Source organism: Zea mays, chromosome 3 (assembly GCF_902167145.1).
Source record: "Zea mays cultivar B73 chromosome 3, Zm-B73-REFERENCE-NAM-5.0, whole genome shotgun sequence".
NCBI classification, from domain to species: Eukaryota; Viridiplantae; Streptophyta; class Magnoliopsida; order Poales; family Poaceae; genus Zea; species Zea mays.
In genome coordinates this window covers 232,009,430-232,081,518 of record NC_050098.1, presented here as the reverse complement: position 1 = coordinate 232,081,518, position 72,089 = coordinate 232,009,430, and the positions used below count along the sequence as shown (strand labels likewise).

At 47.3% G+C, this 72,089-nt stretch overlaps 1 protein-coding gene, 1 long non-coding RNA gene and 1 pseudogene across 7 annotated transcripts; 1 reads left to right on the top strand and 2 right to left on the bottom strand.

Annotated features, from left to right (window-relative positions):
• Window positions 1–36,086: 36,086 nt before the first annotated feature.
• On the bottom strand, window positions 36,087–57,335 carry LOC103651618 (protein MICRORCHIDIA 6). 6 transcript variants are annotated; one of them, XM_008677288.4, is made up of 19 exons: window positions 56,689–57,335; window positions 56,493–56,567; window positions 55,823–55,857; window positions 55,650–55,728; window positions 55,466–55,555; window positions 55,300–55,375; window positions 54,690–54,768; window positions 54,444–54,578; window positions 53,829–53,927; window positions 47,477–47,578; window positions 47,243–47,389; window positions 46,424–46,516; window positions 45,901–45,952; window positions 45,705–45,816; window positions 40,052–40,272; window positions 39,895–39,983; window positions 38,108–38,178; window positions 37,474–37,516; window positions 36,087–36,769 (listed from the first exon to the last, which is right to left on the bottom strand). In XM_008677288.4, the coding sequence occupies exons 1-19, from the start codon at window positions 57,023–57,025 to the stop codon at window positions 36,671–36,673; spliced, it is 2,034 nt and encodes a 677-aa protein (XP_008675510.1). In that variant the 5' UTR covers window positions 57,026–57,335; the 3' UTR covers window positions 36,087–36,670. The 6 variants fall into 6 exon arrangements, 2 of the variants coding, with proteins under 2 accessions (XP_008675510.1, XP_008675511.1); XM_008677289.3 differs by having other exon boundaries at window positions 39,895–39,980; XR_004857425.1 differs by having other exon boundaries at window positions 36,107–36,769; window positions 36,859–37,516; window positions 39,895–39,980.
• On the bottom strand, window positions 49,188–50,380 carry LOC109944896 (uncharacterized; annotated as a pseudogene).
• On the top strand, window positions 50,934–53,371 carry LOC111591148 (uncharacterized). The gene is made up of 2 exons (XR_002750336.2): window positions 50,934–51,162; window positions 52,995–53,371. It is a non-coding gene; the product is annotated as an uncharacterized lncRNA (long non-coding RNA).
• Window positions 57,336–72,089: the final 14,754 nt, after the last annotated feature.

Genomic DNA, 72,089 nt, shown 5'->3' with positions numbered 1-72,089 from the left:
GGCACAGACACGAAACTAGGCTTTGGTCAACGAGTGAACGGAGCAGGAGAAGACAACAGGAAGCCATCTTTCTTCAAATCACCTGCAAGCTGGACCTGGGATCTTCGGGTTGATTACCTCTAAATTAACCCAAAGATCGGGGGCTTGTGGGGGATAGATATCCCCCGGGTCCACTAAAAGAGTAAAGGACCTCACGAAAGGCCCAAGGGCCCAATAAATCGTAAGGTCATTCTTTCGTGGGCCTGGGGAGAAACAACCAGCGAAGCAGAACGACATAACGGCCGGATGGGTACAAGCCCGGACGGCCCACAGCATCGAGCGAATGACCGCAACAGAGATCCGACTTTCCCGCGCAGAAGCCTCCATGCAACGAAGCCACGCGAGGATAAGTCAGCGAGGGTTACGTAGGGATAATCTCAAGAGGTTCACTATCTTTTAGCTACTTGTTGCTATCTTATCCACGTGTACTGCCCCACGGTCGAGTATATAAGGCCTAGGGGGCACCCCTTCAGAACGATCGACCCATTACTTAGCCACCCACATCAACTCTCTGTATTCTCGATCCAGAGAGCTCTCTTGTAATCACATCCACCAAGCATACTCATCAGGACGTAGGGTGTTACGCATCACTAAGCGGCCCGAACCTGTAAACCTTGTCCACCGTCCCTCGTGCGATCGGCACGAACCATTTTGCTACAGTTGTCAACACCGTCCTACTCCTAAAACACCTTGAGGGGCAACGCCGGGTGTGCGGTCGGACCCAAAACACCGACAATACCCGACCCGTTTCCACCCCTAGTCCTCATCCACGGAAAGATGGACACGAATTACAAGGAAAAAAAGAAGCAAACGAGATAAAGGCCCGTCAAACTGCTCTTCCGGCACCTCCACCCTCAAAGGAGAACAGAGAGAAGCTTGTCGTCATGGCAACTCCATTCTACCCCGATGTCCTCTTCATCGGGGTAAGAGCGGAATCGTCCCCCATCTCCGACGACGAGCCAACCATGCCTGTGGAAGAACCTCCTCAGCGAGAAGCTCGCCGACGGAGAAATCGACACCGGAATGTTCGGCGGCATCATGAAGCCGGAGAACGAGACCCGGTGTAGCCTGTATCACGAGATGAGATCTCGGAGGTGGGAGAAACTCCTGATGAACGAGTCTTCAAGGAAAGGAGGAACTCCCACCGACGTGATCGTCGGCAAGCTCAAGAGCAAGCTGAACAGGATGCAAGGATATGCCGAGAGAACCCTCTCTTCGCGCGAAACCTGAACCCTTAATTCACCCGCGCCATGAACACACCGAGTGAGGTCGGGGGAGTATTGGCTCGGATAGCTGATGGCCTCCCCGGACTCTAGACGCTGAAGGGTATAGGCGGCTGCTCACTCGAGCGGCTAATCATCTTCTGCCTCTCGCTCATCCTCTGGGCGATCTACGACACGCCATCAACAGTCGGCAAGATGCGCGGAGCTCCATCAACGCTTCACGCGAGCGGCGACATGAGAACGAAATACGGCACCGAGAAGAGTACGACTGGGATCATGGCGTTCCTGCACGAAGTCAGGCCGCTAGAGCTGAGTCGGCAACGGCTTCAACTGGCGGCACAACCCGGGATGGTCGAGGCAGCACATCGGCAACTCCCCTCCCCGGGACCAACACCACAATTGTCGATAGGAGGACACGTGTGGAGTATCTGCGCTCACTCCGCGTCTCAGGGCTATTCAATGGCTCCCAAACTTCAAGGTCTCCAACGTTGACAAATACGAGCTCAAGCAGGACCCGGGAGGCTGGTTGGCCGTCTATACCCCCGTCGCCCGGGCCGCTGGGGCAACTAAAGATGTGATGACTGCGTACTTACCCATCGTCCTTGGGCAAGATGCACTACAATGGCTACGACACCTACCCCAACACTGCATCAACGATTGGAGCGACTTCAATCGATGTTTTATCGCCAACTTCCAATCCCTCTCCGACAAGCCGGCGCAGCCATGGGACCTCAAATCCATCAGGCGCCGTGGGGATGAGAATCTTCGGTCATACCTCAAAAGGTTTCAGACCATGAGAAATCGCATTCCTGAGGTTGCTGAAGCAGCAGTGATCGAGGACTTCTACCGGGGATCTAATGACTCAGCTTTCGTCCGAGCCATACTACAAAAGGCGCCAACCACTTCCGAGCAGTTGTTCAGGGAGGAAGACCTCTACATCACCGCTGGTGAGCGTGCCCAGGACCTCATCGGGGGAACGAAGCCTGCTCCATCTGCACCACGGCGTGACGCAAACCAGCTGACCGACAAACGCTGGGAGAAGAGGCCTCGTGAAGAAGTCCATGCCGCTGGACCACCCATCTCTCATGCCCGAGGCGCACCCCACGGAGGCGAACGAACATTGGACGACATCCTTGACGCACAGTGCCCATACCACAAAGATATGCACCACACCCTTCGAAACTGCAGAGACTTCAAGCACTCCGTCGGGAATGGCCGACCCTTCCAACCTCTACCACCTCCCCCACCACGAGGACCTGGAGAACCTCAACAACCTCAGCAGTAGGAAGGGGGAGGAGGCGAAGCGTTCCTGCGCGTCGATGGAGAAGTCAATGTTATCTTCAGCGGACACGGGTCACAAGAGAACAAAAGGCAACAGAAGCTCAACGATCGACAGATACTGGTGGCGACCACCAGTACTCCCGCCCCCTATCGGTGGTCAGAACACTCGATCACCTTTACTCTGGCGGATCAATGGCTCAACTTCGATCATCCGGGCAAGTACCCGCTCCTCGTCCATCGGGTGATCCGAGAGTGCAGGGTAAAGAAGGTGTTGGTGGATGGAGGAAGCAGCATCAACGTCACCTTCGCCCGGACGCTCCTAGGCTTGGGAGTCGCACTCAAAGAGCTCCACGAGTCAGACACTCCTTTTTTTAGCGTTGTGCCGACCGAAGGAGAATACCCGCTTGGATACATCTACATGCCTGTCACCTTTGGAACTCCAGAAAATTACAGAACCGAGTTCCTGAGGTTCAAGGTGGCAAGTTTCGACTACGGATACAACGCCATCATCGGTAGGCCAGGGTTAGCAAAATTCATAGCCATTCCACACTATTCGTACATGATATTGAAGATGCCGGGAACACAAGGAATCATCACCGTGCGCGCTGACATCCAAGGCGCCACGGAATGTTTCTGAGTGGCCATTTGGGCGGCCCTCACCACCAAACCGCCGACGACTTCCTCCGCTCAGGCGAACTCAAAGCCTGAGGAAGACCTCACGATACCTGCGAATGAAGCTCAAGCCATGACCTCTATGTGGCCAACTGAGGAGACAAAGAGAATCAACCTCGGGTTCGCTGATGAACGCAAGACTGCCATCATCAGCTCCAACCTGGATGACAAATAGGAAGGCGCGCTCGTCCAGTTTCTACAAGATAACCGAGACGTATTTGCATGGCAGCCTGCGGATATGCTGGGAGTCCCGAGAGAGCTGGCCAAGCACAAACTAGAAGTCTATCCCCAGGCAAGGCCGATCAGACAAAAATTATGTTGTTTCATGCCTGACAAGAGAGAGGCTATTCACGCCGAGCTAGCTCGCTTAGTCACAGCAGGGTTCATTAGAGAAGTACTGCATCCTGAGTGGCTAGCATATCCTGTTCTTGTACTCAAAAAGAATAAAGTGGATTGGCGCATGTGCATCGACTATACAGATCTCAACAAACATTGTCCGAAGGATCCCTTCGGACTCCCCAGAATAGATCAGGTGGTAGATTCGACCGTCGGATGTTCTAAGTTGTCCTTCCTGGACTGCTACTTTGGATACCATCAGATCAGCCTGGCAAAAGAAGATGAAGAAAAGACAACATTCATTACCCCGTTTGGAGCTTTCTACTATACCTCCATGTCATTCGGCCTCAAGAACGCTAGAGCGACTTACCAGAGATCTATTCAAACATGCTTGGCCGATCACTAGGGCAAGTGGGTAGAAGCTTATGTCGATGATGTGGTGATCAAAATAGAAAATTTAGAAAACTTCATCGAAGATTTGTAGCTGGTTTTCAACAGCCTAAGACGATACCGGTGGAAACTCAATCCGGAAAAATGCGTCTTTGGAGTACCAGCAGGGAAGTTGCTCGGATTCATTGTCAGCCACCGAGGAATTGAAGCTAACCTAGAAAAAATCGAGGCTATCATGAGAATGGAAGCACCACGATCACAGAAGAAAGTGCAAAGGCTTACTGGATGCATGGCGGCCTTGAGCAGGTTCATATCAAGGCTATGAGAAAAAGGCTTACCATTCTACAAGTTGCTCAAGAAGGTAGACAAGTTCCAGTGGACCACAGAAGCACATGAAGCTCTCGATGCACTAAAGAAGTTCTTGACCACGCCACCAGTACTAAAGCCGCCACGCCGAGCCATGCCAGAACAACCGGTAGAAGATCTGTTGTTATACATCTCCTGCACGACTCACGTGGTAAGCACCGCATTAGTAGTCGAGCGGGTAGAGGAAGGACACACATATCCAGTACAGCATCCAGTCTATTTCATCAGTGAAGTTATGTGATCCTCTAAAAAGAAATATCCTCAAGTTCAAAAGCTCCTATATGCAGTACTTCTAACTGCTCGTAAGCTCCGTCACTACTTTGACGACCATAAAGTCATAGTAGTCACTGGGTTTCCAATAGGAGATATACTTCACAACAAAGAAGCCATTGGAAGAATAGCCAAGTGGGCTTGCGAGCTGGGAGCTCACGACATTGAGTTTCGGCCTCGCACGGCAATAAAGACTCAAGCACTAGTTGACTTCATATCAGAATGGACCGAGCAACAAGTACTAGACAACCCGGAAGCTACAAAAGTATGGCGAATGTATTTTGATGGCTCGCTGAAGCTACAGGGAGCAGGCGCAGGAATCCTTTTCATTGCCCCTAGAGGTGAACAACTCAAATATGCTCTTCAGTTATCATTCCCAGCATCAAATAATGCAACAGAATATGAGGCTCTGATCCATGGATTGAACATTGTCATATCACTGGGCATTAAGAGGTTAATGGTATACGGAGATTCACTCGTGGTCATAAGTCAGATAAATAAAGACTGGGATTGCTCGACTGATTCTATGGGTAAGTACTGTATAGCCGTCCGAAAATTAGAAGACAAATTTGAAGGACTAGAATTTCATCACGTGGAAAGAGATTGCAACGCAGCAGCAGACGCGTTGTCAAAACTAGGATCCAGTCGAGCTCAGGTCCCACCTGGAGTTTTTGTCCAGGAAGTGTCACGCCCAAGCATTCCCTTAGATCAGGCAGAAGAGTGCAATGCTTTGAGCCAGCCAGAGTCAGACTCTAATGACTGGAGAGAGCCTATCATCAGGTATATAAAGAATGAAGAGAACTGGATGATAAAGCAGCAGCAGAATGCATCGCAAGACAGTCGGTCCACTACACCCTCATAGGGGACGCACTGTACAGAAGGGGTGCAATAGGAGTCCTCATGAAGTGCATTTCCTCGGTTACTGGGAGACAACTACTAGATGAGATTCATGCCGGACAATGTGGAATACACGCAGCATCCAGAACTCTGGTTGGGAAAGTCTTCAGGTCTGATTTCTATTGGCCAACAGCAAAGAGTGATGCAGCCGAGTTAGTCGAGAGTTGTGAAGCTTGCCAATTCTTGTCAAAGCAACAACATTTACCAGCACAGTAGCTGCAGGCCATACCCATAACATGGCCATTCGCGTGCTAGGGATTAGACATGATTGGACTCTTCAAGAAAGCTTAGGGAGGTTATACTCACGTGCTGGTCGCCATCGATAAATTCACTAAATGGATAGAGTACAAACCTATTGCTTCTCTAACTTCAGCCAAGGCAGTGGAATTCATACAAGATATAATATTCAGGTTTGGGATACCAAATAGCATTATAACCGACCTGAGATCTAACTTCACCAGCTCTGAATTCTTTGATTTCGGTGAGCAATGGAGCATCTAGATCAAATATGCATCAGTAGCACACCCAAGAGCTAATGGTCAGGTGGAAAGGGCTAATGGAATGATATTGGAAGCACTCAGGAAGAAAATCTTCGACAAGAATGAAAAGTTCATAGGAAAGTGGATCGGAGAGTTGCCATATGTGGTTTAGAGCCTAAGAACTCAACCCAGTCGAGCTCTGCATGGAAACACCCCCTTCTTCATGGTCTATGGTTCGGAGGCAGCGCTACCTGCCGACCTCAGGTTTGGAGCACCAAGGCTGGTCTTCGAAAGCATAGCTGAAGCAGAAGCCACCAGGCTAGAAGATATTGATGTGCTAGAGGAAGAGTGAGTGAACACGATAATTCAGTCAGCTAGATACCAGCAGACCTTGAGGTGCTATCATGATAAGACTATACGACATCGCTCCTTTGAAGTGGGAGACTTGGTCCTTCACCGAATTCTAACGGGGGAGGGACGGCACAAGTTGTCACCACTATGGGAAGGACCACTCATTGTGTCAGAAGTCACTCGGCCAGGATCATATCGACTTACTCAAATGGATGGTACGGAAGTGGAGAATTCATGGAATATAGAGCATCTTAGAAAATTTTACCGTTAGCAAGACCTCAAAAGCTATCGAATCAATGTTGTACTCTGTAACTGGAGAATACATCATCAATAAAAGATTTCGTTCTCAAAGGCATTCAAACTGACGATTATCAATTGACTTCAATTCAATTAGACTGGGAATCAACGCACTCACTCGACTTAGGGTGACCACTATACTCTACTAACGGAGCAATCGGCTTAAGTCAGCGATGACCTAAGACGGTGCGACATGCTCACACTTACTCGACTTAGGGTGACCACTATACCCTACTAACGGAACAATTGGCTTAAGTCGGCGTTGACTTAAGACGATGCGACATGCTCACGCTTAATCGACTTAGGGTGACCACTATACCCTACTAATAGAGCAATCGGCTTAAGTTGGCGATGACTTAAGATGGTGCGACATGCTCACGCTTACTCGACTTAGGGTGACCACTATACCCTACTAATGGAGCAATCGGCTTAAGTCGGTGATGACTTAAGACAGTGCGACATGCTCACGCTTACTCGACTTAGGGTGACCACTATACCCTACTAACGGAACAATCGGCTTAAGTCGGCAATGACTTAAGACGGTGCAACATGCTCATGCTTACTCGACTTAGGGTGACCAATATACCCTACTAACGAAGCAAATCGACTTAAGTTGGCAACGACCTAAGACAATGCGAAATGCTCACATCTACTCATCCTAGGGCGACCACTATGCCTTACTAGCCAAGCGATTGACATAAGTCAGGAAAAAGCTTCAAAACCAGCACGCCACATTTACTTCAACAATCATGCTGGACGACCGTTACGTCCTGACAACAAAAACAAAATGTTGAAATCATCAGCACCAAGGACACATTCTAGTGCCCTATCCATCGAGTATCCGGACACAATGATCACACACACATAGAATTCACAAATACATTTAGTATTTCCTAAAAACATCACTACGGTGAAACGTCTCTATTTGGCAATGTCTTTCACAGGGGCAATTGAAGAAGAAGGGTGACTCGAGGCATCAGGCGCAACCTTGACGTCGGCAACAATGTCATCAGGAACAACTACATCGAGCCTTCTCATCAAGATCCGCCCCGCGTGAATGGCTTTGTCCATAGCCTTGTCACGCTGAGCCTTCAGAATGGCGCAATTGTCCTCCGAAACTTTGGTAGCCAGTCGAGCGGCCTCTAGCTCCTGGGCGACTGACCTCTTGGAGGCACGCAGATCCTTAACGATGGAAACCTTGCTTGACACCAACTGTCTAAGCCGTAGGACCTCATCCTGAGACACTTGCAGCTCGTGACGATGATGATCCAGATCCGACATAGTAAAGCGATGGCTCCTCTCCAAGATGGTTAGAGAATTGCTGGCATCGCGATACAACCTATCCAGATTATCGCGAGAAGCTGCAAGCATTTGTTTCTCCTCCTACAGACAAAGAACAAGTTTCAGCATCCAGTAAATAGTAAGCACAACAGAGCCAATTAAGGAAGTTTACCTCGTGTACTGTCCTCTCGGAATTAAGCTGAGCCTTGAGAGAAAAATTCAAAGAATGTGCATCATCCAAAGAAGTAGAAACCCGAGCCAGGTTGGCCTGACCTTGAGAATACTTCTCTTCAAGATCAGAGTACCGTCGGGTCGAGTCGGTTTGATATTGAAGATGTTTTTCCTCAAGCTCAGAACATCGCCGAGCCATATCTGATAAGACAGTCAAAGAAGGATACACGGTTAAAAACGAGTGAATCAATCAGCAAAATAGGAAATGAAGTTACTAACCAACGTTTGATGCCTTCAAGTCAGCTATCTGTCTCTGAAGCAGCAATGGGTTCCACCGCACCAAGGACAGAGCTCCTTCTAGGACAGAAGCACCATATGATCTCAGCTGGGCGGACATTACATCCACTAGAGCTTGTGATTGAAGATAGATAAGTATGAGAGATATAGCTGACAATGAAGAACAATACAGGGCAGACAGTTGACTCACCTGAAGGTTAGAGAAGAACAATGGCAAACCCAAGTCAGAAGGAGCAGTATCATGGCCCAGCGAAGGAATATCAACAGGAACCATCTGAAGAACGTTGTCAGGGGTGAGCTTAGCCCCACTAGCAGATACTAAACCCCTTGCATCCAGTTCGCCGGCCTCCAAGGCGATTGGTTGATTCAAAGCCACAAAAGCATGCATCACTGTCGCCCCATCGGATCGTGGTGGAGACAACCCAACATGGACGTCCATGGAGGTGTGGGAAGAAGAATTCACTCGAACACCCTCGGGGGCTGGGTTGCAGCTCGTGTCACCCACCTGAGCCGGATCATTACCAGCAACACTCTCGGGGGCTGGGTTGCAGCTTGCGTCACCCACCTGAGCCAGGTCACTACCGGAAACGCCCTTAGAGGCTAGGTTCTCGGCAGCAGCCACCTCTAAGGCTGAAGGATCTTCTGTCACCTCCATGTGAGTCGGACAATCCTGACCAACGTCTTGACATCGAAGACTACCTTCTAAAGTCGACGATGCACGAGACATTGCTCAGGATACCTCTAATCCCACGTCGGGAATTTCCGAACGGACAGTCATCATGTCATCAGTAGTTGGCTCCGATAGCAAATCTTAAGGGACGACCTCTTCAAGAGCTTGGTCAAAATCCGATATTAATAGTTCTTGAAGGCCAACAAGAGCGGACAAAGCCGGAGAAGGAATATCACTATCCCCTCTACTACCCCTGTAACGTCGTCTGTTCTTACGAATCAGTGGGATTTCTTCTTCTTATTCGTCCTCATCAACTATACGATCAACAACCGGCGCACGATCACACCCATTGGGTTCAGCTTCAGCGGGGTTGCACCCATTGGGATCAGCTTCAGCAGGGTTACACCTAGTAAAATTAGCTTCAACACGGTCACACCCCTTGGGATCAGTTTCAGTATGAATGCCACCATTAGGACCAACCTCAGGAAGGATTTCCGCGGGTACTTCATCACAAACTAGAGCAGAGGGGCCTACATCCTGGTCCAAGCATGACAATCACCGAAGCCGTCTCTTTTTATTTTTCTTCTCCTCAACAAGAGTAGTCGGCCGTTTAACTAGGCAAGCATGCTTCGGGCGAGTACCCTCAGGTTGCTGAGTCTCCACTATTTTGTCAAGCCCCTATCCAACCGTGATAGCCATCATTTTAGCATGGGTCGAGTCAGAAGATTCCCCAGCTAGCATATCAAGCATAGATTTTATCTCTACATCATCTAGACTGGTCAGCATCTCAAAGTGAAATTGCCTCTCATTATCGGGAAGATCTCAAAAGAAAGCAATCAGAGCTTCAACATCCTCGAGAGAGGGTCACACTCTAAGACCCAGACCACTATCACTATTAGGAGGATTGGACACAAAATCAGAAAACGGCCTGTGAGATGGCAAATTCCAAGCAAAATAAGCAACAGGAGCACCAACATTCGACACTCTGCTCCTCAGAATCATGTCTAGTCGGCTTACCAGATCCTTAGCAGGAATTCTCTTGTTGATAACCCGGGTAGAGTCATTTATGCCACTAAACAAATAAGCTGGATACGCCCTGTCTTTCAAAGGTTGTATATTCTTGAAGACGAAGTTAGTAACAACCGCTTCAGAAGTCAAACCTCTCTCCTTCAATAGGCAGATCTCAGCAAGCAGAACTCTAGCCTCTGTCACCTCTAAGGGAGTTGGAGATTCAACCCAGCTCGGAGTGCGCACATCTGGTTGTCTACCCGACCGAGAGGGGAGGGACTTGCAGTGGTTTTTCATAATAAACCATTCGAGACGCCAACCTTTAATGCTGTCCTTGAGAGGAATATCGAGGTATTCTGTTTTCCTCCCTCGGTGCATCTCCAAACTCGCGCCACCTACAAGTTGATTCTGCCCTCCAGCCATCCTGGGCCGACTGTGATACAAGTACTTCCACAATGCAAAATGGGGCAGAATTCCGAGGTAGGCCTCACACAGATGTACAAAGATAGAAATTTGCAAGATGGAATTGGGATTTAGATGGGTCAAGATCAGTTTGTAAAAATCAAGGAGACCGCAGAAGAAGGGAGAAATGGGAAGAGCAAGGCCGCGGATGAGAAAAGGGACATAGATAACGGACTCGTGGGTGTCTTCTGTCGGAACAGTAACCCCACGACAAATCCGCCAAGAGCAGAGCTCTTTTGGAGGAAGAACTCCAACATCAACAAGGTGGAGAAGGTCTGATTCCGAAACAACAGACATGTGGTTACCTGCAAATGGTAACTGACTGTTGGGGTCGATGGGAGGAATGATCACCGCAGCAGAACTCTGTCTCTTCCGTTTGGGCGCCATCGCAATTTCACCGGCAGATCAAACAGAGGTGAAATCTTAGAGAAATGGATGAATATTTCGAGGCGGAAATGCGAAGTTAGGGCTCAGAGCTCAAAAGTGCGTGTCGACATGAGTATAAATGGGGTTTTCCTAGGTGGAGCACCATTTCTAAAAATTGCCAAGTCATCACTCGGGAAAGCGAAACTTCCGACATAACTCGGCTGTTACCTCTAAAACACCGACAGTATCAGTCATAACTCGGTCGTTACCTCTAAAACACCGACAGTATCAGTCATAACTCGGATGTTACCTCTAAAACACCGACAGTATCAGTCATAACTCGGTCGTTACCTCTAAAACACCGACAATGTCATTCACAAGTTGGCCATTATCTCTAGAACGCCGACGACATCAGTCATAACTCGGCCGTTATTTCCAAAACGTCGGGAGAACCAAGCATAACTCGGCAATTACCAGTTATCGCTTGGTAATTATTTCTAATAACTTCAGCGGTGTTAGGCACCAGGATGAACTATAAATCTACTATAAAGAAAGAACGATGGAAAAGCAAGAGATCGCTAAGAACCACTGGAATTTCTTCATTATATAGAGGAGGGAAGTTTTACACAAACTCGAAAGCCGACTCATTATGAGTTGACCTTTCTTCCCTTTTTTACTACATTACTTCATCCTACACTACACTACACTACATTACATTACCTTATACTACATTACTACTCTACACTACAATATGCTACTAGCTACTACTATATTATTCTACTACTACTGCTGCTACTACTAACTATCTATACTAATATTTAAACCAGTGGTGTTTTGCCACTGGCCTTGCTGCTACTGCCGCTGCCCCTGCCGTCGCCCTTGCCGTCGTCGCCTCCGTCGCCCTTGTCGCCATCGTTGTCGTCGCCACCGCCGTCGCCACCCCCGTCGCCACTGTCGCCCTCGTCGTTGCCGTCGCCCCTGTCACCCTCCTCGGACGAGTCAGAGGAGTTCTCCTCGTCCGAGGAGACCTCCGACTCATCCGAGCCCTCGAGCCCGGAACGCTCGACAGCCCGAATGTACGTCCACACCTCGGCTGCTATCCCCTGGGAGTCGTCCGAGTCATCAGACAACACCGGAGGGGAAGCATAGACCGGCAACCCCTCAGACTCGGAGAACTCCTCCTCCGAGTACTAGGAGTCACCAAAGTCCTCCGAGGGAAGACTCGGCTCATGCTTGCGCTTGTCGCCGGAGTGGTGCGACGAGCCTCGACCCTTCTTGTTTTTGCCCATGGTCGGTTGGAAGAAGAAGAAGACAATCAGAAAATGTGTGAAGACACCAACGAAGCAAGCAGTCTATTTATAGAGGCCGGAAGCAACTGCTCGTCTCCTACCACGACCATCGAACAGTCGCAAGTATTCAATAAGCAATTCAAATCGTCTGGAAACAAGACAGGCAGCAGACGCCGCTTCGCATAACATGACACCATTTGGACTAAGGTCAACTGCATGGACGATATGATTACACCCCACGGTCACGTCAAGTTATTACTCAAGGATAGTTTGCTAAACGATGAGCGTACCAAGACGTCCCTTGGACACACCCATTTGGGGAGACAGCCAAGAATTTTGAATAGATTTTCCCAAGCAGTCACATCCATGCAGTATATGCAATGAATGTATCAAGACAGAAGAGAGATATCGATGAAGATCGGAAGAAAGCCAAATATAGCCACTGAACTGCAAGTCTAGTCAACAGGAGCATTGAAGCACAAGGCGAAATGAAGGCCAGCCAAGAGCCATCTACCAGATGTCCAATCTTTCACCGATCAAATAAATCCCAAACCTAACAGGACATGGGAAGAACACGATGCTGGTTTCTAAAGCATGAAATGAAGACAGTATGCTGGTCTCTAAAGCATAAGCTGGTGGTATAATGCTGATCTCTAAAGCACGAGACGACGATAAAAATGCTGATTTCTAAAGCATGGGACAAAGAAAAGATGGTGATTTCTAAAAAGCGCGAGATAAGGATCTTTGAGTGGATTGCTTTCATAATCCACTCAAAGCTCGGAGGCTACACCCATTGGGTGCACCTTTGGTGCACCCAATGAATCCTTAACCCCAAAAGGACAAGAATGCTGATCTCTAAAGCATGAGACGACGATAAAAATGTTGATTTCTAAAGCATGGGACAAAGAAAAGATGGTGATTTCTAAGAAGCGCGAGATAAGGATCTTTGAGTAGATTGTTTTCATAATCCACTCAAAGCTCGGGGGCTACACCCATTGGGTGCACCTTCAGTGCACTCAATGAATCCTTAACCCCAAAAGGATAGAATGCTGATCTCCAAAGCATAAGCCAGTGATAGGGCACTGATTTCTGAAGAATAAGACGAAGACCGTTGAATATGCCAAAGGAGGGTAACAGAAGATCGTTTTTACCGAGTTACTCAGAGTTTAGAAGCAACAACTCAACAGGTGTATTTTTAGAGCATTCATTACCAAAAATCAAAACTGCAAGCTAGACCTAGAATCTTTGGGCTGATTATTTCAGAATCAGCTCAAAGAGTGGGGGCTTGTTGGGGACAGATATCCCACGGGTCCACTAGAAGGCAAGAAGGCCTCACGAAAGGCTCTTGGCTCATTATTTCGCAAGGCCATCCCTTCATGGGCCAGGGGAGGAACCACTAGCAAAATGGATCGACACAAGAATGGATAGACTCGGGCCCAGTCGGCTCGTTGGATTTAAACACTATCTACAACGTTGATCCGATTCTCCCGCACGACACCCTCAGGCGTCAAAACTAAATGAGGATAAGTCGGCAGGATTATAGGAAGATAAGCTCAGTCGGTTCACTGTTACTTAGGTGCACGATGTTATCATGCTCACATGTAATGCCCCACGGTCGAGTATATAAGGCCTAGGGGGCACCCCATCAAAAGACAGGTCACTCATGAGCCATCTACCCCATTCTCTAGCATCCATCATACTAGAGAACCCCTCTGTAATCCACCACATCAAGATCTACACCAGGAAGTAGGGTATTATGCCTCTCTAAGCGGCCCAAACCTATATAAAATTGTCTATCGTCTCTCGTGCGTCTAGCACGAACCATCGAGCTACAATCGGTAACACCGTCCTACCCAAAAGCACCTCGAGGGGTAACCCCGGGTGTGCGGTCGGGTCCCAAACGCCGACAGCTGCTTATGATTCACATGCTATGATTGCCTCTAGTTCCACCTTTGTTCATAGTAGAAGTAGGCCTAGGAGAAATCATGTTGTGCCTCATACCCCTAGGAGAATGTGCAATGGACCTTCTATTATTTATCATGCTTGCAATACTTCTTTTGTACTTTCATGTAAGAACACAAAAGTAGTTGCTAGGAAGTTGGGATCCAAATGCAAGGGAGACAAGACTTGTATTTGGGTTCCAAAAGTTATTATGACTAACCTTGTAGGACCCAACAAGAGTTGGGTACCTAAAACCCAAGCTTAAATTGCCTTGCAGGTTTATGCATCCGGGGGCTCAAGCTAGATTATCGACAGTGGATGCACAAACCACATGACGGGGGAGAAGAAGATGTTCACCTCCTACGTCAAGAACAAGGATTCCTAGGATACAATCATATTTGGAGATGGGAATCAAGGCAAGGTCAAAGGTTTGGGAAAGATAGCCATCACAAGATAGCACTCCATATCAAATGTATTTTTAGTAGAGTCGCTCGGATACAACCTTCTGTCTGTAAGTCAATTGTGCCACATGGGTTACAATTGTCTATTTACAAATGTTGATGTATCTATCTTTAGAAGGAGTGATGGTTCATTGGCGTTTAAGGGTGTATTAGACGGCAAGCTCTATTTAGTTAACTTTTAGAAAGAGAATGCTGGTCTAGATGCATGCTTAATCGCTAAGACTAATATGGGCTGGCTGTGGCATCACCGTCTAGCACATGTTGGGATGAAGAACCTTCATAAGCTTCTTAAGGGAGATCATGTGTTAGGACTAACCGATGTCTGTTTTGAGAAAGACAGACCTTGTGCAGCATGTCAGGCAGGGAAACAGGTAAAAAACACTCATCACAGCAAGAATGTGATGACAACATCAAGACCACTAGAGCTTCTTCACATGGACCTCTTCGGACCCGTTGCCTACCTCAGCATCGGGGGAAGTAAGTATGGTCTTGTAATTGTTGATGATTTTTCCCGCTTCACTTGGGTATTCTTCTTGCAGGATAAGTTAGAAACCCAAGGGACCCTAAAGCGCTTCTTAAGGAGAGCGCAAAATGAATTTGAGCTAAAGGTGAAGAAGATAAGAAGCGACAATGGGTTCGAGTTAAAGAATCTGGAAGTTGAGGAGTATCTTGAGGAGGAAGGCATCAAGCACGAGTTCTTCGCTCCCTATACACCACAGCAAAATGGTGTAGTAGAAAGGAAGAACAGGACGTTAATCGACATGGCGAGAATGATGCTTGGAGAGTTCAAGACGCCCGAGCAGTTTTGGTCGGAAGCTATGAACACAGCCTGCCATGCCATAAACCGGCTGTATCTGCATCGTCTCCTCAAGAAGACCTCCTACGAACTCCTTACCGGTAACAAACCCAATGTCTCTTACTTTCGTGTATTTGGGAGCAAATGCTACATTCTGGTGAAGAAAGGTAGACATTCTAAATTTGCTCCCAAGGCAGTAGAAGGGTTTTTACTAGGGTATGACTCAAATACAAAGGCGTATAGAGTCTTCAACAAATCATCGGGATTGGTTGAAGTCTCTAGCGACGTTGTATTTGATGAGACTAATGGCTCTCCAAGAGAGCAAGTTGATCTTGATGATGTAGATGAAGAAGAGGTTTCGATGGCCGCAATGCGCACGATGGCGATAGGTGATGTGCGACCACAGGAACTACAGGAGCAAGATCAACCATCTTCCTCGACAATGGTGCATCCCCCAACTCAAGACGGTGAACATGTACCTCAAGAAGAGGGGCAGGATCAAGGGGGGAGCACAGGAAGAACAAGTACTGGAGAAAGAAGCACCATGGGTCCCTCCAACTCAAGTCCGAGTGACGATCCAAAGACATCACCCCGTCGATCAGATTCTGGGTGACATCAGCAAGGGAGTAACTACTCGCTCACGATTAGCTAACTTTTGTGAGCATTACTCGTTTGTCTCTTCTATTGAGCCTTTCAGGGTAGAAGAGGCCTTGCAGGATCCGGACTGGGTGTTGGCCATGCAGGAAGAGCTCAACAACTTCAAGAGAAATGAAGTCTGGAGCCTGGTGCCACGTCCAAAGCAAAACGTTGTGGGAACCAAGTGGGTGTTCCGCAACAAGCAAGACGAGCACAGAGTGGTGACAAGAAACAAGGCTCGACTTGTGGCAAAAGGTTATGCCCAAGTCGCAGGTTTGGATTTCAAGGAGACTTTTGCTCCTGTGGCTAGGTTAGAGTCTATTCGAATATTATTAGCCTATGTTGCTCACCATTCCTTCAGGCTATTCCAAATGGACGTAAAGAGCGCTTTCCTCAACGGGCCAATCAAGGAGGAGGTATACGTGGAACAATCCCCTGGCTTTGAGGATGACAGGTATCCCAACCATGTGTATAAGCTCTCTAAGGCGCTCTATGGACTTAAGCAAGCCCCAAGAGCATGGTATGAATGCCTTAGAGATTTCCTTATTTCTAATGCTTTCAAGGTTGGGAAAGCTGATCCCACTCTTTTTACAAAGACTTGCAACGGTGATCTTTTTGTTTGCCAAATTTATGTTGATGACATAATATTTGGTTCTACTAACCAAGAGTCTTGTGAGGAGTTTAGCAGGGTGATGATGCAGAAATTCGAGATGTCGATGATGGGCGAGTTGGCCTACTTCCTTGGATTCCAAGTGAAGCAACTCAAGGAAGGTACTTTGAAAGTCGCCTAGAGGGGGGTGAATAGGGCGAAACTGAAATTTACAAAAATAATCACAACTACAAGCCGGGTTAGCGTTAGAAATAATAATGAGTCCGAGAGAGAGGGCGCAAAACAAATCGTAAGCGAATGAAGAGTGTGACACGCGGATTTGTTTTACCGAGGTTCGGTTCTCGCAAACCTACTCCCCGTTGAGGAGGCCACAAAGGCCGGGTCTCTTTCAACCCTTACCCTCTCTCAGACGGTCCCTCGGACCGAGTGAGCTTCTCTTCTCAAATCAACCCGGGAATAAAACTTCCCCGCAAGGGCCACCACACAATTGGTGTCTCTTGCCTTGGTTATAAATGAGTTTTGATCACAACAACAATTGAGAAAGAAAGAAGCAATCCAAGCGCAAGAGCTCAAAAGAACACGGCAAATCTCTCTCGCTAATCATTAAAGCCTTGTGTGGAATTGGAGAGGATTTGATCACTTGAGTGTGTCTAGAATTGAATGCCTAGCTCTTGTAAGTGGTTGAGAAGTGGAAAACTTGGATGACTTGAATGGGGGGAGGTTGGGGGTATTTATAGCCCCAACCACCAAACTAGTCGTTTGGGTGGAGGCTGTCTGTTCGATGGTGCACCGGACAGTCCGGTGCACACCGGACAGTCCGGTGCGCCAGCCACGTCACCCAAACGTTGGGGTTCCGACCGTTGGAGCTCTGACGCTGGGCCCGCCTGGATGACCGGTGGCGCACCGGACATGAACTGTAGGGTGTCCGGTGCGCCAGCATGGGCGTGCCTGCCCTCTGCGCGCGCTGGCGCGCATTAAATGCGCTGCAGGTAGCCGTTGGCGCCAGAAGTAGCCGTTGCTCCGCAGTTACACCGGACATGTCCGGTGAATTATAGCGGAGCAGCCGAAGCGAATTCCCGAGACTGGCGAGTTTGGAGCCGCGTCCTCTTGGAGCACCGGACACTGTCCGGTGTACACCGGACAGTCCGGTGAATTATAGCGCGCCGGCTCCGAGAATTCCCGAAGGTGAAGAGTTTGAAGCCAACCTTCCCTGGTGCACCGGACACTGTCCGGTGCACCAGTCCAGCGTGCCTTCGATTGGCCCTTGCTCCTTTGTTTGAATCCTTTCTCTTGATCTTTTTATTGGCTTATGGTGAACCTTTGGTACCTATAGAACTTATAAACTTGGGCAAACTAGTTAGTCCAATTATTTGTGTTGGGCAATTCAACCACCAAAATTAGTTATAGGAAATAGGTGTAAGCCTAATTCCCTTTCAATCTCCCCCTTTTTGGTGATTGATGCCAACACAAACCAAAGTAAATATAGAAGTGCAGAATTGAACTAGTTTGTAAAATGTAAGTGCAAAGGTTACTTAGAATTGAGCCAATAAATATTACTTACTAGATATGCATGGATTGTTTCTTCATTTTTAACATTTTGGACCACGCTTGCACCACAAGTTTTGTTTTTGCAAATTCTTTTGTAAATTCTTTTCAAAAACCTTTTGCAAGATAGTCAAATGCTTTTCCTTTGACTAAACAAAACTCCCCCTCAAATAAATACTCCTCTTAGTGTTCAAGAGGGTTTTAGGATATCAATTTTGAAAGTACTACTTTCTCCCCCTTTAGAACACAAAGAGATACTAATTTAAATTTACCAATTGAAAATCATTAATTTTAAAATTGGGATTTTAAAATTGGGGTGGTGGTAAGGTCCTTTTGCTTTGGGCTCATACTTTCTCCCCCTTTGGCATGAATCGCCAAAACGGATACTTTGAGTGAGATATAAGCCCTTAATAACTATTTTCTCCCCCTTTGGCAAATAAAATATAGGAGTGAAGATTATACCAAAGACGGAGAGTGATACGGAGCGACGGCGAAGGATGAGTAGTAGAGTGGAGTGGAAGCCTTGTCTTCGCCGAAGACTCCAATTCCCTTTCAATATACCTATGACTTGGTTTGAAATACACTTGAAAACACTTTAGTCATAGCTATATAAAGAGATATGATCAAAGGTATACTTATGAGCTATGTGTGCGAGTTTAGCAAAAGAAATTCCTAGAATCAAGAATATTGAGCTCATGCCTAAGTTTGGTAAAAGATTGTTCATCAAGTGGCTTGGTAAAGATATCGGCTAATTGATCTTTAGTGTTAATGTATGCAATCTCGATATCCCCCTTTTGTTGGTGATCCCTAAGAAAATGATACCGAATGGCTATGTGTTTAGTGCGGCTATGCTCAACGGGATTATCTGCCATGCGGATTGCACTCTCATTATCACATAGAAGAGGAACTTTGGTTAATTTGTAACCATAGTCCCGCAGGGTTTGCCTCATCCAAAGTAATTGCGCGCAACAATGGCCTGCGGCAATGTACTCGGCTTCGGCGGTAGAAAGAGCAACCGAATTTTGCTTCTTTGAAGCCCAAGACACCAAGGATCTTCCCAAGAACTGGCAAGTCCCCGATGTGCTCTTTCTATTAATCTTACACCCCACCCAATCGGCATCCGAATAACCAATCAAATCAAATGTGGATCCCCGAGGGTACCAAAGCCCAAACTTAGGAGTATAAGCCAAATATCTCAAGATTCATTTTACGGCCGTAAGGTGTGATTCCTTAGGGTCGGCTTGGAATCTTGCACACATGCATACGGAAAGAATAATGTCCGGTCGAGATGCACATAAATAAAGCAATGAACCAATCATCGACCGGTATACCTTTTGATCGACGGATTTACCTCCCGTGTCGAGGTCGAGATGCCCATTGGTTCTCATGGGTGTCTTGATGGGCTTGGCATCCTTCATTCCAAACTTGGTTAGAATGCTCACAAAAATGTGCAACACGAGATCGAGTGGTTACCCCCTTATGAATGTCGCCGAGGATGGTGTCGACGGGGTGATCTCGTTGTATTGCTTGGTGGACTCTTGGGTGTGGCGGCCTTGGTTCTTCATCCTCCTTGTCTTGATCATTTGTATCTCCCCCTTGATTATTGTCGTCATCTTGAGGTCGCTCATCTCTTTGATCTTCTTCTTCATCAACTTGAGCCTCGTCCTCATTTTGAGTTGGTGGAGATGCTTGCGTGGAGGAGGATGGTTGATCTTGTGCATTTGGAGGCTCTTCGGATTCCTTAGGGCACACATCCCCAATGGACATGTTCCTTAGCGCGATGCACGGAGCCTGTTCTTCACCTATCTCATCAAGATCAACTTGCTCTACTTGAGAGCCGTTAGTCTCATCAAACACAACGTCACAAGAAACTTCAACTAGTCCTGAGGACTTGTTAAAGACTCTATATGCCCTTGTGTTTGAATCATATCCTAGTAAAAAGCCTTCTACAGTTTTAGGAGCAAATTTAGATTTTCTACCTCTTTTAACAAGAATAAAGCATTTGCTACCAAAAACTCTAAAATATGAAATATTGGGCTTTTTACCGGTTAGGAGTTCATAGGATGTCTTCTTGAGGATTCGGTGTAGATATAACCGGTTGATGGCGTAGCAAGCGGTGTTGACCGCCTCGGCCCAAAACCGATCTGGTGTCTTGTACTCATCAAGCATGGTTCTTGCCATGTCCAATAGAGTTCGATTCTTCCTCTCCACTACACCATTTTGTTGTGGAGTGTAGGGAGAAGAGAACTCATGCTTGATGCCCTCCTCCTCAAGGAAGCCTTCAATTTGAGAGTTCTTGAACTCCATCCCGTTGTCGCTTCTAATTTTCTTGATCCTTAAGCCGAACTCATTTTGGGCCCGTCTCAAGAATCCCTTTAAGGTCTCTTGGGTATGGGATTTTTCCTGCAAAAAGAACACCCAAGTGAAGCAAGAATAATCATCCACAATAACTAGACAGTACTTACTCCCGCCGATGCTTATGTAAGCGATCGGGCCGAATAAATCCATGTGTAGGAGCTCCAGTGGCCTGTCACTTGTCATGATGTTCTTGTGTGGATGATGAGTGCCAACTTGCTTCCCGGCTTGACATGCGCTACAAATCCTGTCTTTCTCAAAATGAACATTTGTTAGTCCTAAAATGTGCTCTCCCTTTAGAAGCTTATGAAGATTCTTCATTCCAACATGGGCTAGTCGGCGGTGCCAGAGCCAACCCATGTTAGTCTTAGCAATTAAGCAAGTGCCGAGTTCAGCTCTATCAAAATCTACCAAGTATAGCTGACCCTCTAACACTCCCTTAAAAGCTATTGAATCATCACTTCTTCTAAAGACAGTGACACCTACATCAGTGAATAGACAGTTGTAGCCCATTTGACATAATTGCGAAACGGAAAGCAAATTGTAATCTAAAGAATCTACAAGAAAAACATTGGAAATGGAATGGTCAAGAGATATAGCTATTTTACCCAAACCTTTGACCAAACCTTGGTTTCCATCCCTGAATGTGATGGCTCGTTGGGGATCTTGGTTTTTCTCGTAAGAGGAGAACATCTTCTTCTCCCCTGTCATGTGGTTTGTGCACCCGCTGTCGATGATCCAACTTGAGCCCCCGGATGCATAAACCTACAAAACAAGTTTAGTTCTTGACTTTAGGTACCCAAACGGTTTTGGGTCCTTTGGCATTAGATACAAGAACTTTGGGTACCCAAACACAAGTCTTAGAGCCCTTGTGTTTGCCCCCAACAAACTTGGCAACTACCTTGCCGGATTTGTTAGTCAAAACATAAGATGCATCAAAAGTCTTAAATGAAATGCCATGATCATTTGATGCACTAGGAGTTTTCTTTCTAGGCAGCTTAGCACGGGTTGGTTGCCTAGAGCTAGATGTCTCACCCTTATACATAAAAGCATGGTTAGGGCCAGAGTGAGACTTCCTAGAATGAATTCTCCTAATTTTGCTCTCGGGAAAACCGGCAGGGTACAAAATGTAACCCTCGTTATCCTGAGGCATGGGAGCCTTGCCCTTAACAAAATTAGACAATCTTTTAGGTGGGGCACTAAGTTTGACATTGTCTCCCCTTTGGTAGCCAATGCCATCCTTGATGCCAGGGCGTCTCCCATTATAGAGCATACTTCTAGCAAATTTAAACTTTTCATTTTCTAAGTTATGCTCGGCAATTTTAGCATCTAATTTTGCTATATGATCATTTTGTTGTTTAATTAAAGCCATGTGATCATGAATAGCATCAATATCAATATCTCTACATCTAGCACAAATAGACACATGCTCAATAGTAGATGTAGAGGGTTTGCAAGAATTAAGTTCAACAATCTTAGCATGCAAAATATCATTGTTATCTCTAAGATTGGAAATTGTAACATTGCAAACATCTAATTCTTTAGCCTTAGCAAATAATTTCTCATTCTCATCTCTAAGGCTAGCAAGAGAAATATTCAATTCATCAATCTTAGCAAGCAAATCATCATTATCATTTCTAAGATTTGGAATTGAAACATTACAAACATTTGAATCAACCTTAGCAATTAATTTAGCATTTTCATTTCTAAGGTTGGCAATAGTGTCATGGCAAGTGCTTAGCTCACTAGATAGTTTTTGACATTTTTCTATTTCTAGAGCATAAGCATTTTTAACCTTAACATGTTTCTTGTTTTCCTTAATTAGGAAGTCCTCTTGGGAATCCAAAAGGTCATCCTTTTCATGTATAGCACTAATTAATTCATTTAATTTTTCCTTTTGTTCCATGTTAAGGTTGGCAAAAAGGGTACGCAAATTATCTTCCTCATCACTAGCATTTTCATCACTAGAAGACTCATATTTAGTGGAGGATTTAGATTTAACCTTCTTCTTTTTGCCGTCCTTTGCCATGAGGCACTTGTGGCCGATGTTGGGGAAGAGGAGTCCTTTGGTGACGGCGATGTTGGCGGCGTCCTCGTCGGAGGAGGAGGAGTCAGTGGAGCTCTCATCGGAGTTCCACTCGCGGCACACGTGGGCATCGCCGCCCTTCTTCTTGTGGTACCTCTTCTTTTCTCTTCTCTTGCCCTTCTTGTCGTTATCCCTGTCACTATCACTTGATAATGGACATTTAGCAATAAAGTGACCGGGCTTACCACACTTGTAGCAAACTTTCTTGGAACGGGATTTGTAATCCTTCCCCTTCCGTTGCTTGAGGATTTGGCGAAAGCTTTTGATAATTAAAGCCATCTCCTCATTGTCGAGCTTGGAGGCGTCAATTGGTTGTCTACTTGGTGTAGACTCCTCCTTCTTCTCCTCCGTCGCCTTAAATGCCACCGGTTGTGCTTCGGACGTGGAGGGTTCATCAAGCTCGTTGATCTTCTTTGAGCCTTTAACCATACATTCAAAGCTCACAAAATTCCCGATTACTTCCTCGGGAGTCATTAGTGTATATCTTGGGTTACCACGAATTAATTGTACTTGAGTAGGGTTAAGGAAAATAAGTGATCTCAAAATAACCTTAACCACCTCGTGGTCATCCCATTTCTTGCTCCCGAGGTTGCGCACTTGGTTCACCAAGGTTTTGAGCCGGTTGTACATATCTTGTGGCTCCTCCCCTTGGCGAAGACGGAAGCGACCGAGCTCCCCCTCGATCGTTTCCCGCTTGGTGATCTTGGTGAGTTCATCACCTTCATGCGCGGTCTTGAGTAAGTCCCAAATCTCCTTCGCATTCTTCAATCCTTGTACCTTGTTATATTCCTCTCTACTTAGAGAGGCGAGGAGAATGGTTGTGGCTTGGGAATTGAAGTGCTCGATTTGGGCCACTTCATCCACATCATAGTCGTCATCCCCTACAGATGGTACCTGTGCACCAAACTCGACAACATCCCATATACTTTTGTGGAGTGAGGTTAGATGAAATCGCATTAAATCACTCCACCTAGCATAGTCTTCACCATCAAACGTTGGTGGTTTGCCTAATGGGACGGAAAGCAAAGGTGCATGTTTAGAAACGCGAGGGTAGCGTAAGGGGATCTTACTATACTTCTTACGCTCTTGGCGCTTAGAAGTGACGGACGCCACGTCGGAGCCGGAGGTGGATGTCGATGAAGAATCGGTCTCGTAGTAGACGACCTTCCTCATCCTCTTTTTCTTGTCCCCACTCCGATGCGGCTTGTGGGAAGAGGATTTTTTCTTCTTCTCTTTGTGGTGTGAAGAAGAAGATCTTTTCTCCTTCCGTTTGGAGGAGTCCTTCTTCTTCTCCTTCCTCTTGGTGCGGGACTCATCCGATGAAGTGCTCCCGTGACTCGTAGTGGGCTTGTCGCCGGTCTCCATCTCCCTCTTGGTGTGATCTCCCGACATCACTTCGAGCGGTTAGGCTCTAATGAAGCACCGGGCTCTGATACCAATTGAAAGTCGCCTAGAGGGGGGGTGAATAGGGCGAAACTGAAATTTACAAAAATAATCACAACTACAAGTCGGGTTAGCGTTAGAAATAATAATGAGTCCGAGAGAGAGGGCGCAAAACAAATCGTAAGCGAATGAAGAGTGTGACACGCGGATTTGTTTTACCGAGGTTCGGTTCTCGCAAACCTACTCCCTGTTGAGGAGGCCACAAAGGCCGGGTCTCTTTCAACCCTTACCCTCTCTCAGACGGTCCCTCGGACCGAGTGAGCTTCTCTTCTCAAATCAACCCGGGAATAAAACTTCCCCGCAAGGACCACCACACAATTGGTGTCTCTTGCCTTGGTTACAAATGAGTTTTGATCACAAGAACAATTGAGAAAGAAAGAAGCAATCCAAGCGCAAGAGCTCAAAAGAACACGGCAAATCTCTCTCGCTAATCACTAAAGCCTTGTGTGGAATTGGAGAGGATTTGATCACTTGAGTGTGTCTAGAATTGAATGCCTAGCTCTTGTAAGTGGTTGAGAAGTGGAAAACTTGGATGACTTGAATGGGGGGAGGTTAGGGTATTTATAGCCCCAACCACCAAACTAGCCGTTTGGGTAGAGGTTGTCTGTTCGATGGTGCACCGGACAGTCCGGTGCACACCGGATAGTCCGGTGCGCCAGCCACGTCACCCGAACGTTGGGGTTCCGACCGTTGGAGCTCTGACGCTGGGCCCGCCTGGATGACCGGTGGCGCACCGGACATGAACTGTAGGGTGTTCGGTGCGCCAGCATGGGCGTGCCTGCCCTCTGCGCGCGCTGGCGCGCATTAAATGCGCTGCAGGTAGCCGTTGGCGCCAGAAGTAGCTGATGCTTCGCAGTTACACCGGACAGTCTGGTGTACACCGGACATGTCCGGTGAATTATAGCGGAGCAGCCGAAGCGAATTCCCGAGACTTGCGAGTTTGGAGCCACGTCCTCTTGGAGCACCGGACACTGTCCGGTGTACACCGGACAGTCCGGTGAATTATAGCGTGCTGGCTCCGAGAATTCCCGAAGGTGAAGAGTTTGAAGCCGACCTTCCCTTGTGCACCGGACACTGTCCGGTGGTGCACCGGACAGTCCGGTGCACCAGTCCAGCGTGCCTTCGGTTGGCCCTTGCTCCTTTGTTTGAATCCTTTCTCTTGATCTTTTTATTGGCTTATGGTGAACCTTTGGTACCTGTAGAACTTATAAACTTGGGCAAACTAGTTAGTCCAATTATTTGTGTTGGGCATTCAACCACCAAAATTAGTTATAGGAAATAGGTGTAAGCCTAATTCCCTTTCATACTTTTATTTCCCAAACGAAGTACACTCAGGATCTTCTCAAGAAGTTTGGGATGAAGGACGCCAAGCCCGCGAAGACACCTATGGGAACTGACGGACACATTGACCTCAACCAAGGAGGTAAGTCCGTTGATCAAAAGGCATACCGATCAATGATAGGTTCACTACTTTACCTTTGTGCTAGTAGACTGGACATTATGCTTAGTGTACGCATGTGTGCAAGATTTCAATCCGACCCCAAGGAATGTCACCTTGTGGCCGTTAAGTGAATTCTTAGGTATTTAATTTCTATGCCTTGCTTCGGGATCTGGTATCCAAAGGGGTCTACCTTTGACTTGATTGGATACTTAGATTCCGACTATGCCGGGTGCAAGGTTGATAGGAAGAGTACATCAAGGACGTGCCAATTTCTAGGAAGGTCCCTGGTGTCCTGGAGTTCGAAGAAACAAACATCCATTGCCCTATCCACCGCTGAGGCTGAGTACGTTGCCACAGGACAGTGTTGCACGCAACTACTTTGGATGAGGCAAACCCTCCGGGACTTTGGCTACAATCTGAGCAAAGTCCCACTCCTATGTGACAATGAGAGTACAATTCGCTTGGCGGATAATCTTGTTGAACACAGCCACACTAAGCACATAGACATCCAGCATCACTTCCTGAGACCACCAGCAAAAGGGAGATATCGATGTGTACCATATTAGCACCGAGAACCAGCTAGCCGATATCTTCACTAAGCCTTTAGATGAGAAAAGGTTTTGCAGGTTGCGTAGTGAGCTAAATGTCTTAGATTTGCGTAACTTGGATTGATCTATAGCATACATGTGTTCTATGCCTTTGATCATGTTACTTTATGCATTTAAATCAGTTATTGTTTATTTATGGTGCTCAAGTTGTACAAGTCATCCCTGGACCTCACAAGTCCGTATGCAGATGTGCACATGTTTAGGGGGAGATGTGCTACAACTTGATTCCTTTGAGACTAATTTGTTTGTTTGAGTATACTCGATGTAGTCTCGAAGGTGCATTGAAAGGGAAAATGAACTTGGACGACGGAAAGACTTCCACTGCACTCCGATATTAGTGTATTTAATTCCAAGTTCATACTTGTGCTCTCATTGCCTTTTGCTCTAAATTTACATTTTTGGTGAGGCAATGGGGTTAAAAAGGGCCAAAAATGATCCTGTGTTGGTGCTTAATGCCAAAGGGGGAGAAATTAAGGCCAAAGCAAATGGATCAGCCAACCACTTGTGAATTTTGAAAAGAGTTAGAATTTTAGAATTTTTGATTTGTCCAAAATACTCTTATTGCAAAATTTGGTCTCTTATGGGGGAGAATTTTGATTATGGGAAAAGGGGGAGTTTTTGGCACTCGATCGATTTTACTCTTGAAATATCTCTCGAATTGTCCAAACAAGTGTGTTTGACTTAGAGATAGGAAAAAGAATTTGATTTGCAAAAAAAAAACCAAGTGGTGGCAAAGAATGATCCAAATATGCCAAATCATAAGCAAAAACAATTTGGTCTTCATTTGCATTGATGTTGCACTTCTCTTTCTTGCTTTTTGATGTGTTGGCATGAATCACCAAAAAGGGGGAAATTGAAAGGGAAATGTGCCCTTGAGCCATTTCTATAATTGTTTTGGTGATTAAATGTCCAACATGAATGTTTTGAACTCTTATGAGCAAGAAGTGCAAATCAAAGACAAGGTATGTTTCTAGACTTAGTGAATTAATTTTGTATACTAATGCGTTTGTCTAAGTGCTAGAAACAGGACCAAGAAAAGAGGAAATGTATTGGAAAAGTCTTGGTTGTGTACAGCCAAATATCAGCTCGGGCCTGGCACACCGGACTGTCCGATGGTGCACCGGACAGTGTTCGGTGCCCCAGGCGAGCCGATGGTGAACCGGCTGTTCTCGGGTGACGCAGCTATAATTCACCAGACTGTCCGGTGGTGCACCGGACTGTCCGGTGAGTCGTCAGCGGTGAACTCGTCGCTCTCGGGAAAAGAAGAAGGCAACGTGGCTAAAATTCACCGGACTGTCCGGTGAGCCAATGGCGCCAGTGGCCAACGGTCGTCCGCGCGATCAGCGCGCGACACGTGGCTCGCTCCAACGGTCGGCTGGGTGCACCAGACAGTGTCCGGTGCGCCAACCAGCCTCGAGGAGCAACGGTCAGATGCGCCCGATTTGGAAGGAGATCGCGCACCGGACATGAACAATGGCTGTCTGGTGGCGCACCGGACTGTCCGGTGCACCACTCGACAGAAGGCAAGGATGGCCTTCCAAATTGGTCTCCAACGGCTCCTAACTACCTTGGGGCTATAAAAGGGATCCCTAGGCGCATGGAGCAGAATACCAAGCTTATAAGAAACATCCTAAGGCACCTAGACTCTGCATTCACGCAATCGGATCATAGTTCTTGAGATTTGAGCACTTTCGAGTTGTAAACTCCTCGCATTGTGTTTGTGTGCTCACTTCTTCACTTGTGTGCGTGGTGTTGCTGTGGATTTGAGTCTTGTGTGTGTTGCTTTCCCTCCCTTACTCTTGTGCTTCTTTGTGATCTCTATTGTAAGGGCGAGAGACTCCAAATTGTGGAGATTCCTCGCAACCGGGAAACATAATCTAAAGGAAAAGACCATGGTATTCAAGTTGATCATTAGATCACTTGAAAGGGGTTGAGTCCAACCCTCGTCCATTGGGACGCCACAATGTGGAAGTAGGCAAGTGTTACTTGGCCGAACCACGGGATAAAAATTGTGTGTCTCGTGTGTTACTTCTTGTGATTGCTTTGTTCGCACGAGCGTGTTCCATAGCCACTTGATTTCACTAACACCTTAACAATCAAGTTTGTGGGTATTTAGTGTTTGATTTTACAGGATCACCTATTCACCCCCCCTCCCTCTAGGTGCTCTCAATAGTAACAACATTGGACCAATGTGGATGGGTTTGACGGCCTCTGTTCAAGACAAGAGAGGTTCTGGTGACGTCAGACTGGTGATAAGAAAATGTGCCCTTGGGCCATTTCTAGTTGTTTTGGTGATTAAATGTCGAACACACCACCTTGAACTAACTCTCTTAATATGAGCATGAGCATAGGTGTAGCAAAGGCAAATTGAAGGTATTAAGTCCATATGAGCTAAATTGGAGGGCTAAAAGTGCAACTTGAGCAAACCATAAAAACACAAGGTTTAAGTATTTGGATAAGTTGCATACACTCTACTCTATGTTTCTAGCACTTTGTTTTGGCTATTAACTCAATTTTGCAAAGAAAGTGCTTTTTGGGCTTAGTTTCAGGCATACTGCAAATCCTTGTGGAAAGAAGTGAAAAAGGTATGGTTCTACCACTTAGCCAATGGTTTTAGTTGCTAATTATGTTTGTCTAAGTGTAAGTGCAATCAACCCCAATTGAGGGTTTTGGTGATTAAATGACAAAACAAATAAGGTTACTAACAAGTTTGCTCCTAGTGTATATTTAGGTTCAGTAAAGATAAAAGGAGTAACAACTTTAATTGAGAAAGGAAATATGAAGTATCAAGGACAAAGGAAATACATCAAGTGGTGCCTTGAAATATTCCATGTGACGATCATGTAAAATTTTCTATATTTCTTGAGTCGCAGGATTTATTTCTTCCTTGGTAGTTTTAGCATAGGTAATGGTATTTGTTATTTCTCAAGCCTCTAAATTCAAAAGCTATTTTGAAAACCAAATTCTTTGGACACACTGTGAGTTTGACTGATGTTAGGTTTGAGAGACAACGAGTCTTCCGTTCAAAAGCAACTGAACTTTCTTTCAGAAAAGTTCAACTTGACTTTAGCTAAGTTGAACTTGTCTTCAAGATAGTTGAACTTAACTTCAGCTGAGTTGAGCTTTTCTCCAGAACAGTTGAACTTGACTTTAGCTGAGTTGAGCTTTTCTACAAAACAACTCAACTTGACTTCAACTGAGAAATTCTCTGGTCAAAACCAGTTGAACATGCCTTAGGGACAGTTCAACTTGGGTTTTCTCTCCAAACCTATCTAGTCAATACCAGTTAAACTGGCTCTAGGGGTGGTTCAACCGGTGTCAGGGTCAGCTGACCAGTCTGACTTTCTGTCTGCTAGTCTGACTGGCAGATTGAATGTCAGTCTGACCACCAGGCGGTTGAATCGACCCTAGGGGCGTTCAACCAGTACTAAACCATTTGACCACAGTCAAACTACTTGTTTTGAACTAGCTCAAAACCAGTTCAACTAGGGGTTGGGGCGGTTCAACTGGTCCTGCGTAGAAAAGTTCAGCCCAACAGCTCTTTTTGAGGAGACTTTATAAATACCCCCACATACCTCTTCCCTCATTTACACTGGCCACTTCTCACACTTATCGCTCACCTAACTTGAGACAAAGCACTCTCCCTCTCTCTCACACACTCGATCTAGCTCTTAAATCGATTGATTGAAGGAACCCCTTTGGTGTGAGGTTTGTGCTTATGACCGTCAGATTTGGTTTTCCTCTCCCCTCTCTTTCTCATCTCTTGAGCTTCTTGCAATCACCTCTTGTGCGAACTTGTTGTTCTTGGAATCTTCGAGTTCCTTGATAGATTGAGGTTGCTTGGGAGTCTCCAAAGTTGTGGACGATCCCAAGAAGTTTGTATCACCCGCTCTCGTGAGTGGATTTGAGAAAGGTTTTCCCTTGACCTTCGTGGTCAGTTATGGAGGATTAGGGTTGGAAAAGACCCCGCCCTTTGTGGGCTCCTCAACGAGGAGTAGGACACCTTTATGGTGTGGCCAAACCTCAGGATAAATATTGTGTCTTGTGCTCTTGCTTGGATCTGTGGTTGTGTTTTATAGTTGGCAAGATAGGCATATAGAGTTGTTGTTCATGTGGATCTCGTGGTGGACTCACTCTTGTATTTCTCACCATCCCTTGGGTTCCCTGTTTATAGGAATCTCTCATTGTATTTCTGTGTAGTTTGAAGCCTAGATTTACTGTAGCGGTTGGACTGGTTCAGAGTGGTTCAACTTGCCGCTATAGCAGTTGAACCAACCTACACTAGTTGAACTGTTGATTTGACATTATCTCGAAGTTTGTGGTGATAATTTTTAGGTTTAGCCTATTCACCCCTCTCTAGGCTACTTTCACTAAGTGCTAGGGAACTTCTCAAGTGGAGCAAAAACAAATCGGAAGAATTTGGCTCAAAAGAGCCAAGATAGGCTCTAGTATAGGCACACCGGACCATTCGGTGCCACCCACCGAACAATCCAGTGCACACCAGACAGCCTAGGGAGCGTAAGACCAACTGCTCGATCTCGGCCTCCTCGGCTAAAAATCACTAGACCGTCCGGGCTTGATCACCGGACAGTTTGGTGCCACCTGTCCAATGGCTAATTGGGCCATGTTAGTCGGCGCCCACGGTCATATGGGTCACCGGACAGTCTGGTTCCCCCTAGAACAAAAAACCAATCAATCAGATGATTCGGTGACCGTTGCACTATACGCAGTTCGGTGCACACATAGACAGGGAAGGTGTGGAGCTTCCAAATGAAGGTCCAACAGCTCCTAGGTCCCTTGGGGCAATAAAAGGGACCCTATGCGCTTTCTACCAGCACCCAAGCATCTCAAGAGCACACCAACACTCTGACACGCTGCGAGCACACCCTCTAGTGGTTTGAGAGAGATTCGAGCGATAATTTTGAGTTGTTCTTATGTGATATTGTACACACGCTCTTGTCTTTGCTTCTTGTGCGTGTGTTGCTACGTTGTGCTTTTGTGTGTGTGTTCTTTCTCCTGCCTTACTCTAAGTATTGATTGAGATCATTGTGTAAGGATGTGAGAGACTCCAAATTTATGGAGATTCCTCACAGACGGGATTGTGATATAAGGAAGAACTGTGGTACTCAAGTTTGATCTTTGGATCACTTGAGAGGGGTTGAGTGTAACCCTCATCCATTGGGATGCCATAATGTGGAGTAGGCAAGCATATTACGCTTGACTGAACCACAGGATAAAAATCACTATGTCACTTGTGCCATTTACTTTATTTCAATTTTTCTATCTTCCTAAGTTCTCCATTCACACTTGTGATAATGCTCTATGTATAATTCATACCTTGATAGAGCAATCAAATGAAAGGAACCTCTCTCTCTTTCTCTCCTTTCAAACTTGGTTTAATTTACACTAACTCTAACTTTTAGACCAAGTTTGCATGTTTTAAATCATATTTTTCAGGATCACCTATTCACCCCCTCCTCTAGGTGCTCTCAACTGGTCTGATAGTAGGCATCAGGCCATACACTCACTGCAATGATTCAAATGGCTAGTTATGACATAATAGTATAGTAGTTACAATTGTGTCTCGTCAAACAATGTGATATGGTCCAACGGGTGAGCGTTAGATGGTTCAATGGTCATAATTTATTATAACCACTAGTTGGTCGGTTGGGGTCTATAAATACCCAACCACACAGCCAATACATGAGATCTTATCCCATTTAATAGTTGAAGCAACCCACATAGAGTGTGATAAGGAGTCATTTCCTAATGAGGGACTTAAGTGTTGGATTTCATGTGATTAACAGTTTCATTAGTGCAAACAAGAGTGATTAGAGTGCACCCATTGATCTCATTGAGTTTATTAGTGAGAGTTTGTGCTTATTACTTTTAGTGATCGATATCACCTAGATCGTTCAATGGCTATCGGAGTGTGGTGATCATCTAAAGTGTTTATAGGTGACCCAGATGTGGACTTATATATGGTCTTGAGCGGTTTACCATATCAGAACGGTGAAAAACCAACTTATATAGAGCACTTGGTCCTTGTTGTACCAAGAGAGAGCAACACCCTTACGTGGGGGTTTCAAGAAGTATTAGTGGGGAGTGTTGACTCTCTGAGGTCTTTAAAAATTGAGGAGTTTTCTAACCCTTGCATTGCTTTATGTATTTACTTTTGAGCAATTAACTTCAAAAAATTATATTTTTAGAATTATGATCATAGTATATGGTTGAAAATTAGGGTGCAAAACATTTGCTTACACATTAAACACTCGGGTGAAGTTGAACGTACAATTAAAATTTAATCATCGCAAGAAATTCTAGAAAAACACAATTTATCTCTCCTCTTAGACATCATGATCCTTTAATTATACACTGTATGAAAGGAGACCGCAACCAACAAGTTGTTGTGTCCATGGTTAGAACATAAGTGTGGTGTCCGACTCAATCCCTTGACTAAGTGGGGGTGAGATCAGCCTAACAGTTACAACAGTATGCATTAGTTGTTTTGAACTCAAGTGTGCATGCCCTTATGTAGGGGTGTAATCAGATCGGATACAGACAAATATTACTCATTTCATATTTATTTTATATTTTCTCTTCGAATTCGGATCAGATACAGATATTATCAAGTTGTGTTGAATAAGATTTGAATAGATCTTGATATCTTAAATATCCAACTTTGAGATACAGATATGGATAAAAATGAATGTAGATCAAATACTGAGTACTCGGACTTGGATACAGACCGGATCTTAGCCCTATTAGCTGGATCGAATTCAAATACGAACAGATAATATTTGTGCCATGTACACCCCTACCCTTAAGTGGAGGCCAGTGAAGGAGAGAGTCATGATCATTGCCTCCTTACCTCTGGTTCAAGGAGCATAGATATACATGTACAAATGGGCCGCCCGGCCCGGGCCGGCCCGACACAGGCACGATGAAGCTCGACCCGGCTCGACCCACCAGGCACGGTTAGAAAACCGGCCCGGGCCTACCAAGCCCGCTGGCTCATTTCGCTGCATAGGCCCAAACGGACCGGGACAGCCTGGTAAGTATAGAAAAAGCGAGCCAAAAAGCGAGCAAAGCAGGCCGGTGAGCACGGTTAAGTACAAAAAAGCGGGCCTAGCGGTTTAAGCGCTAAATGGGCCTAACCGAGCCCCCTCCTGTGGGGCTCAGTTTCCTGTTTGGGCCTGGTCCGCTTATTCATGCTAGGCCCGTATAAAGCGGGTCGGGCTAGGCTCAAACCGAACCACAAAACCGGGCTTTAGGCTGGGCTTCATGCTTCCTGTACATCTATAATTGTAGATGATGATTAAGGAAAGGTGCCACCAATGAAGGGGCAAGGATGAGAGAGAGAGTGCTTGCAGGAGTGACCTATTGGGAATTATTGAGCATCGTCGACGAGCACGATCGACCTGACCTCAATAATTACCATCTTCGGACATCCAACCTTCTTCCAAAGCGGTCGTCGCCACTCCCTAAGACCATGCTAGGAGTTCACTGTCATCAACCTGGACAACACCATTGTATTCCACACCCTGAGTAGCAACACCTGCACCAACAATGGTTTCATCGTGGACAGAGGCGGTGTTTTCCCTCACTTGGGCATAGACCTGTTCAAACATCGGGTCGGATCAGGTTTGGGTCGGCTCAAGGTTGGGTTGTGGGCAATTTAGCACGGCCCGAACCCGACTCGTGCCTAGTGTCAGGTCGGCCTGTGCCTCCCTGTTTGACATGTGGGGTCGGGTTTTTTCGGGCTGGATTGGATTTTTTGGCTTTGGGTCGGGCTTTTTTAGGTTGGATCGGGTTTTGGGTCAAAATCATGGCCCATACCTGGCCTGTGAATTATTGCGGGTCAAAAATTATGGCTCATGTCCTCCTGTTGCATTGGTCGAGTCGGGCCGGGCCGAGTTTTTTCGGGTGGGTCGGGTCGGGTGGCCCATGATTAGGTCTACTTGGGTTGTTGCCCACGTAGCTTGGCATGGCTGACTGCCCTAGGCGTGACACTTTGCGACCATAGTGGTTAGTGGGTGTCGTCGCGGTGGCATGGACAGCCCTAGTCGCGGCGCGATGCCCCACAGCCTCGACGTTGTGGCGCAATGGCCCTCGCAATCAGCAGTTACCGCCGCGGTGACGTGGCCCGCCCCCAAGTGTGACACGGTGGCCCTAGGACTTGGCAATAGCGTCACAGAGGCGTGGCGCTAGCACACATCGGTGGTGGCAGTGGGCATCACGGTAGAGTAGAAGGCAGCTAGGTCGACGAGGATCCCCTCGACATCGGCACTAGGAACTTCGGACAGAGCTGCTACGAGTGCCGCTGTGTGGCCGCCGCCGTCGTGGAAGTTCATCGAAAACATCGTTTCGTCGCTTGCTACTGGCGCGCGTAGACCAGTCTGCAAGGCATGCCCACCATCGATCTGTGGTCAGCTGGAGTAGGGGCAGGCCTAAGTTAAAGCAAGGGTATTCAATTGAATACCCATTATTTTTTGCAAAGAAAAATTATGTACATATATACTGTGTATATACATAGTTGTAAAAGACATAAATATCATCGTTTTACAGTATTTGCTCCAAACTTTGCTTTTCATCTGTCTTTTTCATTTTTCTACCGCACGACCCGTCAAGCATCACAATAGGTCATTAGCCTTTACCCGTTAGCATTGTGGAGCTTTGCTCAAACGCCCCAGAGTAGGGGCGCTGCAGTGTGGCTGCCCATACTCGCAACGACAAATCGGCTATATATTTTTATATGTAATGAAACTACTTCTATGTGACACTGTAATTAATTATATATTCCTTCCAATTCCAAATTACAAGTCGTTTAGAATAGTGACAAGGTCTCTAAAATATAGCTTTGACAAATATTTTTTATAGCTCTCGACGAGTACTTTTTATGTTTGGCACGGCGTCCCAAAAGCCATGCCAAAGGAGGAAAATATGTACATACCGAATGTAAACACCCTCTTTTACAGTCCCTCACATTCACCACTTTGAGACCCACAAAAACATATCAAAACTTGCAACTTAACCCTTTAGTAATTTGTTTTTCTCCTATTTATATGTATAGGTGGTAAATGTGAGGTAATTACAAACTCTACAGTCACGTAATTGATATACCAACTTTATATCCCACAATCTACAAACAAGAATACGTTGATGCGCTTATACTAACTTTGTATCTCAGTCTACATAATACTCTTAGGGTGTGTATATACTGTAGTGCTAGATTGTACTGTTTACACAGTGGATTTATAAAAGTGGAGTTTAAAATAAGTGTGATATAGTAGATGGGATACAAAGTCTGTTGAAGACGGCCTTTTAAACCTTGTTTGGATATATACTAATCTAAAGCTTAGTTCATGTTTTGGATGCCAAATAGAAATAGAAGGCCTAGACACAAACTAATCATTGTCTAACAAAATCTAATACAGGCTTATTGATGGGTAGAACTTATTACAAAAAGGAAATTTTAATTAGTCAAGTTTAACCTACTATCCGATGACGGGCTAAATTATTATCCAATGGCGAGGTACATTTTAGCCCCGTGATCCAAACAGTCTTTTAAGTCATCGTTAAACTTCTATGGTTTTGATCATTTTCCTTTAAAAAGGGAGAGTTTCTCTGAAGTAATAGTTGACAAAAGACCGGGGGGGGGGGGGGGGGGGGGGGGGTGTTCCAGCTACAAGACGCACAGAACAGCAAAATGAGATTAAGCTAACCTTCCCTATTGCACAGTTCCAAAACCTCCAACTCACAGTCCTTATGCTTCAAAGTCGATGAACATGCTTTGATTTTCGTTTCCGTCAATTTTATAAACAGGATATATTAACATCTACGCTATTAAATAAATGCATCATCCAAATATATTTTATGATGTATCTCACAAATCAGGTTCGATGTTATAGATGTTCACATATCTCTATGAACTTCATCAAAACTAGACAAGATTGAGTTATGACAAAACTAAAACGACTTAGAAATCAGAACTGATGAACGGAGTACGCGTCAAAGAATAAGAGGTTTGGAAAATAAATTAATGCAGCAACCAAACAGCTGATACCCACCATCACTCATGTACAGTTACAATGTACTGTTGGAGTGAACAAAGGCTTGACTAACCCCCCTCGTCTCAAATACAACACAACCACCAGTTTAAGACTGTCACGAGTACGAAAAGTAATTTTACATACTGCACAACATATGAAGTCTAATTCTAAGTATCCACTCCAGAGTCCAGACTCCAGAGTGCCGGATCAAAATCCACCTCTTTTGACACGGGACCGAGATGTGCTGCTGGAAACAGAGGGCCATTAACATTGAAACCGCTGCTGTACATTCAGATACAAGTTGCATAATTTTACAACAGACTACATGCTCACTTTCTTCCACCATCACAGGACCCTAGGAAGATTAGTGAAACGAAATTACACCTCTACAGCTATCCAACGAAACTACCAAGCGAATGGTAATCGGTAGATAACATTTGTCCAAGGGACCAGTTCCCTGCACGTCTCGGGAAGTAATCCAGTCATCATCTTCACAGGTCAGGAAAGAAAAAAGAGCAATTAATTGTACAACAGGCGCTGAAGTGGAGAGTTCATTGTTTCTCTTTCTTCACATCCAATGATCTGAGCTCTCCCAACAATTCCTGATACTTCTTTTCCACCTCAGCAATTTCAGATCGGAGCTTTTGTTCCTAAAATCATGAGAAAGATATTTTATTCCTCCTATAAATCAGTCCTCTAAAATGCCAAATCTCCAGAGAACATGTAAGGAGAAACGTACGAGTTCAATACATTGTCAAGCTCTAGAGAGAACATTGAGATATGACCAAGGGGCGCCAATCAGGGTCTAAAATCAACCAACAAGATCCAAAACTACAGACTATCTTACAAGCAAGCCATTTCAATCTTTCAACAAGCCACGGCTGTAATGGTGACAAACACATAGCAAGGTATTTCAATCTTTCAACAAGTTGAGGCTGTAATGGTGATAAACACAACAAGCCAGCCAAGTAAGTTGCTAAAAACGGTAAGAAAATGTATTTTAAGAAAATAGTATGGAAAAGTTACATCGATGCTGATACGATGATGTGAAAACAGCACTTCCTCCACAACCCCAATTGCGGGAGAACAACTCCCCACACAAGCAAGCAAGAAAAAAAACTACTAGTGCCACTTCCTTTGTACCACTTCAGCTGCCCAACATTGTGCAAGGCTAAACATCCACTTTCTTAAGGTAGCAAGACATGGAAACAAATCCACATGTTGCTAAATTTCATGTCTGAGTAGGGATGGCCACTACACAACTTCAACTGATCGGGCAATTATGTCTAACATTATGTTTTGCAAATGTGAAACAAAAGTTAAATGCGTTAGTTCACTTTCAGAAGAGGTATACCTTCAGGACAAGTTGTTTCTCTGATCCCTCGTATTGTAAGCATCTGAAAAAGAAATAAAATGATAAATGAAGTTGTAGCACAAAAATTCCATCCAGTATTTGCAATTATACTATTTTATTCACAGTTTTCCTGAAAACCAAGCAATAACATAATAGCAAGTATTTGAAATTCAATCATGCGAACAAAACAAAATTGGACAACTGGACACCACAAGGGCAAAGCTGGCGTGCATGACATGTTACAGTTAATGTGATTAAGTGTTATATTTAGCAGGTAACCAGCTGACTACATTTAAACTCCTAAAGTGAGGCAAGATAAGATGATTATTACTTGAAGAAGCCACATCAGTTCGTTCTTACAAGAGATTTTCATTTGATCACGAATTATGGTGATCTTACTAAGAGAATCCCAGTATGTCAGCACTTAAGACATAAAGAAGAAATTGGTTACCCTCTTGTCAGCAAAAGCATTCATATTCCTCATAAGCTAGATTAGCAGTAAGAGTTAAAATGCATGCAGGGGGGAAAAGTTGCTCTTAATTGTTTGACCTCAATAGTTTGTCCCTCAGAAAACAACTTTACAACCACTAGAATTAAAGTATGTAAGGCAATGCCAAGTTGTGGTAGCACTTACTCATTTCGCAACTTGTCATTCTCCAGGGTCAAAGTTTTGTATTCATTAAACCGTCTTCGTTGAGAAACATCCTGATATTGTCAAACGCGAACAAAAAAACAGTCATAGAAGGAAGCCTTTAAATATTTATATTACATATTGTGATCTATCATCGAAAAAACTTGCTTCTATATTGTATGGAAATGCTGAGATACACATCTATAGCCTGAGTGCACCAGGAAACAAAATGATTTGCCCTCCCCCCCCCCCCCCCCCTCTTTTTATTGTGTTGTTACTTGGTGGTGAACATGGAATTGTATGAAAGCATGAAGGATTTGGTATAAACTGTTGGATGTATTGCATTGAGCCCTCAGGCAATATAAAGAGTAAGGACATCTCCCTGATACACATGCCAATACAGGATTACAATATCCCTAACTAGTAACTACCATATATACTCTGACACTCTCACAGTGGTAGCGGGACCATCACAGGCGGTCAGACTATAAAAGAAGCCAAAGACTAACATTTCCATTTCCCAGTCGTAGTGGCGCCGTGATGCGGATGCTGCGACTGAAGTAGAAACCGACAAGTAGCTCATGCTGATGATACCACTTTTTGTCACCAAAGTAGCCAAAGTTAATTATGGACATGGTCAAAGCCGTGGAGGGAGGCAAGTCTATTCCTGATAGTGGTCAAAGCCATGGTCAAAACCGACAGAATTAGATGCCCAGTTAACTCTTGTTGACAGTGATTAAAACGAATTGGGGCTGCACCACATTCCATATATCAGCTATTCCTTCTGCTTTTTTGGTGACTTGTCCACAGGAATTAAGAGAAGCACACAGTCACTACACTACCACTGTTATCATAAAACTATGTCACCCCACCACCCTTGGTGACCAACAAACAAAAGAAAAGATCTTGGCATGCGTAGTAAACACTAAATATGCTATGGACATGTTGTTATGGCCTAAGGCTTAATAGAATATCCATACCACCAAGGTGTATCTTCTTTTTCGGAAACCTATCTCGAAAAAACCTTCAAGTTAAGTGTGCTTGGCTTAGAATAATTTGGGATGGATGATCGACCGGAAAGTTTTCACAGGGGTGCATGAGTGAAGACAAAGTGCGCACAAAAGACTCGTGTTAGTCTGTGGGGACAATATATGATCTTAGAGAATTGCCAGGAGTAAGTACCGCCGGTCCGAGAGTGGACAGGACGTTACAAGTGGTATCAGAGTCGACTCTCGCGGTTTCACGGGTGTGTATGAGTTAGGGGTTCGGATATATGGCGCATGGCGCATGTGGGCCCGGAGTGGTCACATGGCATGGCATATGACGACATTAGACACGCAGACGTGGCTAAGAGGGGAGGTTCCTGGATTAGGATTGACCGACGAAGACATCGGTCTTCTAAGGGGGGTGGATTGTGATATCCTGGCCCCTGGGATGGTGATATCCTGGCCCAAGGCTTAATAGAATTAATAGAGTATCCATACCAACAAGGTGCATCTTCTTTTTCGGAAGCCTATCTCGAAAAAACCTCCAGGTTAGCGTGCTTGGCTTTGAGCAATTTAAGATGGGTGACCGACTAGGAAGTTTTCTCAGGTGCGCGTGAGTGAGGGCAAAATGCGCACAAAAGACTCGTGTTGATCTGTGGGGACAATATATGATCCTAAAGAGCTGCCAGAAGTACCGCCGGTCCGGGAGTGGACGGGGTGCTACACCTGACAAGGTAAAACAACAAACAGAAATGAATGGAGTGAGAATTATTCTTCCCCTGCCAATGTCGTGTAAATACTTACTATTTTATCCATATGATGTAGTCCATCCTGATCAGCACTGGCCGCCACAGCACCGAAAGGATTAAACTTCCTCTTCAATCCAATCACTGCTAAAGGTCAATGCATAAATAAACACAGTGACATTTTATAAAATGAACATAAAGAGTGGATTACTCACTGCTCTTGGGAAGAGAATCGAGACTACTGATCTTTTCTCTTGCTGCAGAGGCTGATAATCTAGGTATACTAGAGCTGCTTGTTGGAATATCAACTGCAAGCAACCGAGGTGGAGCACTTGTTGGGGAACTGCCACCGTTCATATGATTGGCACGATTAATAGCACGGGTTGCTTTAGGTAATTTTTTGTTGTCATATCCAACACGATGGCAATGAAGGTCCCTGCAAAAAGAATTAGTTCAGGAATGAATTCGTTTATGGCATTAATGCATTCCTCATAACAAGAACAATTCAAGATGATGTTAAGCTTTGGAGAATGGCGGGTGCAAAGGATCTTAGGCAGCTGTGGCCTTAATTTGAATGTTGTTGGAACTGGTGCCCCCCGTCTCTCTCTTCTATTTAGTTTTGGTGTTTCCTTGTGTCCCCCCTCTTCCTGCCTTCTAGGGCAGCTTGTACTTTGGTCTACCTTAGACCATTCTTATTCTCCTTAATATAATGATGCACAGTTCTCCTTCGTGTTCGAGGAAAAAAACACAAAAATGTCAAGACAAAAACTTAAGAGATCAATAACTAAGAAGTATCATAGCTTCTATGTTTATAAGGTGATAACAGGTGGTCAGTGTGAAGTACTAGTATCATTCAGCTTTCACAAGTTGCAGAGTCTCCTCAAATTTCAGACTGAAAAAAGTGGTGAAATATAATGTTTAAACAGATACATAGATTTAGACATACAGCACTAAACTCTTAGCATCTTGCCATCTTCTTTAGCAATATCTATATTAATTAACTTTTTAAGACGTGCTCTTTACATTTGAACTGAAAATATGAAATGCCTCACATATGATGTGCCAAAACAAAGGCATAAAAGTGAGACAGTTATCAGGTCAATTCTAATATACCAGAGGAAAAGGTCAGGCCCTTGGTCCTAAGCTTGCTCTTGAAATCTTACAGGCAAACAAATGAAACAATCAAACAACGCTGAAGAGTGAACTCTGCAATTCTCAAGTAACACAACTCTGAAAAGCACTTGGGTCCTGTTTGATTAAGCTGTGGTCTGTCAAAAAGCTGCTGTGATTGTTGTAGCTTTTGAAAAAAAAAAATTTGTTGTGTATTGCGGGCTCGGATGAAGCTAAAAATCATGTGGTTTGATTGCTGTAGCTTTTGAAAAAAAAAATGTGAGCAAACCCCACATGCCATTCTCTTATCTCTCCCTCGTCCTCTCAAGCGTGCTCCCGTTCATCCTGGATGAGGCTGCCGCTGTCATATGGGGCCGCACCTACACGCGGGCCCGCGACGCCAGGAGGGCTAAGCTAGGGCGTTTAAGGAAGGCGCCAGCAGCAGCACTACCAAGGAAGGTCCATCCAAGGAAGGTGGCTAGATTAGTGGCCAAATTGATAGGCCTTAATTAGAGGAGAGTTGGTTTCCAAATAAGTCATTTCCTAAATTAGGGTTTCCAAATAAGTCATTTCCTAAATTAGAAGTTACCTAGTTGGTCGGGCCAGTGGCCTATTTATATGGAACCATGAGGCAGTGAAAGGAATAAGAAATACATCAGCTTTATCTCCCATCTCCCTACACTCCCTCTAAAGCCTACGGCAGAGGATTACCTCGCCGGAGAAGACGGACAGCGGGTACGAGTTACGTAGCCGCGGTCCAGCTGCTCGAGGGGTTAACGCCCTTGACAACCTGGTATCACGATCCCGGCGATCCTCTTCCCAGTCCACCACTACGCCAGCCGCAGCACCAACATCACTGACGTCCTCTGTGGCGTCTTGCGTTCCAGCCATGGGCGATTCCAACGACTTCAAGGCCTTTGCCGAGGCTCTCAAGTCCCTGCAGGCGTCCGTCGCGGCCAACGCCCAAGCCATCGCCAGCCTCACAGCCGACCGCACGTCCGCCTCCGGCCACAAGATCGGCTACGGCGAGCACCATGGGGACCGGCCACCGAGGTTCCAAAAGCTGGACTTTCCCCGGTACGATGGTAAAACCGATCCTCTCATCTTCATCAACCGCTGCGAATCCTACTTCCATCAGCAGCGCATCATGGAGGAGGAGAAGGTCTGGATGGCATCCTACAACTTGGAGCACGGGGCGCAGATGTGGTATATCCAGGTCCAGACGGACGAGGGTACTCCATCGTGGCGCAGGTTCAAGGAGTTGCTCAATCTGCGCTACGGTCCTCCTCTCCGCGCTGCGCCTCTCTTCGAGCTGGCTGATTGCCGCCGCACGGGGTCTGTCGCGGACTATCAGGACCGCTTCCAGGCGCTCCTTCCACGTGCAGGACCCCTCGACGAGGCACAACGGGTCCAACTGTTCACAGGGGGTCTCCGTCCCCCGCTCAGCCTTGACGTCCAGGTACACAACCCGCAGTCCTTGGCGGCTGCCATGAGCCTGGCGCGCCAGCTGGAGCTTCGGGAACACTATACATCGCCGCCTCCCAAGGGCGCCACCCGTGGTCTGCTGCCAACCCCTGCACCGCGCCTAGCTCTGCCTGCCCCGCCGGCTGAGAAGGCAGCCACGCCCGCGGTCATGGCGGATGGGCGCAAACGCCTATCCATGCAGGAGCAAGAGGAGCGCCGTCGGCAAGGCCTCTGCTTCAACTGCAACGAGCGCTACACACGGGGGCACAACCGCGTCTGTACGCGGATCTTCTACATCAACGGCGTCGAGTTGGACACCGCCGACGAGTCCGCCACAGGGGAGGACCCCGACACGGAGACACCGGTGTTCTCCCTTCACGCCGTCGCAGGGGTACTCGTCGGCAATACAGTACAACTGCAGGTGATCGTCGGCGCCGCTACTTTCGTCGCGCTCATCGACACAGACTCCACACACAGCTTCATCGGGGAAGCGGCTGCGCGGCACTCCGGGCTGACCATCGAGCCGCGGCCTCGACTCACGGCAACGGTGGCCAATGGGGAGCGTGTGGCCTGCCCGGGCGTTCTTCGCAACGCTCCGATCGACGTGGGCGGCATGGTATTCGGCGTCGACCTCTTCGTAATGCCCTTAGCGGGATACGACGTCGTCCTCGGCACGCACTGGATGGCCACGCTCGGGCCCATTGTATGGGACTTCACCGCCCGAACCATGGCATTCCAGTGGGAGGGTCGGGACGTCTGCTGGCGCGGTGTAGCACCTCCATCCACGCCGACTCTCCTAGCCGCCACAACCGATGACACCCTCATCGACGGGCTGCTACACGCCTTCGCCGATGTCTTCACCGAGCCGAGCGGACTACCTCCAGCACGCGGCCGCGAGCACCACATCGTCCTCAAGCCAGGCTCCTCCCCGGTGGCGGTGCGACCGTACAGGTACCCGGCGGCGCACAAGGACGAACTTGAGCGGCAGTGCGCCGCCATGATCGACCAGGGCATCGTCCGCCGCAGTGACTCGGCGTTCTCTTCCCCGGTCATCCTTGTCAAGAAGCTAGACGGGTCGTGGCGCTTCTGCGTCGACTACCGCGCGTTGAGGCTCCTCATGCCACTACCGATTCCCACCGTCGTTTGGGCAGACATCGGTCTCGACTTCATTGAAGCACTTCCCCGTGTCAACGGGAAGTCGGTGATCCTCTCCGTCGTCGACCGCTTCAGCAAGTATTGCCACTTCATCGCCCTCGGCCACCCATACACCGCCGAGTCGGTGGCGCAGGCCTTCTTCGCCGACATTGTACGCCTCCATGGTGTGCCGCAATCCATGGTGTCCGACCGCGACCCGGTGTTCACCTCGACGTTCTGGCGTGAGCTCATGCGGCTCATGGGCACTAAGCTGCACATGTCGTCCGCCTTCCACCCACAGTCCGACGGCCAGACGGAGGCGGCCAACCGCGTCATCATTATGTACCTCCGCTGTTTCACAGGCGACCGTCCTCGACAATGGCTTCGCTGGCTGCTGTGGGCCGAATACGTGTACAACACGGCATACCAGTCCTCGCTCCGGGAGACGCCATTCCGGGTGGTGTATGGTCGTGACCCGCCCTCCATCCGCTCTTATGAGCCTGGTGAAACAAGGGTGGATGCGGTCGCACGCAACATGGAGGACCGCGAGGCATTCCTGGCCGATGTGCGCTATCGCCTCGAGCAGGCCCAAGCGGTGCAGAAACGACACTACGACAAGCAACACCGGCCAGTGACATATGCAGTCGGCGACTGGGCACTCCTTCGACTTCGCCAGCGAGCTCCGTCCTCACTGCCACAACAGGCATCGGGCAAACTAAAGCCCCGCTTCCTCGAGCCCTACCGCGTCATCGAGCTCATCAACAATGTCGTCGTTCGCCTGGAGCTACCACCACAGGCCCGCATTCATGACGTCTTCCACGTGGGCACCCTGAAGAAGTTTGTAGGGGCACCTCCATCCGCCCCACCGCCCCTACCCGACATCCATCATGGGGCGATTGTTCCAGAGCCGGCTCGGGTGGAACGCGCTCGCCTGGCACGGGGTGTTCAACAGGTGCTGGTCCAGTGGAGGGGCGAACCAGACACTTCGGCGACCTGGGAGGACCTCGACAAGTTTCGCGCTACATACCCAGATTTTCAGCTCGAGGACGAGCTGGACCTCGAGGGGGGGAGAGATGTCATGTGGGGCCGCACCTACACGCGGGCCCGCGACGCCAGGAGGGCTGAGGCTAGGGCGTTTAAGGAAGGCGCCAGCAGCAGCACTACCAAGGAAGGTCCATCCAAGGAAGGTGGCTAGATTAGTGGCCAAATTGATAGGCCTTAATTAGAGGAGAGTTGGTTTCCAAATAAGTCATTTCCTAAATTAGGGTTTCCAAATAAGTCATTTCCTAAATTAGAAGTTACCTAGTTGGTCGGGCCAGTGGCCTATTTGTATGGAACCATGAGGCAGTGAAAGGAATAAGAAATACATCAGCTTTATCTCCCATCTCCCTACACTCCCTCTAAAGCCTACGGCAGAGGATTACCTCGCCGGAGAAGACGGACAGCGGGTACGAGTTACGTAGCCGCGGTCCAGCTGCTCGAGGGGTTAACGCCCTTGACAGCCGCCGCTGGGAGGTCGCCAAAGAGGGAGGGGCAGCCGGAGAGGGAGGGGCCGCACACTGACAGGCTGCGCCACCAAGGCCGCTGGGAGGTCATCAAAGTGGGAGGGGCAGCCAGAGAGGGAGGGGCCGCACGCTGACAGGCCACGCCACCGAGGCCGTTGGTGTGAGGATGAGCGCCAGCACCGCTCGCGTGGGAACGAAAGTGTTTGGAAAACAGAACAAAATGGTATCCTTCATAACCAGTGATAAGTGGTATTTTTTTTAAGTTGCCCGTCTCCACAACAGGTGAAAGCAGGGGGAGAGGTGTTGTAGGATTTGTACTAGAGTAAAAGCAGCTTTTGGTCCAAAGCAGCTACGAGTTGCCACCTCTTTCATTGGTTTTTCGCTTTCTGACAAGTGCTACTCAGACCACCTAGCCAACTCAGCTAGAGGCCCAAGTGCCCAACCAAATGAATCCTTAAACCTGAGCCATAAATCTGCAGTACAAATTGTGTGTGCTTGCATGTTATTTCAAGTGTACATGGACTTGGCCTTGTGGTATGCATAATGAATGAACATGCATCTGTGTGGGACTGTGGGTTTATAGGAGATTGGGACTACGACAAAGCTGGCATCAAAACTGCAGATGTCTAAAAGAACAATCAACTAAAAGCTTTACCAGTATTCGTAAGTCATTTCTTTCAAGCGGAACTCAAGTCTTTGATAAAGGACTGACTTCTCAAAATCCTGCTTGTCATGGGTAGGTTTGATAAAGTTGGCCTCCAGAATGCCTGAAAAGGGATGATAAAAAAGAAAATATAGATCTTTTTAACCAATATCTTGATTTTTGGATGACTCCTTCAAATATTTCTTACCAACAACTCCTCGTCCTTTCCCGTATGAGTTGTTTGCAACTTTCCAGAAGGGCTGAAAAAAATCAGACATTTGAGATTCTGGAAATATGTCACACATTACCGATATCACTAAGCGAAAGCAATATAAAATTTACCAAGAATGTCATTCTGGAAAACAATATGTTGCACATACCTAAACTAGGTTATCGAGTTAATGGCATCCTAAGGAAAATTTTATTGAAGTTGATAGCTTAGCTAGCCTGATGGGAAACACAAAGTACAAGTGCCTACAATGGAAGAAGAAAATATTTATGTGTGCTACTCTGTTATATGCTATGTTTCGGAAGAACTATATGCTACTCTTCCATTTTAAAAACAACATTTTGTCATAAACACAAAGGCTTCGAAATTAAACAAAGATTTGACAAACACACAAATGTTTCTGCTTCAAACGATTACAGCCCAACTGGCAACAGACAGCAACAGGAAAGAAAAGTGAATTGATACATCATGCACCATGTAGTATACAAAGCAGAGCTCTTACCAATATTAGACGGTTTTTGTGATATACATTAAACCCTTGTACATCTATATCTGGTGCACCTTTAACAAACCCAATGGTTGTGATTACCGATGACTGCAAAACATGAGGCCAATCAGAGAGATTTTCTAAAACAAGAAAATCAAAATTTTGATTTGATAGTATAATAAAAAATAAAACATAGGCTACACCCGCATGCTCAAAGCAATCAGAGAATATTTGTTGGAGTAGAAATCAAAGGCAACGCTCAAGGACTGCCTGATCTATCAGCAAGGACATATCAATTTCCACTTTCAAGGATATAGCCTCACCCAGAGGGTAAGGTGTCAAGTATAAATAGGTTAAAAAATATTAGTATTTGCCTAAAACCAAAAATGGGTTAGGAAAACTAGCATGACACTAGATATTTATGACAGGCATGAACACAAAGGGGACAATTATGAGAGCACTCCCTCAAGATCCATTTGGCAATTCTTGAATACATGAGGTCACCGATGCACAGTACAAAATGCTACAAAACGAATACCAATGCTGCCTGGACTACGTTTCACAGAAAGGTTGGTTGTATGTTGCACTTCATGGGTAAAATTGGGGGCAAAGTACTAAGTAGCCACATTTCACAGATGGAATATTGTTTCATGTAGATTTTTCACATTTCTTTTCCCCATTAGTCATTCTAAACTCTAAAAAACTGAATGCACAGACATTTCTCTTTCATGAGACAGCAATTGAAAACAGTATGAGTCAATGGAAAGGTTTATTCCAGCAATCAAAATGATAAAAAAATGCAAACATGATTTGCAAATGCGATTTATACAGTACCTCTGTAAGTCCAGCAATTTGTGGTTTATACAACACGCACTCCCGATACATCAAATCATTAACTACATTATGTGGTTCCACATCACATCCCCGCAGGATAATTCTGAAAGTATCAGGTACATGAAGATACAAGATAGATGCATATGCCTGTTTGAATCCAAAGTGAATAATAATGTTAGCTCAAGAAAGAAACAAGAAGTGTCATATGAGTAAACGGGAACCAATATACTTAACTCTAAGAGAATAGCGAAGCCGAGTTGAGACGTAGTTCTGTGCAGCAATCTTGTCCAAACTGTTTGTTTTCACCTTCTTGTGGGCCCCAGTAATGAGGATATCCTAAGATAGTAGGCAGAGATCAACTGTTCAGATACAAATGTACAGGCCATGGTTCATCTGGTCATATAACAATTCCCAAAAACATTTTGGCAAGACCAATAAAAGAATAGAACATATAGGGTGTAGGATACAACAAATACTTCCAATAGCTATAGCATCTAACGAACTGCGCATATTACTGTATCAGACATGAACTGACACAATACTTGTTAAGCATGTATTAAAAATCATGTCAGTTCCTCAGAATCAATATTTCATGACTACAATAGGAGAAAGACTTCTATGACTCATTTCCAACAGATCAACAGGATTTCCACACTTCTGGTCCAATTCCATCAAGCAGAGGATAAACCAAAGAGCATTCCAACATCAACACAGATACATCTCTTGTCTACCTTACACGGTCAAGGGTTGGTTTGGGGGCACCAAAATCAGCAACCTATATGAAGGAGGACCACCATCATTTTTGCTGTGTTATACTTTAGTTAGTTTTCTAGTTCAAGTCAGATTTAGTTTCCTTCTAAACCAATGTATTCTTCGAGCAAACTGACAGTTATTCTGTAGTTTGTTTCTCCACATGCTAAAAGATGGAGTGCCTGAGAAAGTAAATTTTGTCACTAGCCACTATCATCTGAGTTATGCTTGGCCATAGAAGTCAAGCTATTGTGTTATGTTTGTGATAACCACCTTTTCATATTGGTTATGGATGTGCCTTAATGGGTTATTTGTCAAGCCTGGTGAGGAGAGTTGTTATGAGCGGCAGATGGCTGCGAGGGTTTGAGAGAGACGGCTAGGGTTATAGGGAGGCCAGCCGCAGGGATTTTTCCCCACAGCCGGCAAGAGAGAAGGGATTTCCTTCTAATCTCTTGCTTACCTTCAATTGATACAATACCTCTCCTTATATAGAGAGGGTTACTTGATCTCTAAGCACTAGATCTAATCTTATCTCTAATTCTAATTTTATCTCAAACTAGCCTTATCTTTATCTAACCAACCTAAGGGTGTGCTACAGTACCGCCATCGTTGTAGCGGCACTGTAGCGGGCCCTGACACTACACCCCTCCTGGACAAGCAGGTCGTCCTCGAGCTGCAACCCAACGATGACTCCGCTAGACACAAACCTAACACCTAAAAAGAAGGCTTTTAAAAAAAACTCGATCTGCGGGGGTAAGACAGCCCCCGGGTATTATATTAAGAAGACCTTCTCACGCAGGTCGAGAAAACCCCTGAACCTCTGCCCCACCCATACACAGCGGCACCACAACCTAAAACTCGCTCCCACAGGGAGCCGAACCCAAGACCTAAGGAGTGCTACTCAGACCATCTAACCAACTAGGCTAGCGACCCTTTCGCAAAGAAGCCTTTTACATCTCAACTTATTTTATTATTTCGAATTTGAATTAGACCACGACTCTATTTTTCACCCTTTAAGATAAAGCGGACACCCTCCACGCATGGACCTGCACGTGTGCAGCCACCTGGATCTCATGGACGTCATCTAGACGAAAGGGGAGCACATGGATGGCCACATGGAATAGATCGCAACAATGACCAGCGGAGGCTCCCTCGTGGCAACCGGTAACCGATGACAACGAGGGGAGCGCCTTCCCTACCGTCGCTATCGTAAAGTTGGAGTTCGTCGCCCGCGGAACACGCACCATGCTCGCGCTTGGAGATAGCGGGCCAGCGCGTTTGATGATGGTCGTTCGACAGGGCGAGGTCGCGCTGCCGTGTGCCGAGGTCGACCGCCACCAAGGCTGCCTCGAGCATCTGACGTTGCACCTACTGCAGCCACCGATGCACTAGGAGGCCAAGCGCCCACGCGCCGCACCGTCGTCCGTCGCTGACACCTTGCATGCACTCACCCGCGCAATCGCCTTCCTCTCCGCGAGCTGCTGCAAGGTTGCTGGGACGACTGGGCGTCGCCGTTTGAAGATGGGGCAATGTCCTTGCTGGCGCTCTAGGAGGCAGCGTGTCGCCGCCTGTAGCTACGCTGTCGATGCTTGGATGCCATCCACACCCCCGTAGAAGACGTCATCGCAGTGCTACTGTGGCAGCACAGGCATGGGGGCGGTGAATGACAGGGTCGATGAAGAAGACGTTGTCATCGTGAATTCTGGTGCCATCGTTGATGAGAGGGCGTACAATGGAATTGGTGGCATGGACATGGGGTAAAGGGGCAGGCCTCCCTGAGGGACGACTGCGTCTAATGTCGCAATCTGTGTTTGCAGCGAAGGCATGGTGTACTGGGGTCCCCCCATAGCCATGGCGTATGATGGAATAGGGGAAGACGACGACATGGGCAACAGATGAATGGGCAGGCATGGTGCCGTCGGGGTGTTGGGTGGGCGGAACGAGCCTAAAAGGGGGAGCAGGGCCGATGACGGTGGCGTCGGCAATGCATGCAGCGGCGGCGGAAGGGTGATATGGGATGTGTGCCTGGCGGTGGAAAATTGGTGGAGAGGAAGGAGGTGATGGCCGCCACGGAACAGCCAAAATAGGCAACCGTCTGGGCTACGACTTCCAGGGTGAGGGTCGGCGCCGTCGCCGGTGACGCGAGGGCAGGGCTGAGGCGGCTGGTGGTGGCGCAGAGGATGCCGGAGGCGAGGTGGTGGTGAGTGGAGAACATGCCATCTCTGATACCAGATTGATATGGGTGGTCGTGGTGCTACAGTACCCACGGTGCTACAGTGCCACGTGTGCTGTCCACAAGGTTGCGCGGGTTACAGGGTGACGGCTAGGGTAAGAGGCGCTGGGGAGGCTGGTCGCAGGGATTTCCCCACGGCCGTCAAGAGAAAAGGAATTTCCTTTTAATCTCTTGCTTACCTTCAATTGATACAATCCCTCTCCTTATATAGAGAGGGTTACTTAACCTCTAAGCACTAGATCTAATCTTATCTCTAATTCTAATCTTATCTCAAACTAGCCTTATCTTTATCTAACCAACCTAAGGGTATGCTACAGTATCGCCGTCACTGTAGGGACATTGTAGTGGGCCCTCTTGGGCCCTGCCAAGAGTTTTCTCCAACTATTATCTAACTGTTAGGCAACCATCGCCAACAGCTCACTCTGCTAGTCCCTTATTGCTGACAAATGGTTGGGGCCCTCTACCTAGTATGTACGTTATTGGCAACACCCTTTATGTGCTTTCATCACTGACATGTTTGTAGGAGCAATATCTATATATACACAATCCCTTAGAGAAAGCACATACATTGCTTAGTGAGCAAGCAATGTACTCTTGGCAAGCAATGTACTCACTGACATGATTATATAGGAGTACATTGCTTGCCAAGAGTACATTGCTTGCCCACTACCATATAATCATGTACTCTTGGCAAGCAATGTACTCCTATATAATCCACCACAAGGCTCAGCAATACAATCAACAGTTCCACTAATTATGGTCGTGTTTGTTTGGGCTTCTCTGCAGCTTGTGGCCACCAGAATCCGCGTGGGCCATCCAAACGCGCTGATTCTTCAGTAGCGTTCCACCGAAGCGCTTCACAGAGAAGTTGGTCCGCAACGGTCCAAGAAAAGCGGCCACAACCTCGCTTCTCCGGAAAGCTGAGCTGCTTGTGCGGGTACCAGTGCTTTTGTTCTTTGTGGATTCAATAGTGTGAAGCATCTTCGATTCACTGTACAAACTTCGGGCTTTCTTTTTGTTACTAACCTGGACACTAGAAACCTCGGGCGTTTGTTTACTATTCAGCACAGTGTCCCAGCTCAGCCGTTCATTTTTCACTAATTCGTGCATGTAAGAATGTTTTCATCAACATTACTAACCACATCACTCACCCGAAGGTAATATCATTGTAATGAGTTGTTGATTATTGTGTCTTTGCATGTTTCCTTTTTTCACTCAGAATCTACAATATCAGAATCTGTGTATCAAACACCCAGATTCTAACCAACAGCTTCTCCCCACAACAGCCCAACCAAATACTCAGATTATTCTCAACCAGCTTCTCCCTACAACCAGCTTTTTCCCACAGTCAGCTTTTCAGAAAAGCTTATAAAAAAAGCCGAACCAAACAGGCCCTATATTCCTCCTACAAATACCCTGCATTGAAAAGATTGTAGATCGTCTCCCTGGTTAGAAGGCAAATCTCATGAATCTTGTTAGAAGGACTATGTTTCAATTGATTCCAACAATCATCCCTATCTATCTGTTAGTAGCCACGAATGTACCTAAATGGGTGATCAATGCCACGATAATTATCCAACAGTGGTGCTAGAGTAACTAGAGGTTCAACGATCCATGGATCAGGATCAACATTTATGGAAACATGAGGCAAGCGGCCTTCTATGATTCAATTACCATGGTAGCGAGCCTGGAAATCTTGGGACCCGTCTAAATGCAAAATGGTCATTTGGTTTGCCATAAAAATAAATGTTGGGACTGCAGATAGATTAGCAAGAAGCGGCCTTCCACACCATGATAATTGTGTGTTGTGTGATCAGGAAGATGAAACGGTCTAGCACATACTTCCTATGTCTTTGCTTGACAGTTTTAGCATTCGATGTTAACTCATATAGGTCTTGGTCTGTGGTTAATGTTCATAGACAGAATCTGGTAGAGGAAGGCCACCAAACAGATTGATGCTTCACAGAGAACGAGTTCCAACAGCAATTTTAGAAGGTTAAACTTTATGGAGACAAAGAAACTTGTGTGCTCTTGAGGGTGCTCTTCCATCAGTCCAAAATGCAAGTCGCCTATTCATGGAGGACCCGTAACTTTAGAAATTTGTTGGAGGCTTGGAGCCTGACTCCAGGTTCTTGGTCTACAATGGGTTGAAGGGCTAGTTTTAAAAGGAGTTTTTTTGTCCTATCTATCCAAACGCCTATCTAAGGATTGAGGATCTAACTCCTCATATTTTCGCCCTCGTCCCGACCAGGATTACCAATAGGAGAACGGTGGCAGAAGGTATTGTGGAGATGGCTTGGATTCGGGACCTGAGAGGCACCATCACTTGGGATGTCCTCTCTGATTTTTTAACTCTCAGTGAAGTCATTGCAGATTACTCCATTAATGTTGGAGTGCCAGACAAGCATATCTGGAAATTCTCCCCGACAGGCCAATACTCTTCAAAGTCGGCTTATGATATGCTATTTCTAGGTTCCACTTCTTTTGGTGCATATGAGCGTGTTTGGGAATCTTGGGCACCTTCAAAGTGCAGTTTCTTCCTTTGGCTTGTCATGCACAACAGATGCTGGACCGCAGACCGTCTTGCTAGAAGAGGGCTACCCCACCCCAGTGTGTGCCCCTTTGCGACCAAGAAGAGGAAACAATACAACATCTTCTCATCTCTTGCGTCTTTGCACGACAGTTCTGGTATTCCTTGTTGAGCAGGTCTGGGTTGCCTAATCTTTCACCAGATAATGCTAATTGCAGCCTTGATGACTGGTGGAGCAGGGCTGTGGAGAAGATTCCCCGTGATCTCCAATCCGGCTTCAATTCTCTAGTTATTCTTGGCGCTTGGAGCCTTTGGCGTCATCGCAATGACTGTGTGTTCAATGGGAGATCACCGAGCCTGGCGAGTGCTCTCACCCTCGCTGGCGATGAGCTCAGGATGTGGTGTAGTGCCGGGGCGAAAGGGTTGAACCTGCTTTCAACTCTTATGTTTATGCTTGACCCAGGGGGATAGTCTAGTGGCTTGTTCAGAGTGGTTGTGTGCGGTTGCTGTGTTGCGTCTTGTGTCTTGTTGTGTCATGTGTGTGTCGTGTGTGTTGTGTTGTACCTTCTTCTATCTATTAATGGAATGATACGCAGATCTCCTGCGTGTTCGAGAATAAAACTCATTTGTAACCCACTCTGTTCTCCTGAGCAAGAAAAGGTGAGTCTTTTCTATTTCACTCTCTATTAACACAAAGATACTCGGTTCTCCTGCGTGTTCGAGCAAAAAAAAGGTGAACAAAAAATTGGAAGAAACGATCAAATGATATATTTGAACAGCTATGGAGAAGACAAGCAAAAAATTCATCTCGCCGCAACCACTATAGCTCTATTAGAGGCCAGCATAACAGCAAAGCCTTTTAATCCTACGCAAGTTGAGGCAGGCTAGAAATGATCGAATGAAACCAAATATTGTTCCACCGATAAGAAAAAAAAAGAAAGAAGAAAACTTATAAAAAGGCATCAACAATAGTAATATCATTAGGAGCTCTAAATCCTTGTTATGGTTCAGGCATGTGGATAGCTTATTCCATGCGCTTTTATCCAAGGATATCAGAGGACAACATTACTAACCTTTTTGTCAGAGTTGAAATCAAGCTCCATATCCCCATCATCATTGAACCAGAGGTTGAATACAATTATCTTTGTTCCATGATCTCCCATATCATCAAACTGAATCAGAAATGAAGATGAATATTAAGTTCCTAACTATGATGGTAAATTGACCCTGAACAGTATACACCCACTTATAGAGGGCACATACTCTATGAGGAAATCGTCTCCTAACAAATTATATGAACTAGGAAAATTTCTTGGGTAAATTAGAAAGAAAGAACATATTAATGCATCCATTAATATTTGCCAAAAGCAGATAATAACATAATTTTTGCAAACTTAAAATTAAAATGTTTTCAGTTAACAATTACTAATATGTATCAAGCATTATGTATGTGGTCTTAACACATTCCCAGAATGCTACCAATTATTCAAGTAAAACTTTGACAAATGGCAAATTATTCGGGTACCATAATATTTTTAAACCATCTCCTTACTTAGGGCTACTGGTTAATTCTTCACATCTCCCAGTTTTCCTTAACTTATCTCTACCTCATTTTTTCCAAGATTATCAGAATTATTCAAAAGTTAGCAAAAAAATATCTCAAAGATAAATACATATCTATTCCGTACTTGTTTAAGCAACTCAGCTTCAGTAGAAAAAGGGGACCATTTGAGAAGGATTGCCAAATTAGAAGAGAAGAGCTTCTGATCATGACGCAACATCTGAACATATGAAGTTGTTGTTAGATCATACTGATAGTCTACCTGCAAGACAGCAAGACAAACACAAGATCAAAACTCAGAAGATGATAGGTGAACTAGAAAATAGCTCAAATGACAATAACAGTCAGACAGAAAAGGAAGTGTCAAACTCACCGTTGGCACCAGCACATCATCGCAACCTGTTTCCATCAAAAATGTGTAAGAAAGAAGGCCGATACTTCTAGTTGGCACCCTACAGGAAACAAAAATCTTTTACTTCAGTAGACACATGGGTTAGGTGGAGAGACATTTTAGTAGAGCTAAAGAGGAATCAAGCAATTTCATCCAATTTTAAATGACATAACAGATCAACAGGAATGTAGTAGAGCAACATGCACTAAATGACATATGGAACACATTGCTATCATTTTAGTTTCTAGTGATGCCTGTTTCCCTGTACACAAAACTGAAAAACAATGTACACCGTCATTTCACAAGAATCAGGGTTATAATTGAATCATTTCTACTCAAATAGGAACGAGAAAAAGGAAGCATTTCAAAAGCACATATGCTTGCTTCAAACTGCTATCAATCAACATCTCTACTTGTTTCACTTTTATTCCTTAGAACTTTATAGTATGTACTATTGAAAAAGGAAATATGTTAGTCAAGTTTACCAAGAGCCCCTTATATTAGCAAAGATAAAGGTAGCATCACAGGATGCTTGTTTGTAGTTCAATGTCAAAAAATAAAAGTACCAAGGATGAATGCAAAGGTTAAGTACCAGTTATTTTGGTTTTGTGTAAAAACAATCACATCTGCTCCAAGCCGCATCGTACTAGTCTTGAAACCATTGCCATCTGATCCAAGAAACAATATAAATTCAACGGTCAGGGGCTCAAGACAACTGATTCACAAGAAACTACAAGGAAGGATACCCAAGACCATACATTGCCCAATGAAAGCATCAGACTGTTTATCTGAAAATCCGAAGCTCATGCAACGTCTCAGTGCCTCAGGATCCATCCCCCCTCCATCATCTTATTAATGTAAAAGTAAAACACAACAAAGTTACAATCCAGATAACAGTTCATATGAAAACAAACAGATTAACATAGCCTTAAAAACAGCAACCTTGAACCAACAATGAGGGGTTCCCATCTCGTGGGTTTTTAAATTTATTAACACGGACAAATGTTGCCCCATTGTTCACCTGAGAGAAAATATGTCACAGAAACAACCATACTTAGCTTCATGTTATGTCTTAGTTTCTTTCTGTACATGTCGAAAAAAACCTTAATGATTACCTCATCGATTGCATTGTCAAGGAGCTCGGCAATGGCTGCAAGAAATTGAGGGAAAACAACATTGAACAAATTGGTGTGCACAAGTACAATATAAAAGCATGCAACAGGTTTCGAACTAGGATGCCATATATGGTTGATTTGTCCAAAAAAATGATACAGTTGGAAAGTTGCAAAAACCAAGACAACAAGCGAGATTGTGAAAATGCTAATGTTTTTTCATAGGCGTACAATGGTTTAACTCTCTACTTATGAATGATGAGAAAGGAGTGCATCATTTGGTACAGGCTTGTGGAACCAGTCCCGAACTTTAAAAGGGTGCCTAATTTTCAAGCATAACCATTGTAAAAACAAATAGGTGTTTATATGACAAATACAAAATTCTATTCTATTAGTCATCTAGCATTGTTGAAGAATATTTAATGTCCTTTGTGTCACTGAAGTGAGTGCTTCATTTCATTCAGAAGTGATAGTTCAATTTTCTTAAGGGAACATATAACAATCCAAACTACAAGTTCGCATCGTTTAAAAGAGACAGAGTTAGCAGTACAGGGGAACAAATACGTAGATTATCTTATTCATGCTAATGAAGCCAAAACAATTCCTAAAAAACAGTTGTTTTGCGTAGTATAGCCAATTATACACCCGAGACAATGAGGGGATCGTCCCATACCGCCAAAAGCCCACTTGTGGGAAGTCGCATTGGAGTGCAGAAACTTGGGGTTTATCCGCAACCGGTTCCGCCCACCTGCACGCACCACCAAATCGCAAATCTCACTCAGCTTGATCACCATCCCCACCGGAAGTATCAAAGGAAAGCGAAGAGGCAGCAGAAATTGGGGCCGAGATTCCTCCGACCGATAGCCTACCGGGGCCGGCCACATCGGGGTTGCGGCGCGCGACGACGTAGTCGCCGGACTTCCAGAACTGGCGGCAGAGGCGCGGCGGCGGGAGCGCCCTGGGCGGTGACGAGACGGTGGCCACGGGCACGGGCTCCTCGGTCTTCACGGGCACGAGCGCGCCGTAGCCCGGGGGGTGGAGCGGCGGCGGGAGAAGAAGCAGCGGCTTCACATCGACGTCGGCGAGCAGGTGCGGCTTGACGTCGGGAGGGGAGGAGGGGGCGTGGTGGATGAGAGCGGTAGTGCTGGGCACAGGCTCCTCGTCTTCGTCGCTGGAGAGCTCGATCACCTCAGCTCCCAGGCTCATCGCCGTCGCCGGGAAGCTGCGCTAGGGCTGACGCCTGTCGAAGCACGAGCTGTCTTCCCCCTTCTTCTGATCTTCTCTGGGTCTGGGTCTGGGACTGGGAGTTAGACAGAAATTGGACAGGCCGGCAGGAAACTCGATTTGGGTTTTCGGCTTTTCGCGTTGCGCTCTCTCTCTCTCTCTCTCTCTCTCTCTCTCTCTCTCTCTCTCTCTCTCTCTCTCTCTCTCTCTCTCTCTCTCTCTCTCTCTCTCTCTCTCTCTCTCTCTGTGTGTGTGTGAGAGTGCACGCGGCGCGGCACGCTCGTTCGCGACTAGACTGAAAAAGGAAAAAGGCCTGTGTCATTTCCTCAAAACGGTGATGCAAGGTTGTTTCGCTCAATCTCTTTTTCTCTCTCCTATCTCTACTACTACTTATGTGTATAATACAGGCGTCCACACTCCTCGGATGGTGCACGTTCTACCGCTGGCACACCCCGCCCCGCATCCCGCTCGCGGCCGCACCCCGCCCCGCATCCCCCGACCTTCCTTCAACGGCGCAATCCATGCGCAATTCCCGCTCCCCACCATATCGGCCTCGCTCGCGCAATCCATGCGGCCTAACCTTCAATCAAGGCTTCGGGCAAGGTTTCCATCATTGGCGAAGCACCAACCTCCATCCTTCTCCACGCTCTCCTAGAAGACTACCATCCATGGTTTACGGAGAAATCGTGCCTCCCCAGGCGTCCACCAGGGGCTACACCATGACCCCACCCCCTCTCCCACATCGCCCGCCAGCCTCCATCGTCGATGGAAGGGCGCGATCTCCACAATCCGCAGGCCCCTGCCCCCGCAAATGCTGCCATGGATGGCGGGTGCAGCGGATTTTGCCTCCATCCCGCTTGGCCCCCTCCGCGCACAGCCAGTCGCATGCCCGCGCATGGCGGATTTGCCTCCCCCTCCGCCAACGAGCACGCGCCAGCACCCGATCCTCGCTCGCTCAGCCATGCCCTCGCTCGGCCCCCTCCGTGCACGCACAAACCACTGTTCCCCCCGCCCGCTCCACCGATCCCCATCCCCCAGATCCTCCCTGCAAATCAGATCCCCACGCCCGCAGCGCCTCGCCTCAGCTGCTCTACCTCTATCCCGCGACCTGCGAGATCGGAATCGCCGCGCCCCGCCGCCCTCCTCCAAAACGGCGTCGTCTTTGCTCGGGGTCACCTTTCCTCCCTCTCACTTCCTCTTCTTTCATTCAGGTGTGTTAGTTAAGCAGAGGAGGTGGCTTGGCTTGTTGCTCGTGTTTCTGCATGGATGCGTCCAGGGGTTCAGCAAGTCGCTAGCCATGACGGTGCTCTCCGAGATCAGGGACAAGACCTTCTTCGTCGTCGTGGTACGCCTCCTGCCTCCATCCCCCTCACGTCACGTCGCCTGCTCTTCCTCATGTCCTTTTGCTTGCCTTCCATGTCTCTCCTTGCGTGCGCCATTGTCCCGTGTGACTGCATAGACGGGTCGAGTGCACTCCCGCCAGGTGTTCGGTGGTATGCTGCCACGCGTGCCTCTTTGCTCGGTTGTTGGGTGCGACCGTGGGAGGTAAATTTGTTAGGAGGACAATTTGCGTTGGCTCGATCCCATCACAGCATCGTGCGGTAGCTGCAGAAGTGCAGATTCGCCGGTGGAGCGAACAGGTGAAGCGCCTTGGAGTCGAAATCATGGTTCGATTCGCTTCAGTTTCTACTGCTGCTGAGCTGAGATGACTTCTTTTTATTAATTTTTTAAGTAGTGACAAGTTGTTTGCTATAGATTGGGAGCTCGGATTTGTTTAGGCTCCTCCACCGGGAGAACTAATTGTGCGCTTGATTTGATGCGGCCAGAATTTTTACCCCATTTAACTCGGTGCGGACTGTATCTTCAATTTGTTGGAGCTATTGCACTTGCCGAATTCGCGATCCTGCCATATCGGTAGTGTCCTCTGTTTCTAGAGGACTGTCACCAGTTTTGATATGATGCTTTCCCTCTTCCACAAGAATTGATTCAGCAGAGTACACTTGAAATAACGTAGCTTGAGGATTGCGTCTTTAGAGGATGAGGGATTTGTCAGGATCTGGACCTAGCAAGACAAACAAACCCACTTTCTTTTTAATTTTTGCTCAGCTGTTGGGTGCGACCGTGGGAGGTAAATTTGTTAGGAGGACAATTGGCGCTGGCCCGATCCCGTCACAGCATTGTGCGGTAGCTGCAGAAGTGCAGATTCGCCGGTGGAGCGAACAGGTGAAGCGCCTTGGAGTCGAATTCATGGTTCGATTCGCTTCAGTTTCTACTGCTGCTGAGCTGAGATGACTTCTTTTTATTAATTTTTTAAGTAGTGACAAGTTGTTTGCTGTAGATTGGGAGCTCGGATTTGTTTAGGCTCCTCCACCGGGAGAACTAATTGTTCGCTCGATTTGATGCGGCCAGAATTTTTTACCCCATTTAACTCGGTTTGGACTGTATCTGCAATTTGTTGGAGCTGTTGCACTTGCCGAATTCACGATCCTGCCATACCGGTAGTGTCCTCTATTTCTGGAGGACTGTCACCAGTTCTGATATGATGCTTGCTCTCTTCCACAAGAATTGATTCAGCAGAGTACACTTGAAATAACGTAGCTTGAGGATTGCGTCTTTAGAGGATGAGGGATTTGTCAGGATCTGGTCCTAGCAAGACAAACAAACCCACTTTCTTTTCAATATTTTCCAGTGCCTGCCTTTATATGTTTATTTTTTATGACCTTTTTTCGAGCAGTAGGGTATGATGCCTTCATTTTGGAAATGGGTAACAATCGAGTCGTGGGAAGATGTGATTCTGGTTTCATGGCAATCAGAGTCGGATTTGTATTTTCACATGATTTTTAAAATAGGCCAAACTGCAGTTTTCTCTCGGTGTACAAAAGCAGGTCATGCTCATTTTTTTGTTTCTCACATTATGAGTCCAATAGCAGATCAACTACCTTGATAGATGCAATTTCATTTGTTCTTTGCAGGACTATAGCATCGATGTTGGGGACCATAATTAGGGGTACCCTCAAGGTTCCTAAATCTCAGCTGGTAACCCCCATCAGCACAAAGTTGTAAAGGCCTGATGGGTGCGATTAAGTCAAGGATCGATCCATTCGAGGGACGCGATCACGCCTCGCACGAGCCCAGCCTCGGGCAAGGGCAGTCGACCCCGGAGGATCTACGTCTCGCCCGAGGACCCCCTCCAGCGATGGATACACCTTTGGCTCGCCCGAGGCCCAGTCTTCACCAAGAAGCAACCTTGGCCAAATCGCCACGCCAACCGACCAAATCGCTGGGGCATTTAATGCAAAGGTGGCCTGACACCTTTATCCTGACGCACGCCCTCCAGTTGACAGAGCCAAAGTGACCGCAGTCACTTCACCGCTCCACTGACCGGTCTGACAACAGCGCCGCCTGCGCCGCTCCGACTGCTGAGCCACTCACAGAGTGAGGCTGACAGCAGCCAAGTCCGGCCTCAGGCGTCATAGGAAACTCCGCTTTGCCCGACCCCAGGGCTTGGACTCGGGCTCAGCCCCGGAAGACGACGGACTCTGCTTCACCCGACCCCAGGGCTCGGACTCGGGCTCAGCCCCGGAAGACGACGGACTCCACTTCGCCCGACCCTAGGGCTCGGACTCGGGCTCAGCCCCGGAAGACGACGAACTCTGCTTCGCTCGACCCTAGGGCTCGGACTCGGGCTCAGCCCCGAAGGACGACGAACTCCGCTTCGCCCGACCCCAGGGCTCGGACTCAGCCCTGGCCTCAGCCGACGGTCTCCGCCTCGTCCGACCCGGGGGCTCGGACTCGACCTCGACCTTAGAAGATAGACTCGACCTCGACCTCGACCTCGGAGGAGCCTCCACCTCGCCCAACCTAGGGCACGGACCGACCACGTCAACAGGAAGCGCCATCATTACCCTACCCCGAGCTGACTCAGGCTACGGGGAACAAGACCGACGTCCCATCTGGCTCGCTCTACTATACAAGTAATGATGGCGCCCCGCACGCTCCATGACGACGACGGCTCTCAGCCCCCTTACGGAAGCAAGAGGACGTCAGCAAGGACTCGATAGCCCCGACAGCTGTCCTTCCGCCAGGCTCCAGCGCTCCTCCGACGGCCACGACACCACGCGAACTGTGTGCCAAAACCTCTCCGGCTACCACAATGGCATGTACTTAGGGCGCTAGCTCTCCCTCGCTAGACACGTTAGCACATTGCTACACTCCCCATTGTACACCTGGATCCTCTCCTTACGCCTATAAAAGGGAGGTCCAGGGCCCTCTTACAGAAGGTTGGTCGCGCGGGGAAGGACGGGACGGCGCTCGCGCAAGGCCGCTCGCTCCCTCCCGCGTGGACGCTTGTAACCCCCTACTGCAAGCGCACCCGACCTGGGCGTGGGGCTAACACGAAGGCCACGGGTTCCACCTCCCACGCCTATCTCCCTCTGGCTGCTTTCTCCCCCCCTTCGCGTTCCGCCTCGCGCCGACCCATCTGGGCTGGGGCATGCAGAAAGAATTCACTCGTCGATCCAGGGACCCCCAGGGTTTCGAAACGCTAACATTTGGCGCGCCAGGTAGGGGCCTGCTGCGTGTTGACGAACAGCTTCCCGTCAAGCTCCAGATGGGCAGTCTCCAGCAACCACTCCAGCCCGGGACGGTGCTCCGTTTCGGGAGTCTTGAGTTCATGTCCCTCGACGGCAGCTACGACATGATACTCCTTTCCCCGCCGCGCGGCAGCGACAATGGCGGTCGACAGCCCGCCCGCCGGCGGGGAAATCGACGACGCCTTCCCCACGTGGTGGAAGAACAACATTCGGGCTTGTCCCGTCCCCTCCCCCGCCGACGGAGGAGGAGGCGGGGCAACCAAGGCCAAGCAGGAGGCGACACCTCGTTGGCTGTCGAGCGAGTCGACGGCGCCGGCGCCCCAACGGAGAGCGCGTCGGGCATCGGCCTTGTGTCTGAGACAAAGACGAGCGTCGTCTCCCCGCAACACACCAACCTCAAGCAAACGGACGACGACAGCACGCTCGCGAAGGACTTGCTGGGCGTCACCCTAGTACCTGAGACGACGGTGCAGTCAGTCCCTGACGTGACTTCGTCACCGCCCATCGACCAAAAGGTACCGACCGATTCCCATCTCACGCCTTTTGGATTCGGCCTCGACCCGCCAAGCAACTCCGCTTCGGTGGACATTCTCATAGAGGCGAGTCCAAACCCTCTGGGGTATCGTGTGCGGTCACCCTGGGACCGGCTGACGGCCGTCTCGACCTACGGGCCCTCGGGGTCCGAGGAAGATGGCGAGCCCGACCTCTGTTGGGATTTCTCCGGACTTGGTAACCCCAGTGCCATGCGGGACTTCATGACCGCATGCGACTACTGCCTTTCCGACTGTTCCGACTGTAGCCGCAGCCTCGACGACGAGGACTACGGTTCAAGTCGCGAATGTTTCCACGTCGATCTAGGGGGTCCCGGCGAAGGCAACCATCTTGGTATACCGAAGAACGGTGATCCCCCTAGGCCCGTGCCTCGCATTGACATCCTTCGGGAGCTAGCTGTGGTCCCCGTCCCGACGGGGGGTCATGACCCACAGCTCGAGCAAATCCGCGAGATGCAGGCCAGGCTCGACGAGGGAGCAGGAACGCTTGAGCCGATCCGCCGGGACATCGGGCAGGAATGGGCGGGCCAACCTCCGGTCGGAGAAGCGCGTCATCTCCCCCAGGGCATCTAGCACCACATCGCCGACGACGTCAGGGTAAGGCCGCCACTGGTTTCCAGTGGAGTCGGCCAAAACCTTGCCGCAGTGGCAATACTTCTCCGCGCGATGCCAGAGCCATCGACCACCGAGGGGCGGCGTATCTAGGGAGAGCTCAAGAATCTCCTGGAGGACACCACGGTCCGACAGGCCGAAAGCTCTGCCTCCCGAAGTCAGGGGTACCCCTCGGAACATCGCGCCGCGACTTCCCGATTCATGCGGGAAGCCTCGGTCCACACCGGGCGCACGCGCAACACAGCGCCTGCGGCCCCGGGTCGCCTCGGCAACGAGCACCATCACCACAGCCGTCGGGCCCACCTCAATGAGAGGGTGCGCCGAGGCTACCACCCCAGGCGTGGGGGACGCTATGACAGCGGGGAGGATCGGAGTCCTTCGCCCGAACCACCCGGTCCGCAGGCTTTCAGCCGCGCCATACGACGGGCGCCGTTCCCGACCCGGTTCCGAACCTCGACTACTATCACAAAGTACTCGGGGGAGACGAGACCGGAACTATGGCTCGCGGACTATCGGCTAGCCTGCCAACTTGGTGGAACGGACGATGATAATCTCATCATCCGCAACCTCCCCCTGTTCCTCTGCAACACCGCTCGAGCCTGGCTGGAGCACCTGCCTCCGGGGCAGATCTCCAACTGGGACGACCTGGTCCAAGCCTTCGCCGGCAATTTCCAAGGCACGTATGTGCGCCCTGGAAACTCCTGGGATCTCCGAAGCTGCCGCCAGCAGCTGGGAGAGTCTCTCCGGGACTACATCCGGCGATTCTCGAAGCAACGCATCGAGCTGCCCAATGTCACTGATTCAGATGTCATCGGCGCGTTCCTCGCCGGCACCACCTGCCGCGACCTGGTGAGCAAGCTGGGTCGCAAGACCCCCACCAGGGCAAGCGAGCTGATGGACATCGCCACCAAGTTCGCCTCTGGCCAGGAGGCGGTTGAGGCTATCTTCTGGAAGGACAAGCAGCCCCAGGGCCGCCCACCGGAAGATGTTCCCGAGGCGTCAACTCAGCACGGCGCCAAGAAGAAAGGCAAGAAGAAGTCGCAAGCGAAACGCGACGCCACCGACGCGGACCTTGTCGCTGCCGCCGAGTACAAGAACCCTCGGAAACCTCTCGGAGGTGCCAACCTCTTCGACAAGATGCTCAAGGAGCCGTGCCCTGTTGGGGGCCTTCGTCCTCCGAAGGTCCTCAAAAACATGATTTGATAATGTTTTCCAAGTGGATTATATGAACAGGTATCTTCGGACTCAGAATTATGAACATGGAGTACGGTCAGGACGAAGCCTAAACCAGACGAAGGGGGATTGAGATAGAGGACGGGCTGATTACCAAGCTGTACGAAGGATGGTGCACCGACGAAGCTGTTCGCAGGAAAGCTTCGTCGCGGTAGCAGAAAGGGGAACCGACTTAAAGATGAAAAGACCACTTGGGCCTTAACAGATTCCCATAAGTCATTAGCAAATGTAGTGGACATGAATGTAATTTTACATGGGCTGCGTCCCACGTCTATAAATAGATGAACAGTACTCTCGTACTGTTCACGCTGACTTGGCATTTGTTTTTGCGTCATCCTTGTACTTTTGTCTTCCTACAATCCGAAGGTACACTTGTAATTTGAAGTCATTTCTATTGTTGTATGATAATAAAATAGAAATGACATTGTGATAAAATTTAAATACTTATATTACCTTTTGCGTTACGTACATGACCTTCGTCACAGCTTATTGCGTTTACGAAGATATATTGTTTGTGACCTTCGTCCGGAACACATTATATCCCGAAGGGAAATAATGTTTCAAAGGACGAAGGACCTTATCATTTAATACTTTCTATGTTGCCTTGTTCTTAATCCGAAGCATTTGAGAACAAGTCACCAACATTGGCGCCCACCTCCGGTGAACTCACTTCCACTTCGAGTTTTTTGAACACCTTCGGAAGCCATAGACCCTCGCTATGGCACCGAAGAAAGCTTCAGCAATTGGGGCTGCAGCTCTGCAACCGCTGGACCCCAACCAGGAGACTGTCTCTCTTCGGGAGGCCCGAAGCCAGAAGAGGAAGGTCGTCAGCCCGACGCTTCAGGAGGATGAGCTAGACCAAGAGATCAGGGATATGGAGATGCTACATCAACAGGTGCAGAGGAAGAAGGAGAAGATGGCCAGGCTAGCTGAGTTGCAAAGGCAGATAGACGAAGCTTCTGAAGAAGTTCGCCATCTTACTCACGATGAGCAGAACAAAAGGCCTCAGCAAAAAGACCTTCATCAGGAGGGCTTCTTCAACGAAGATGACTGGTATGACAATTTCCATCATGGAAATTTTGTTTTCGTTGATGCTTCTCCCCTGTCCGCTGAGCTGCAGGCTACACCCTGGCCTCCGTCCTACAAGCCACCCCAGCTTCCCATGTTCGATGGCCATTCAGACCCGAAGCAGTTTTTGATGAGCTACGAAGCAACAGTGTCTTCGTATGGTGGCAACGCTGCAGTCATGGCAAAGTCTTTTGTTATGGCTGTTAGGAATGTCGCTCAGACCTGGTATTCCTCCCTTCGACCAGGAACGATTACTTCATGGCAAAAGCTGAAGGACATGTTGTTAACCAGCTTTCAAGGGTTTCAGACGAAGCCGGTCACTGCTCAAGCCCTGTTCCAGTGCACTCAGGATCATGAAGAATACCTTCAGGCGTATGTCAGAAGGTTCTTGCGTTTGAGGGCGCAGGCACCAACGGTGCCCAATGAAATTGTCATCGAAGCCATGATCAAGGGGCTTCGTCCTGGACCTGCAGCTCAATACTTTGCTAGGAAGCCTCCTCAGACTCTGGAGAAGCTGCTCCAAAAGATGGACGAGTACATTCGTGCCGACAATGATTTTCGCCAAAGAAGGGAGGAGGCTTTCAGATTTTCTGAAATGACCAGGGGCTTCGGAGGAAGATTCTATCCGAGGCATGTTAGGTCCATCCACAACTCTACTCAAAATGATGATAAGGGGAGTCAGCAGAACAGACCGCAGTGCTCCTCACAGGCTTCGGGGCAACAACAAACTTTTTTCCGGCCACCAGCTCCAAGAGGCAGAGGCGCCAGGGGCTTCGGCGGAAGATTTGGAGATCAACCAAGGAGGGTATTTTGCTTATTCTGTTGTGAAAACAAGGGCCATACCACCAGGATGTGCCATGTTACCATCCAGAAACAAAAGGAGCTAGCAGAAGCTGCAGCGCAACAGGGCCAGCCGAAGCAGGTCATGCATACTGCTTCGTACCATCAGCCTTACATCCCGGAATATGTGGGCAACCACCCTGCAGTTTCCGTAGCTTCGGCGAGTCAACCTCAAGCTTCATGGCAACAGCCCCCGCCTCCACCTCCGCTGCAACAAGGCCAACAGCCGGAAGGGAGCCAATATGTTCCGCACCAAAGGGATCTCAGAGAGCAATCTGAAGCTCGCACAGTCAATAGTACTGTGCCAGAGTCGAAGCACATTTATTGACAAATATCCTACTTTGATAGCACAGTCTTTTCCGTTTAGTTCTATTTTCTGTGTAATAAAGAACATTTCAGTTTTCATGTAATAGTTTCGTGGTTGGTTATGAGGAAAACCTATTTTCTCCACAGGCTTAAGTTGCTGAAGCTTAAAAATTTGCGGCAACAAGGAGGACCTTCGAATTATTAAAAATCCTTCGAAGCAACAAAAAGTCGTTCTAAGGAACGCAGAGTAAGTTGCTGAAGCTACAAAAAGCCGTTCCAAAGGGAGCGCAGTGTAAGTTTTTAGCTCCAAAGACGTTCCTAAGGGAATGCAGAGCTTACAGCGAAAAGTCAACGCTGATACCGCCTAAGTAAAAGGCGAAGAAGCTCCAAAGACGTTCCTAAGGGAATGCAGAGCTTACAGCGAAAAGTCAACGCTGATACCGCCTAAGTAAAAGGCGAAGAAGCTCCAAAGACGTTCCTAAGGGAATGCAGAGCTTACAAAGATATTTTGTGTGTATCTTCGGAACAAACGTCATTTACATAACATAACATCATCACATCATTTTGCATAGCATAAGCATCATACATCATGTTGCATATGGCAAAAGAAGGGGACACAGTATCAACCTTCGAAAGGACGCTTTGAGAAAGTGAAAATTGTGTAAAGTCACGAGAGAATACAATGATAATCTTCGGAATACAGCTTCGGAGAATGTTTTTACGAAGCATGGACGAGCTTCATCAGAGTAATATCGAAATTGTACAGCTTCGGAGAATGTTTTCACGAAGCGTGGACGTGATTCATCAGAATAATTTTAACGGAGAATGTCTTCTTCACGAAGCATGAAAAGAAGGGAAGGTGTTTTTTCGCCGAAGGCTCAAAAATGGTATGTATGTAGAATTTCATGCATCGTAAAGAATTGAATAATGAAAAGAGACTTGTATATTACATTCAAATGTACAAAATATTACATAGTTCACACTTCAAATGTTTTTCTAATAACACCTAGTCTTCTCTTAATACTACTTCGGCAGCCTCATTTAGAAGTTGTTCAACAACTTTATCCATGATAGCTTCGGCCATTTGCTTAATTTCGTCATCCCCTTTTGCGTGAGGGTCAGCAGACGATCCAGCAGGTTCTGAGGGAAGAGAATATTTCTGCATTACTATTACAAACTGCGAACAAAGTTTGAAATAAAAATTACAACACAATAAGAACGACTAATTAATACCTATTTGCCCTTCAGGCTCTGTACTTTTTTCGGCAACTTCTGTCACTTTCCTAGCATCATGGATGCCTTTTTCACTCCTTTGAATAATTTCTTGCGCCATTTCTCGGCCGCCGTTGTCCCAGACATCAGTAAAGAATTTACCACCAACCATGCTTGCTTCGGCCGAGGGGTCTTTGATGTCTTCGGAGGATAAGGCAGCTTCGGACTGAGCTAAAGATTTTACATGCTCACAACCTTTCTTCTCCAAGACAGTAGCAACTCCCCTGGCGCCCGAAAAAGCGCAGATGTCACCGCGGCTACTCAGGATTTCCTCGAAGGCCTCTGCTTCGTGACTGATCCATTCCATTGGACCTTCGGGATTGCCTCTTGAGAAATTCTCTTCACTGGAAAATGCGCCCACGCTGGCGAAGCTGGTTTTAATTTTCTTTACGCATTCCAAGGATTTTTCGTATCATTTTTTCTTAGAAGACCGAAGCTCTTCCACGGTTGCTTCCAAATGATCAGCCCATTGGTCGCTACATTCCCGTCTTGTTTCTTCAAGTATGCGTTCTTCTTTCGCCCGGGCCAATTGCTTCTGAAGATCTTTAATTTCGCGTTTGTGAGCTTCGGCCTGAACCTTTGCAGCAGCTTCGTCCTTTTTTATCTTGTCTACTAATGTAAGCAGAATTTTATCTTTTTCTATAGCTTCGTTTCTCAGTTTAATAACTTCTGATCATAAATTGTTGAACGCAATTTCATAGCTCTCATCTTCGGCACTCTTTTGTGCTCTTAATGCGTTGCTTAGGATTAAACCCTATACGAAAAAGAATCCATATAAGAATAAAAGAATGAATTACGTATTAAGAAATTTTTTCAAGCGTCTAATTCCCATACCTTTAGGCTATTGTACGCAAGACTGTCCACGAGATCCTCCTTTGTCATAGCACATAATCCAGCTTCGAGCTTCGGGAACCCCATACTTCTAGCCATCTCTCGGCAGACAGATAGTTCTTTGTTATCAGGAAGACAGTATAGGAAGTCATCTTCATTTGTCCCATTGAACACTACTGCCCCCTTCGGATATTTTAGCTCTCTGGCATAGTAGTTGGCTTCGTAAGTCTCTTCCTCAGATAATTTCTTCCCCGAAGCATGTCGTACGATGTAATCGCATCTGCTGGAAGGAGCTTCGGGGACGGCAGTGTCAATTTCTTCAATCAAAACTGGTTCTGATATTTTTATTTTTTCGGTTTCTAAAGATTGTTCCTTGGTGGGCTCTGAAGGCCCAGCTTCAGCTTCAGGTTGTTGCTTCGAAGCTTCAGTAGACGCTTCAGCAAGTTCAACAGTCTTCTTTGGAGTTGTGCTTGAAGACTTAATTGTCTCCAAGACATCTAGCACGTTCACCATTCTTTTTCTTTTTGGGGTCATCGATGGGCCCTTTTGATTTTTTATTGTTTCAACATTTGTTGAAGGACTTAAGATTTCCAATGTTTTTTGTCCTTCAATCCTCGGTTTTTCTGCCTTCTCTGCTGAAGGCGCTTCAGTCTTTTCTTCCATCTTCGGCACTGGAGCTGGTTCTGTAGTTTCAGCGGCCAAAGAGAATTCACCAATAAATTTGGGCACTGTGGCTGGCTCAATAAAGCGTGCCCGGTGGGTGAGCACCTTCATCTTTTTTCTTTGCGGCGTTGGCTCACTAGAGGCACTTGTCGCAACTTCCGTTGCAGGAGAAGTATTTTTTCTTTTGCGGCCCAGCACCGGATAATGGTAGTCAGGGTAGACAAACCCGATTGCATCAAATACCCGGTTGAGCCTTTTCTTCTTTCGACCTCCGAAGGCTGCCGATAATGCAGTGTTCTCGGCCTTCGAGTACACCCCAAGCAGCTCGTCACTTAATGTTTCAATGCTTTTTAGCCAGTCGTCATCAGGTTCAACAAATTTATCCCCATATTTGAATGTGTATTTCAGTCTGACCAGTCCGCCTTCGTCGGACTCTTTGATGGTCTCCTTCGGCATTTCCCACTTTCCTGCAAGTGGCCACACCCTGAAGGCAATATGCTCTTGGACCAAGTCTCTTGTCCCAATATAAGAGCAGATTACGCCGAAGGCTCTTTGGCATTTTTCGGCTGCTTCATCCATTTCAACCTTCGGCTTTCGGAGTCCAAAGCGTTGCCAGATGGGGCGCATAATGATACTCTTAACATCTTCCTGCGCTGTTAAGTCATTCTTTACATAGAACCACTCTGTCATCCAGGCTCCGGGCCACCTCTTCCAAAAGGTTGGCACAGGGCGGCTTGACCCGGAGCGGGCACCGAAGCTGTAACACCCAAAGTTGTTGTGATATTGTTCTTTCCCCCAGGGCTTCGTCTCATATAACAACTCATGAATGTTGCAAAAGCTTTTAGCATTCGGTTCTAAACCTTGGCTTTTCGTAGCCCAGACAAACATCCCCATTCTCATGATAGCTTCGGGAGTAATTTGATGAAGGTAGACTTGAAATGTCTTCAGGACTTCGACAACAAAGCTGCTTAAGGGGAATCGAAGCCCAGCCTTGAGAAAGCTTCGGAAGATTACGACTTCATCTTCTTCGGGAGTGGGAGAAGTTTTTTCTCCAGCATCAGCCCTCACAATAGATATATCTCGAAAATACCTCCCCCTCATATTGTCAATATGACTTTGCTTAATAGTGGTTTTTCCGAAAACCGTGTGACTTGGCCGCCATGGTCGATCTTCGGACTCTCCCCCACAGCTTTCTGCATCATAACTGTCGCTGTCACCAGTGTCTTCAGACAAACCTTCCAGAATCTCCTTGGTGATTTTTTCCGTGTTGGTCTCCGCCATCGCTATAAGGAACCCCAAGTTCTTCTCTTCGTCGAGACTCAGCTTCATCTCAGCAGTGACCTTCTTATCTTCCGACATCTTCGGAAACACTGAAAAACTGTTTTCAAAGCCGAAGCTTCAAAACCAAGAGATCAGCAAAACCTAGTGCGCAAAAGCTAAAAATTTACTAAGCGGGAGCAGATGGCAAGAGAGCGTACCAAACAAATCGTGGCGAGCTCTTATTTATACACTCGATATAACAGAAACTGTGTGGTCCCGCGTGTCGGTGACTTTTGCTATTCTAGCAAAGGGAAGGTGTTTTTTCGGACCTTCGGCTTAAGGCCTTCATCCATATCACAATCTGAATTTATCATTAACAAATTAATATTGCGAGGGGCTACTGTTGGGGGCCTTCGTCCTCCGAAGGTCCTCAAAAACATGATTTGACAATGTTTTCCAAGTGGATTATATGAACAGGTATCTTCGGACTCAGAATTATGAACATGGAGTACGGTCAGGACGAAGCCTAAGCCAGACGAAGGGGGATTGAGATAGAGGACGGGCTGATTACCAAGCTGTACGAAGGACGGTGCACCGACGAAGCTGTTCGCAGGAAAGCTTCGTCGCGGTAGCAGAAAGGGGAACCGCGACTTAAAGATGAAAAGACCACTTGGGCCTTAACAGATTCCCATAAGTCATTAGCAAATGTAGTGGACATGAATGTAATTTTACATGGGCTGCGTCCCACGTCTATAAATAGATGAACAGTACTCCCATACTGTTCACGCTGACTTGGCATTTGTTTTTGCGTCATCCTTGTACTTTTGTCTTCCTGCAATCCGAAGGTACACTTGTAATTTGAAGTCATTTCTATTGTTGTATGATAATAAAATAGAAATGACATTGTGATAAAATTTAAATACTTATATTACCTTTTGCGTTACGTACATGACCTTCGTCACAGCTTATTGCGTTTACGAAGATATATTGTTTGTGACCTTCGTCCGGAACACATTATATCCCGAAGGGAAATAATGTTTCAAAGGACGAAGGACCTTATCATTTAATACTTTCTATGTTGCCTTGTTCTTAATCCGAAGCATTTGAGAACAAGTCACCAACATGCCCCTATCATCAGGGGCCCGTCAAGCACACCCTTGAGGAGTGTGCCATGCTTCGACGCCACTTTCACAAGGCCGGGCCACCCGTGGAGGGTGGCAAGGCCCTCAACGACGCTAAGAAGGAAGATCACAAGGCAGGAGAGTTCCCCGAGGTCCGCGACTGCTTCATGATCTACGGTGGGCAAGTGGCAAACGCCTCGGCTCGGCACCGCAAGCAAGAGCGTCAGGAGGTCTGCTCGGTAAAGGTAGCGGCGCCAGTCTACCTAGACTAGTCCGACAAGCCCATCACCTTCGACCAGGCCGACCGTCCTGACCATGTGCCGAGCCCGGGGAAATACCCGCTCGTTGTCGACCCCATCATCGGCAACGTCAGGCTCACCAAGGTCCTCATGGACGGAGGCAACAGCCTCAACATCATCTACGCCGAGACCCTCGGGCTCCTGCGGATCGATCTATCCTCGGTCCGGACGGGCGCTGCGCCTTTCCACGGGATCATCCCTGGGAAGCACGTCCAACCCCTCGGACAACTCGATCTACCCGTTTGCTTTGGGACGCCCTCCAACTTTCGAAGGGAGACCCTCACTTTCGAAGTGGTCGGGTTTCGAGGAACCTACCACGCAGTGCTGGGGAGGCCATGCTACGCCAAGTTCATGGCCATCTCCAACTACACCTACCTCAAGCTCAAGATGCTGGGCCC

What these genes read in the sequence shown, in the direction of transcription:
- LOC103651618 (XM_008677288.4), bottom strand. Translation starts at nt 57,025, where the DNA reads ATGAGCCTGGGAGCTGAGGTGATCGAGCTCTCCAGCGACGAAGACGAG. An exon ending in ACAAAAACCGTCTAATATTG is followed by an intron (nt 45,953 to 46,423) that starts GTAAGAGCTCTG and finishes GATTTTTTTCAG; the next exon opens with CCCTTCTGGAAAGTTGCAAA. An exon ending in TACATCATATGGATAAAATA is followed by an intron (nt 38,179 to 39,894) that starts GTAAGTATTTAC and finishes TGACAATATCAG; the next exon opens with GATGTTTCTCAACGAAGACG.